The sequence below is a fragment of the Saccostrea cucullata genome, unplaced genomic scaffold (genome assembly GCF_032062105.1).
Source record: "Saccostrea cucullata isolate Sc308-1 unplaced genomic scaffold, CSIRO_AGI_Scuc_v1 ctg3348, whole genome shotgun sequence".
NCBI classification, from domain to species: domain Eukaryota; kingdom Metazoa; phylum Mollusca; class Bivalvia; order Ostreida; family Ostreidae; genus Saccostrea; species Saccostrea cuccullata.
Window position 1 is genome coordinate 1 of NW_026933411.1, and position 56,089 is coordinate 56,089.

At 33.1% G+C, this 56,089-nt stretch overlaps 3 protein-coding genes and 1 long non-coding RNA gene across 5 annotated transcripts; all 4 read right to left on the reverse strand.

Moving 5' to 3' along the window:
* Positions 1-16,093: 16,093 nt before the first annotated feature.
* LOC134238293 (cholecystokinin receptor type A-like) lies at positions 16,094-18,019 on the reverse strand. Its single transcript, XM_062720419.1, has one exon. The coding sequence runs from the start codon at positions 17,532-17,534 to the stop codon at positions 16,260-16,262; it is 1,275 nt and encodes a 424-aa protein (XP_062576403.1). The 5' UTR covers positions 17,535-18,019; the 3' UTR covers positions 16,094-16,259.
* A 7,461-nt stretch (positions 18,020-25,480) lies between these two features.
* Positions 25,481-31,245, reverse strand: LOC134238294 (uncharacterized). Its single transcript, XM_062720420.1, has 8 exons — positions 31,121-31,245; positions 30,914-31,038; positions 29,814-29,906; positions 28,768-28,853; positions 28,253-28,346; positions 26,380-26,493; positions 25,864-26,260; positions 25,481-25,658 (listed from the first exon to the last, which is right to left on the reverse strand). Exons 1-7 carry the CDS (start codon positions 31,239-31,241, stop codon positions 26,126-26,128), a joined length of 768 nt encoding a protein of 255 aa, XP_062576404.1. The 5' UTR covers positions 31,242-31,245; the 3' UTR covers positions 25,481-25,658; positions 25,864-26,125.
* Positions 31,246-35,346: 4,101 nt separating this feature from the next.
* LOC134238295 (tripartite motif-containing protein 3-like) lies at positions 35,347-40,782 on the reverse strand. The gene is made up of 4 exons (XM_062720421.1): positions 40,666-40,782; positions 38,343-38,448; positions 37,077-37,989; positions 35,347-35,546 (listed from the first exon to the last, which is right to left on the reverse strand). The coding sequence occupies exons 3-4, from the start codon at positions 37,918-37,920 to the stop codon at positions 35,362-35,364; spliced, it is 1,029 nt and encodes a 342-aa protein (XP_062576405.1). The 5' UTR covers positions 37,921-37,989; positions 38,343-38,448; positions 40,666-40,782; the 3' UTR covers positions 35,347-35,361.
* A 534-nt stretch (positions 40,783-41,316) lies between these two features.
* Positions 41,317-47,817, reverse strand: LOC134238296 (uncharacterized). Of its 2 annotated transcripts, none has more exons than XR_009985967.1 (4): positions 47,756-47,817; positions 44,799-44,874; positions 44,474-44,591; positions 41,317-41,370 (listed from the first exon to the last, which is right to left on the reverse strand). It is a non-coding gene; the product is annotated as an uncharacterized LOC134238296 (long non-coding RNA). The 2 variants fall into 2 exon arrangements; XR_009985968.1 differs by having other exon boundaries at positions 41,320-41,370; positions 44,478-44,591.
* Between the last annotated feature and the right edge of the window lie 8,272 nt (positions 47,818-56,089).

Below are 56,089 nucleotides of genomic sequence, written 5' to 3' on the forward strand. Positions count from 1 at the left end.
TTGGTGTTATATCAACTGTCCTGGTAGCTTTGCCGTTTTATTTCTATTATGAAATCTATGACCTGAATGTTGAATCAACAAATCTGAGTGGATTTTGGATCAGAAAAACAGATTTTACCGCCGATCATTCCCATGAGTTCCAAATTCCTCTTTTATGGTTATATGGTGTAGTATTTAAATTGGTACCGTGCACCCTTATGATTCTTCTTAGTGGGAGTATGGTGAATTTCCTTCGTCGAGCAAAAAAGAGAAAAGACCTTCTGACGAATAGATCAATTTATCAAACTAACAGAAGAATTTCCATGGAATATAATAGAACTACTCTCATGCTTGTAACAATTGTTATGATATATGTTCTGTCTGAGACTCCCATAGCTATTTCGGCCTTTTTATCTGGCCTTCAGAGATCTGAAGGCCACTTCTTCTATTTCCTCCTGTACTCTGCTGTTGGGGACATTTTAGACTTGTTAACGGTTCTCAATGCCAGTGCCAATTTTTTTGTCTATATAACAATGTGTCATCAATATAGAAAACGTGTAAAAAGGCTCTTCAGATGGTGATATTCCCAGTGCTGTGCCCGCTCAATAGATCTCTACGAGACAATCAAACTATGGATTGATACACCTGTGTCTGGTTCTCTGATATATTTGATTGAAAGCACTGATACGGTAGATGAAAAATGATATACTTTCAATTAATTTCTTGGGATTTATTGAGATATTTCATTCAAAATCAATTTTTATGATATCCCAAAATGAGAAGGGTTTGTTTACGTTGCTAAATCAAAGTACAATTCAAACTTTTTTCCTATATATTAAAATTACATGTATTATGTTTTGTTGCTGCAAATTGTGATGTTTGATCAACTTTATAGGCAATTTTGAATGTGAAATCGAAAAGCATTAATGTTGCTGGCAAAATTTATCTAATAATTTTAAGGACATTGAATTGTAGAAAGAAAAAGAAAAATATCATTTAAGAAATAAATGTCTTGTCGTCTTATATCATAATGCAAATTTAATCTCAACATTTTGCTTATAAATGATTAGGTTTAATCCTCCTGCATATGTGTGTTTTAGCTCGGTCGTACAAAGTCTAGAGAAGCTTAAATGTAAAGGTTTTGTGCCTATGGTTTATGTACAGTGTATGGGTTAATTTACAAACATAAGTCTTCAAAAATGCTTAATTTCCTTCCATTTAGTCCAATTAAAAAAGTTTCAGAAGTTACAATACATTGTGAAAGGTTCGATTTTTTACTTCAACAAACAGTGCTCACATGGTTCCTCGAAACAAAAAAAAAATATTTGCACATTTTATACTCCTCCTCCCTCTGTTCTATAGACCTTATTTCACATGATTCTTTTCATTAAGTGTGGCTTAAGCTGTATCTGAAAACACTCTTGAAAATAATACTTTAAGAAATTAAATAAAAAATAAATGAATAGGCTTCCTTTGAAATTAAAGTGCATTGACTGGAGCAGAATAACCCTAGGGTCTGAGACTGTAACAACAATTCAAAAAGATCAAAATGACTCTTCAAACATTTTCAGTCTTATGCTCTTCAGGGATGGTTTGAAATTTATCCTCAAGCGAGCTCTGCCCTGTCTGGAATACGTGTAAAATGAGTTATCAAGCCATAGAACAATCAATAACAATGCCAAAATGATGTAGAAATGTTGTAGTTTTATACCAGAAATGGCAATCAGAAACTGAGGACTTAATTGAATTTCGATTATGGAGATAACGAATAGTTCTCAAGCTCAAAAGTCCATTTAAACAATAAAATTAGAAGCAAAGAAAACATGAACCTCTTAAAAATCAAAGGTGGGATCAGGTACCATGAAGGAGTAAGCATCTTGTGCTGACCGGTCACATCCGCCGTGTGCCCCTGTCATGATTGGGAAATAACGGGAAATTTAAAATTCGTAGTGTGTAAATAGTTGTCTAAGAAATAGTGCGAAAAAAGTTCAGTCAATATTTGAGTTAATGAAAGATCGTATTTGCTAACAAGGTCACTGTATCGATAATAGAACTTACGAAAAGATGACTTTAAAGGAGAAATTGCTATTCTTGTTTCATAAAGTTCTTTGTCAATGATTTACCATTTCTTAGAAATTGTTCAATCGAAGTGAATGCTCTCGCGTATCGAATCACCTGAGAGATATAAACCCCGTATGCAAGTGATAATGGTATATTGCTGCGATAAGTAAAGAAAGTTGACGACTTAAAAGTTAAAGTCAGTACGTTTACAATAAAGCTTTGTTGTTAGATTACCATTAACGGCTTTTTTTCTAGTAGAATACAAAAATATGAAACAAATCTGCCAGATTCTGTGGTATTTTTTTTTTATATCAAGCTCACCGGAATATATCGGGTCGACATATGAATGGAAATAACCTTGTTAATTGACAATACGTTGTCAATATTTGGGAATGTCGAACTGAAATTTAATATGTAAGATCTATTGCCATGGGGCCTGTTTGGATGATTGCTCGCAATATTGTGTCTGGCGAAGGAGAGCATATGATTAAGTTCTGTTATTAAATGGACGCAGTTTTTTTTTTTTTTTTTTTTTTACAAAACAACCACCAATAAAAACGAAAGAGAGGAACAAAACAAATCAACTGTAGGACTAAAGAACAAGGCTTAAATTAACATAATTTACAACTGCTTTTTGATAAATATTGATTTCAAAATTTTAATACACAACTCATTGCCGAATTATTTTGTAAAAAAAAAGGTGCAGGTCTTTCAACGATTGTATTCTTATCTGTTTTATAATCTTATGAAGCCGAGTGTATTCAAAATGTTTAGAAGAAAACTGTTGCTGTAGCTTTAATTCGACATTCAGTTATATATCGACGATGTTTCATAAATCAAAAATACTTATTTTTTCTATTAAGATGTCGATTCGATATATTTAATGTAAGCCAAAATAAAATTCATCACAGAGACTTCAATGTTTCTAACTTGGACTTGACTATAGACAGAAATGGCAAACGAATAACAAAGCTAAATTTCATCCAAAAGAAGATAAGTTTTTTTTTTCAAATGTCGACCTTTCTAATTCATAGACTAATTCCACTATCCTCTTAATAAAGGTTTATTTCTTCGAACTAAATTATGGAGAAAGAACGCCTTTGAATTTAAAACTAAAGCAGGCTACTGACAAAGAAAAGATAATTCGGGGTTTTTCTTCCTCATTAACATTCACAAAATTCTATGGTCGCTACAATGACCATGCTTGAAAATATTAAATATATACCAGTTGGTTGAATTTTCTAATTTACACGTTTTCACCCAAATGTTAGGTCATAAATTTTTTATTGGTTTTGACAACGGTGTAATCCGTTTACCTTTTCAAGACAGAGAGTTACTTCTAGGGGTGAGCGGTTGACATAGAATGTTTTCTTCTCTGAGATTCCTCATCCACCAAAGATATGTGAAAGGATTTATGGTTAAAAGAAAATAACAAGTATTTGAAAACAAAGAACAATAAGTATGACTCTGGGCCTCAAATTTACAACATTCCTGTGTGTTTGAACAACAATGTGATTAAAAGTAATAAACAAATATTTTTGGAATCTTGTCCTCAAAACTGTTCATGCAAATTGCACAATAGCATCTTTAATATCAATAGACATTAATTTTGATTTAATTTTTTTCAACTGTCTGTTAGATAGAAAAAAATTATATATTTTCTGAATGAATCGATCTATAAATGTATTATGCATGAAGCAATATGATATTATATAAAAGATAAAAAGCGTCAGGGGATATGCTTTTGTTCGGCATTCCAGATTGTTCTAAAATAATTTTATAAATATTCAATATCTATAGCATCAATGATACACGACAACAAGAAAATTGCTTATATATTTTCATTTCTCTAAGCAAAAATCCATTAGGCAAATATAATAGTATTGAGGAGAGAAGTCTCAAAACTATTATATAAAATAGCCTGAAGATCAATTGGTTCTTCATTTCCAATATACACTGTCCTTGTCAGCAAATACAATCTATCATTAAAACTAAATTACATTTTTCACACAACTAGTTAGATCATTATATATGATATACCTACGGATATCTACGTTCACACGATAATGACGGCGGAGGTGACAATTAAACCGACAGGATACGCTTAAATCTCTGTGGCATCTGATCCAATTCCCGATATTTCAGAGTTCCCTGTCTGCTCTGCTTAAGATTTGTACTGTTTCAGTCATAGATCTAAAGAAACCATATACCTGAATTGAATATACCTAAATACCTCTTTAGGTCCTCAATTTAAGTCTATGTTTCAATTAACCTTATTAAATTTAGATGTTCATTTTTAGTATCTTCTTGAATTTTTACCAAATATCTCAAGACCATAAGTTTTCATTTACCAAAAGTTTTCTCCCTTAAAGTATAGGATAATAATCATGACTTACATTCTAATATTTTGATTGCATCTTTCAGCACTCATCGTTCAAGACTGTCGTAATATACTAGTATTAGTAAAGGTGTTTTATGGAATATAACACCTATATATGCAGTGCGATTATAATGCATTAATTGCTTATCATTCAGTGTTTCAATGAAAAAATGATTGCCTTAATCGTGTTAATATCAAGAACATGAAATATCTGAAGATGAGGAAAACTAGTCGATCCAAAGAGATAATGGAAGACTAGTCGATCCAAAGAAATCTAGAAGAAATACAAATATCTTAACGGGTAATATTAAAACGGCCCATCGGAAATTTTAGAGGTTGGATCATTGGTACCTGTTAGAAGTAAGCATTCCGTGTGACTCAGTGTCTTTTGTTTGTTTGGTTGTTGTTTAACGTCCTTCTTGAGAATCATTCCCTCTTATTCATGAGGAGACGCTCCCAATTAAAGGTGGAGGCTCACCTATTATCAGCATTCAGGGGTGTTGTGCTTTGAGGGATCTTTTTGTTGCCAGTAACTACTATTACTACTATGAAACGAGACCTAGGTAAATACCTTCTCATTCAAAGGACATATAGGTGTGTGATAATGATCTCCTGCATATGAACTTTTTTACTTAAGGATAAATACTTTAAAAATTTGATTAAGCATAAAGATCCTAGTGATGCATGAAATATAGGAGGTAGGATCGGATGCCATGAAGGAGTTAGCATCCCCTGCCGAACGATCACACACACCGTGTGCTCTTTTTCATGATCGGGAAATAACGGATAAATCCGTCGTCAATTCAGTGTGTGAATAATGGCCTAACAATTACTATTGTTGTGAGATGTGTGTTGTTTCATTATGTATATAATTAGTAACATTAAGTTTCTTGAACATTCCAGAGTGGTCAACATGTTTGGTCATTTTAAAACATTCTTAAATTTTGTGTATGTCCAGATTGTTCCAGTATATTTTGTTTTAACAATATCTTGAATATTCTAGATTTATGATACTATATAAATACCCTGTCAATTCGATACTATACAATACTTTGTCGTATAAGCACTACTGAGATATAACTGGGATATATATTTTCACTGGGACATTGTGTGCAGCAACGGACACTCTGATGTATGTATTTTTAGATTCTTGCTAAGTTTGTACTTTATGTTTCATATACCTATTATATATTACTGTAAATAAATTATTGTTAAGTTTAAATTGTGTTATTGATCTTTTCTGGCATTTAGGGTTATTCTGACCCATAACAGAATTGGGGGCTCGTCCGGGATAAAGAATTTCTTGCACTTTTGCAGTTTATTGTCAGAATTTTGATTATTGAACCGTTAAATTTGATTATAAGCCAGCAGAAATCAACATGGTGTTTTCGGTCACAGACTTTCTTAGTTCACCAAGTGTTCAGGTTTTTGATACGTTAAAAAAGGATGACTTGATCGCATTAGGTTTGCATTTTGGGTTAGATGTTAAATCCTCTCAGAGAAAGCGAGACATTAGAATTAAGGTTGCAAACAAACTAGTAGAAGAAAACATCTTTGAAAAATACGATCTTCCAGAATATACAGTTAAATCAGAGTTAGGCTCTTATAAAATGGCAGAATATCAGTTTCAATTAGAGTTAGAGAAAATGCGACTTGAAAGAGAAAAATTAGAAAGAGAAGAGCGAGAAAGAGAAAGAGAAGAACGACAGCGTGAACGAAAATTTGAATTAGACAAATTAGAAAGACAAGAGCACTTTGAATTAGAGAAATTAAGATTACAGCACCAACCAGAACCGTCAGTTGTCAAAACTGAATTTGACGCAGCAAAAAATATTAGGTTAGTTCCAAAATTTCAAGAAAAATCTGTAGACAAATATTTTCCCCAATTCGAAAAAGTCGCAGAGAATCTTAAATGGCCACAACACGTTTGGTCAACAATGTTACAAAGTGTACTGGTTGGCAAAGCAGCTGAGGTATACTCTGCACTAGGGGTAGCTGAGAGTTCAGACTATGAGAAGGTCAAAGCATCAATATTAAAAGCATATGAATTAGTACCTGAAGCGTATAGACAAAAGTTTAGAAAGTATAGTAAGTTTGATAATCAAACATTTGTTGAATTTTCACGAGAGAAAGAAGATTTATTCGATCATTGGTTTAGATCTAAGAAACTTGATAAAACTTTTGCTAATTTGCGCCAAGTCATCCTGGTAGAAGAGTTTAAGGAATGTGTTTCTCAAGATTTGAAAACACATTTAGAAGATAAGAATGTGAAAACTCTTGAAGAGGCAGCAGTCATATCTGATACTTATGCTCTGTCTCATAAAAAGAATTTTGTATCAAGATCAAAGACTAGCAGTAATTCTACCAATTCAGACACATATAAAAAGAGTGGTTCAGGGTCTCAGTCTTTCACAAGTTGAAAAGTCTCCATCCCAAGGTGGTTTTAAGTTTGTTTTTTGTTGAAGGATCGTCTGGAATAGGGTTTTTTCCTACTTGTAGTTATTGTAAGAAAAAGGGTCATCTGATCAGTTATGCTTTAAACTTAAGAGAAAAAATGATTTTGATAAAACTCAACCACATGCTTGTGCGGAAGAGGTGATGAAGCCTTAGTTTCGATTTGTTCTGACACTCCTGATGTCCATGGGTTCACAGTCCAGTTCTATTGATTCTATGGAGGATTATAAGCCCTTTATGTCTCAGGGATTTGTTTCACTCGGTGAACTCTAGCGAAATAAAACCTGTCCAGATTTTAAAGATACTGGTGCTGCACAGACGTTATTGTTAAAATAGCTTCCTTTGTCTGAGCAGACTTCTACTGGTGGGTCAGTTTTATTACAGGGTGTGGAGCTAGGCGTCATTTTTCCCCTGCATAGAATTAGTTTGAAGTCAGATTTAGTTACTGGACCTGTTATCGTAGGATACTCTTCCCGTTCCAGGCATTTCTTTGTTGTTAGGCAACGATCTAGCTGGTGGAAAAGTTGTACCAGATCCTATAGTTTGTGAGAAGATCACTCCAGATGTCATGTATAATGATGAAGATGATGACATTTATCCAGCCTGTGCTGTTACAAGAGCGATGGCCAGAAGACGAGAAATGGAGGCAGACCATACTCAAGCCTTTAAAGAGACGAATCCCTCTGTTGATATTGATTTGAATGACACTTTCTTATCTGACCTTGATGGCACTCAAACAAGTATGGAACCACACAATATCAAGAAGCAAGAGAAGAAAGAACTTTTACCAAAATTTGGTGGTGAGGATGATGAGTTGCATCCACTAGTTAGCCAAGGCAAGGATATCCTAAGCCGAGAGCACACTTTCAGCACAACATAAAGACCCAGATATCATTCAACTTAGTAAGAGGGCACTTCCACCAGAAGAGGCTACTAAAGTTGGAGAATGCTTCTATATGAAAGATGGCATCCTTATGCGAAAATGGCGACCACCTGACGCCTCTCCAGATGAAGTGTGGCGTGTTGTTCACCAGATAGTGGTCCCAGCTGCTTATCGTCGAGATGTCATGAGTTTAGCTCACGATACACCTATGGCTGGTCATTTAGGTATCAATAAGAGTTATAATAGGATATTGAGTCATTTTTATTGGCCTAAGCTAAGAAAGGATGTTTCGAAGTTTTGCAAGTCATGCCATGTCTGTCAGATGGTAGGTAAACCAAATCAGAAGATACCATCTGCTCCTCTCCAACCCATTCCAGCTTTTGAAGAACCCTTTAGTCGAGTGTTGGTGGATTGTGTAGGACCTTTGCCTAAGACTAGATATAGGAACCAGTATTTACTTACCATTATGTGTATATCCACTCGATTTCCTGAAGCCATACCTCTAAGGAATATAAAGGCAAAGAGCATAGTTAAGGCCCTAACCAAGTTTTTCAGTTTTGTAGGAGCACCTAAGGCAATTCAGTCGGATCAAGGGTCAAATTTTATGTCGGGGTTGTTCCAGCAAGTCATGCATGAGTTGGGTATAAGGCAATATAGATCAACTGCTTATCATCCTGAGTCCCAGGGAGCGCTAGAACGTTTTCATCAAACCCTAAAAACAATGCTGAAGACCTATTGTTACCAGTATGAAAAAGAATGGGACGAAGGGGTTCATCTTGTGCTATTTGCTGCACGAGAAGCAGTCCAGGAGTCTCTTGGGTTCAGTCCTTTTGAATTGGTGTTCGGACATACAGTTAGAGGTCCTTTGAAATTGTTGAAGGAAAAGTGGCTGACTGAGACTAGTGATCTTAATCTTTTAGATTATGTGTCTGATTTCAAAGAAAAACTTTACAATGCTTGTAAATTAGCACAAGAAAATTTGAAGAGTTCTCAGTTAAAAATGAAAATGTGGTATGACAAAGATGCCAGAAATAGGGTATTTAAACCAGGTGATAAGGTTCTTGTATTTTTACCTATTCCTGATCATCCTTTACAGGCCAGATTCTATGGCCCTTATGAAATTGAAAGCAAGATCAGTGATGTAAACTATGTAGTTAAGACACCAGGTCGACGTAAAGAGAAACGGGTTTGTCACATTAACATGTTAAAAGAGTATTTTGAAAGGTGTGACCGAAATTCTGTAAAACCAGTTTCCACTTTAGCCAATGCTAAGACTATTCAAAATTGTATTGAAAGTGATACGAGTGTAGAAATGAATGAGAAAGATTGTAATCAGAGTGTCCGCTTGAAAAACTCCGAAATTTTGGCTGACTTTGATGCCAAACTTGGACATTTGAACATTCACCAAAAAGAACAAGTTAAAAACTTGATGAATGAGTATCATCAAATCTTCTCGGATGTTCCAAAGAAAACTAATGCAGCTTGTCATGATGTTATAGTTGGCGACGCTCTGCCTATCAAACAACATCCGTACCGTCTGAATCCAATAAAATTGCAGTACCTAAGAAGGGAAGTGCAGTACATGTTGGACAATGACATTGTTGGACCTAGTAAAAGTGATTGGAGCTCACCGTGTATTCTTGTACCAAAACAGGACGGTTCTTACCGATTATGTACAGACTTTAGAAAGGTGAATTCTGTTACCAAAACTGATTCATATCCAATACCTAGAATCGGTGACTGTATTGACAACATTGGAAACGCGAAATTTGTCAGTAAATTTGACCTGTTGAAAGGCTACTGGCAAGTACCGTTAACAGAAAGAGCAAAAGAAATATCTATTTGCTACACCAGATGGACTTTACCAGTATAAAGTAATGCCTTTTGGCATGAAAAACGCACCGGCTACATTCCAAAGGATGATTCACTCCCTTCTTCAAGACCTTGAGGGATGCGAGGCCTACATTGATGATGTCGTCATATACAGCAACACATGGGACGAACATCTCCGAATCATGCGTGCTTTATTTGACATTTTAGCTAAAGCAAATTTAACTGTGAACCTTGAAAAGAGTGAATTTTGTCATGCTTATGTAGAGTATTTAGGTCATAAAGTAGGTCAAGGTTATGTTACACCCATAATGGCTAAAGTGGAAGCTATTGCAAAGTTCCCGATTTCTACAAACAAGAAAGAATTAATGAGGTTTTTGGGCATGGCTGGGTTTCACAGAAAATTTTGTCCAAATTTTTCCTCAGTTGTTAGTCCACTTACAAATCTTTTACAAAAGAGGGTTAACTTTGAATGGACAAAGGACTGTGAAAAATCCTTTCATAAAATCAAATCTGTCCTTATGAGCAACCCAGTTCTGTCAACTCCAGATTTTTCTAAGCAATTTAAGCTTACTGTTGATGCTAGTGATGTTGGAATCGGGGCAGCTTTGTTTCAAGAACATAGTGATAAGGTAGATAGAGTTGTTTCTTATTTTTCAAAGAAACTTACAAAATGTCAACAAAAGTATTCCACCATTGAAAAGGAATGCCTTGCTTTGTTGTTAGCTTTACAGCATTTTGATGTTTATTTGAATGTTACTTTGCATCCAATTCTTGTGTATACTGATCACAACCCCCTGACATTTTTGCATAAATTGTCAAACAAGAATCAAAGACTGACTAGATGGAGTTTGTTGTTACAAGAATACAACATAACAATTAAGCATATCAAAGGCAAAGACAATGTTATTACAGACACCTTGTCAAGAGTATCGTAAACATACTAGATTTTGTATTAATGTACATGTTTTACAATTTAAGTTTTTCATTGACATTCAAACTTTTTAAGGGGGGAGGTGTTGTGAGATGTGTGTTGTTTCATTATGTATATAATTAGTAACATTAAGTTTCTTGAACATTCCAGAGTGGTCAACATGTTTGGTCATTTTATCTAGAACATTCTTAAATTTTGTGTATGTCCAGATTGTTCCAGTAGTATCATGTTTTAACAATATCTAGAATATTCTAGATTTATGATACTATATAAATACCCTGTCAATTCGATACTATACAATACTTTGTCGTATAAGCACTACTGAGATATAACTGGGATATATATTTTCACTGGGACATTGTGTGCAGCAACGGACACTCTGATGTATGTATTTTTAGATTCTTGCTAAGTTTGTACTTTATGTTTCATATACTTATAATATATTACTGTAAATAAATTATTGTTAAGTTTAAATTGTGTTATTGATCTTTGCTGGCATTTAGAGTTATTCTGACCCATAACACTATGAAAAGTCAGTAATCGTTGGACTCAAAGATAAATTGTATTCGCTGACAAGGTCATTGTTTCGACCATAAAACTTTCGAAATGATGCTTTTAAACGAGACTGCTGATATTTTTTGTTTCATCGACTTGTTTGTCAATAATTTAGGAATTGTGCATTCGTAGAGCGCTCTCTTGCAGTATCGAATCAACTGAGAGATATAAACTCTGTATTCAGGTGATGAAGGTATATTGCTGCACAAGTAAGGGAAGTTGACAGTTGAAAAGTTTAAGTCCTCATATTTATCATAGAGCTTGGTTGTTAGATTACCAGTAACGTTTTTTTTTATGTAAATGATACTTTGGATTATGGCTGTTGCTTATTCTAACTTACGAAAGACAATAATGAGATACATGATAAAGATCCTAACTACGTATAAAATGACTGTTCTGGAGGAGTATCATTCATAATCTTGATACCAGTTCTACAGCATGTAAGTTCAGAATGCCGGAGATCCCTATCTTTCCTTTAGGTAGCACCCCGCTCATTCTCTTTCTATCACTGCCTACTGGTACTCATTGTTTTCTTCTTTTCTTTACACTCTCGTACACTTGATGCTATTTTTTTGCAAACCCCTTTCTTCTCAATGCATAATGTTCATTTACAGTCTAATAAAATAAAGATACTTTTACTGGGTTAAATGACTTTTATTCCTTCATAAATTTGTCGAGTTGAAAGACTGTTGTTTATTATCAGGTACTAATCAATGACAGTATACACTCGACACATTCTCTTTACTTGTTATATCAGTAGATAATGAAAGCTTTGTTCATATAATCTAGAACAACGGCATATGAATAGAAATCTGAGAATTATAACGTTTAAGAGATTTTTTTCTTAATTCTGATTTTAATTAAGGAATGAAGCTTATTGTAACCTAAATTATAGGATCTAACATAACTTTGGACAATTCACACTTTATAAAAGCGTAAGCTGCCCCAAGTTATACGATATAAACTGAATCTCCTAGCCAGTCAAATGGAGTGTTACAACTAAAATTTTGAATTGTAAGGAAATGGTGCATTATAACATCAATAAAAAGAAAATTGTCCCCGAAACTCTGTCTCTATAACAGTGAAAAGTTATCTTAAAGTAATTTACATTGTTTTTTGTTGTTGTTCTTTGTTTGGTTTTTTTTCTTTTTATTTTCATTCATTATTCATTTATTTTTCTATTACTTCACTCAGTTTGAACTCAGTGATGTTTTCGCTTATTTTCTTCTTTGCATGTGTTGAAGAAGCATAATTATTTCCTGGAAATCATTAAGTCATTATAATCAAAGTCAATGAACTTCTGTAAATACAAACATTTCCTCACACTGTAAAGTAATAAAGAAAAAAATAGTTATCATAACAACAAAGCTTGCGTCATTTCTGCGCTGTCTTCGCCTATTTTTCATCCAAAAATTCTTCACAGAGCATCTACTTAGTTTGTTATATAGATTTTCTACAGGTATTTTTAAAAGTTTGAATCTAAATCGTGATTAATTTTGTTCATTTGTTCTTTTGGAATATGTATTAGGTTTATTAAAAACCCATATGAACTGAATTGAAGATTTATATTTTACAATATATAAATATAAATTCACATAATTATATATATTTATGGTAGATTGGACCTTCAATTAATGCAGTTTGTAGTAGAAAATTAATGCAGTTTGTAGTAGAAAAAAAAACATGCTGATTATAATAAATCTAATACATATCTCACGAGAACACATGAACATACATCATTACAATTAAGATTGTAAGCATCTAAAAGTACGTGACGGAAATCTCAGTATCAAACTAAGTGGAAGCTTTGTGAAGATAATGGAATTTAAAGTTTCTTGAGGAAAAAGAAGTGAAAACAAAGGAATCGACATAAGTTTGATTGTTACAATTAGTGATTCTATGGTAAATCACTTTTAAGTGTGAGGAAATTTATTTTAATTATATAAGTTCGTTGACTCAGATGATTATGGTTTAATGATTTTCAGAAAAAAGCATATGCTTTTCTGGGCTTTAATTGACCAGTTGGATTAAATCACACATATGAAGGAGGATCAACCATAATCATTTGTTTTAAAAAGAAAAATGTTGCGATTAATCTGAATATTCGAGGACGAGACACGTTTTACATATATATACATTTATAGAGAAACGACATTCTTTTGCATAAATTAATGTCCTTAAAATTCTTAGAACTTTTTAACACTTAATGCTTTTCTCTGACAGTAAGTATTCTTTATTGGTGTCTGACTATAAGTATTTTTTATAACTGTCTGACAACGAGTATTCCTTGGAGCTGTTTAAATTTAATAACAGAGATTTCTAAAATTCAAGGAGCAGTCTTCTCATCGACACTTTCATTTTTTTAATGTTAAATTATTGTATCTAGCGGTACATTGTAGGTAAATTCATATAAATCACATGGTTATAATTGGTTAAGACTTCAAATTTTCACTCCATACAAACAAAAACTAGAAAACGTTTCTTAAAGCAATATGAGCTGCATTTTTGAAAATTTTATTTTGCTGTAAAATGGTGTTAATATGAAAAATTTGTATTTAACTTCAATCTTTATGACCAATTAGACTAAAATAAAGCAGAAAAAAGACTTCTAAATACAGTCAAATATACAGTTTTATATAGGAAATCATTGTTGTACAGGACGACATTGATGTAATTTTATTCAATCGAAGCTTGATAGTTCTTTCATCGCAAATATGAACAACAAAGGTTTATCAGCGTTATTTTTGTTCTGTCAGTGAAATAGTTATTTACAATTTTGTAACAAAGAATTCCGACATCAAAGTTGCAGCTCATATTGCTTTAATTTTTACCACTTTTAATTAGTTTCTCTAGTATAGGATAATTATTTTTAGAATGATGAGAAGTTGGACGACTATTTGTTTTCAGTTTTAACTTAAATAAAATGTACTCATTATGATCATAATGCAGGTTGGGATAGAGTACTAGTATATACTAATCATAAATGAATAAAAGGGCTTATTTGTTGAAAAATTGCATTCTTGACTCCATTTTTTGAAAAAAGAAATATATATATCTAACAAATATACATAGATATTTATGTTTTAACCTCATAAAACACTCACATTTTCAATTTAAAAACGAAAACAATAAACAAACCAAACAAAAAACACGATTAGCCTTTAACTTCTTACTAAAACATTCAAAACCCAATTTTCTTATATTATAGTGTGAAATTAAATAAAGTTTTATAGTTTTGTACTTATATAGGGGGAGAATTCAATGCATTATCCACTAATTATCAAATATTGTGAAATAAATATTTGATTTCTATGAATATCTTGAATGTACAGCGCGTTTAAATAGAACCATTTCCCCCTTAGTTTGGACTAAAAATAAGGCGTGGCATTTTCGGAGCCACATGTTTACCCCCTGTCAAATGGCGAATAGATTCTCATTGGTTAAGAAATTAATAACATCAGGAACTTTAAATTGTTGTTGACAACGATGAAAAGACCTAAGCTCCACCTCTTTGCAGGACGAAACAATGCAACTGGTTATTCGATACACTAATTGACATTTGCCCGAATTTCTATCCCATGTATATTTCAACAGTGAAGGAAAGCTGTGTAAATTTCAGAAGCTAATTATGTAACGTCGAGAATGCCACGCCTTACTGAAAGTCCAAACTAAGCTGAAAATGGTCCTAATAAAAGGAATGTGTGGCTATAAAGACTGGCCCTGGTATTTCGGAAATCTTCGTTCTTAATACTGATCGTCTGCTGTAAGAATACCAATTGTCAGCTGAAAAGGACGCAGATAGTCAACTGGAAGGAAAAGTAAGTGTCAGCTGTAATGAAAACTGATTGACAGCTGGAAGGAAAACTTATCGTCAGCTAGAAGGAATACTGATTGTCAGCTATAAGAAAGACCTAATACTAGATTCCAGCTGTAAGAAAAACTGATTTTCAGCTGTAAGAAAAACTAATAGTAATCTAGAAGGAAAACTGATTGTCAGCTTTAAGGAATACAGATTGTCGGTGTAGGGTATACTGATTGCCATCTAGAAAGAACACATTGTCATTTAGAGGGAAAAATGATTGTCAACTGGAAGGATGAATAATAGTCAACTGGCGAAATACTTATTGTAGGTATAAGAAAACATTATTGTCGGTTTGAAGGAATACGTATTGTCAGTTGTAAGGAAAACGTACTGTGACAACTGGAGGAAATATTGATTGTCAGCTGTAAGGAATACTGATTGTCAGCCAGAAAGAAAACATACTGACAACTGTAGAAAATACTTATTGTCATCTAGAAAGAAAATCGATCGTCATCTAGAAGGAAAACTAATTGTAAACTGGAAGGAAAGTTTTGTCAGCTAAAGGGAAAACAATATTATTGTCAACTGGAAGGAAAACATGCTATCATCTAAATACTCAGTATAGAAATGATTGATTGTCATCGGGTTAAAGGAAAACAGATTGTCATCTACATGTACAAATGTAGAAATAAACTTAATTGTCAGTGGAAGAAATATTTATTGGCAGGTGGAAATGGATACAAAGGTTTACAGATAGATGAGAGTAAGATAGCCTCACTATATTTATAATATTAAATTATTGGTCTTGGCATCATATGAAAAACGTACAGGTATCTCTTTAAAAAAAAAAAGAAGAAAAACCATGCTAATATTCCACTTATTTGATTCGAATTTAACAAACAGAGAGAGAAAGTTATCACAATTTTCTTAAAACATACATGACTTTATTCAATACCTGGTATAAACAATTTTTTAGTAAGTTCCTTTTGAATTGTTTTACCTTGCACAATACTTAGCTATACAACACTAAAGAATAAACAATTATCAAAAGGAAATCTAATCTTCAGCCGATATCAATATTTAAATCAAAATGTAAATTTTACAAATTTTTAAAAATATATCAAAAAAAAAAAAAAAAAAAAAAAAAAACATGACAAAGACGTGTCGATGGACCCCTGGAATGACTTACATATTTGGAGAAAAATTGCATTTCAGCAAATGATATGCTATATCAAATTAATCAATCAAATAAATTAATTTATTCAACTCATTATAACAGCTAATTATAATGTATTTCAATATGAAATCTCGCCCTTAAACACACACGTATTGAGTTCTCAGTACCCTCTTATGTACATTATCGGGCTGTGACATTCGTTTCTCAACAGCACATGATGTTTTTGAGGACGCTCTTACATTCCGTTCGGAAGTGTTCACTTACAAATCCGTAAATAAGTGGATTCAGGGCATTTGAAAGGAAAAATGAGCGAATAAAGAAGTGGTAAGCTGTCTTTTCAGAATCACTAAGGTGATTGAAGAATTCAGAATCAAAGTTCCGTATGGTCATCAGTACCGTGTAAGGTACAAAAGATATGATGAATAAAAGTGTAACTGCAAATAACATAATTGTTGTTTTTCTTTTACGGTAATTCTCTTGGGACGAGAAAATAGTTCTGCGACTTTCGCCATAACACGTGCAGCTGAGGTGACTTTGTCGACCCTCGGTGAAAAGTTTCCGTTTTGTGGCAGCGGTCAATGGTTCTTCGGGAGAAGACCGTCTCTTAGTGGGGGCTTTAATTTCTCCTTTGGATGACTTTTTAATTTCTTTATTTGAGGTTTCCTCTACCAATGTCACATCATGAGACCCATTCTGGTTAGTGGCGACTGTCATTGACATTTTACGAGATACACCGTCTGGGTAAAGATTCGCTCGAGACATCTTCCTGAGCTCTTTTCCAGCATTTTTGACATGATACAAGATTATTCCGTAAACAACAAGAAAAAACACGTCAAGCACTGAGTTCCCCGCCATTATAAAAAACACAAAAACGGTTGGGTCTATACGAATGTTATCGGAATACAAACACATTTTGGCATACATTTTATATTCACCAACTGTAATTGGTACATTTGCTGTTCCATATATCAAGAGAGATGGCCAGGCTACCGCCAAGGATGCCAGCATTGAAACGGCGACGATCTTTTTTGCTGTAGATCTAGAAAGTTGAATCTTAAAAGGTTTACAAATTCGCTGTAACCTATCAAAGGCAATGCCCATTAATATCAAAGAAGACCCATCATTCGTCCAGAAAGTAAGGAAACGAGAAGTTTTGCAAAGATTTGAATCGTCAGTTTGAAGAATGTTTATGATATAGTACAACTCAACAGGCATTGTGAATAAGCAATTAAATAAATCGTTGAAGGCCAAAGCAAGGATGAATATTCTGCTTGTAGATTTTCGCCATCTCTTCATGTAAACTGCGATGATAAGGATATTTCCAGGAATGCCGATAATGATCATTAAAACTGTTAAAATAAGACTTGGAATTAAGTGTTTCCTCACAGCGATGTCATTTGCAATTTGTAGCAATTCTGGATCGTCGAGAATTCTTGATGTCTTGTTTGCAAAAATCAACGAATCGTTCATGATGAACATACACTTACTTCATTTAAGCTCCATAGTTAAACATTCCATTAAGACAATATCCACATAGTCACAAAATATTTGAAATAAAACTTGTATTATTCCATTGTACAGCTCATATCTCCAGGCATTGATACACTAATACTATGACGATATTGTATGTGATCAAGAGTGTTAAGCATTGAACGTCAGCATAAGACAAAGTGAACAGCTTTTTCTGTACATATAAACAATAACGACGTGCTAATCCATTGTTAAAAATTACCACAAATTATTATTGTTTCCAGTGATTTGAAAACGAAAATTCTGGGATTTATATAGGTCACCAAAATTATTTTTCAGTATGAAAGTTCTGTAAAATTTATTTGTCCTAATCGGTTTCGTACACAGGTTTTATATTTCCTTTACTTTCTTCACTTGAAACACTATTTTTCATCGTAAGTGTATGTCTTATATGACACAAGTTAATCCACATCTAGATGCCTGATATTGCTATACATGTATAAGTGGGGCTTCCGTTGAACTAATGGTTCAGATTGTGTGGATAGGAGTGGGAGATGTGTATGAATTACTGGGAGACAGTACACGTCACCTTTATTCTTTGTTAATAACCCAACTTTCTGTGTCTACACATCACAATGCCGTCATTTCAACACCTCTTTTTTGTCAAGCCCTGCTTAAAATCTTATGTTTTGCAACAGGATTTGGTATCCTTATACTTATATTTTCAGTAGTTTTCTTCAGTATTTTCGGTACATACTGAATACTTCGTCATAAGTTTTTCTGTCAAGAAATGAAGATTGATTTCAATGATCTGTAATTCACAGCAATAAGGACATTTCTTCAAGATTTTTTTCTACTGCTTGACACGTTCTAATACTTTCTTTGTAAATATTGTATGGCTTTTGATACTTTATGTATGGAAGAGGGCTATCTAAGTTTTTGGAACTTGTGTCCAATCCCTTTGACATACATGTTGTCAGTAAAATATGTTCAAAACAAAACAATTCTTTCTCATAAAGATTCTAAAAATGGTATCATCAAGCTTTTGAAAGAGGGAAGGGGTGTTTATCACAACATTTCGGCAAATTGACTCAAAATTTTATGTGTTGTCAAAGAAGATCAAATATAAGAAGCATTTATAAACTGGTCATTTTACCTCATACAGTCAAGTCTGACAATGTTTATACTACAACTATCATGACTATGAACAGATGAAATACTAGTGCTTTATCGTCTTCTTGTGACTAAATTATTTGAAATCGTCAACAATGTAGTAATTTGTGAACTGAATAAATGTTTCGCTTTGTTAATCTTTTTCAAGATATTTTATTTAAAATCTTTTTAAAATCTACTAATTTTTTTTCTGCATAACACTATATTTTGCTGCAAGTTAGAAATATTGACGTGTTTTTGACATAAATATGCAATTTTGTTGAAAGTACAAATGCATGAAGCATACGCATAAATGATCAAGAGCCTTTAAGAAGATTTCAAAGAAATGTTCTTGAAAAAAAGAAGCTTTAGAACCATAAGTGATAATAATACTTTGCGCCATTAGATAATACTACTTCGAGGCATGAGTGTTCAATACAAGTCAAATATAGAGATTGTCGAAAGTGAAGATGTTTAAAGCTTCATTTGTTTGTCTAAAACCATTGTCTCAACTGACATCTTAGTTTTTCATCATCTTCCTTTGATAGTTATCAAAAATACCAAAACATTTTGTTAAAAGCACTGATATCTTGGAGCAATCATGTTCTCTTAAAGACACGAGTCTTTTAATCTGTACCATCAAAAACTTTTGCCTTACAAGTTTTAATGCCTTAATCTTAATTGCTTATGTAACTAATGAAAAACAACTCAGAATTATGATAGTTAAATGGGACGTACTGAAATTTTGCCAATAAAAATTATCAAGACACATATACAATTGTATTTTGTGCAGAAGTATTGGAGAGAGAGAGAGAGAGAGAGAGAGAGAGAGAGAGAGAGAGAGAGAGATGCTTCAGATATTTTTAAAACAATTAATTAAATTATAAACAATAACAATGAAAATTTATATTTGGATATTAAATAACATTTAAGATGTAAATATTAATTGAGTACCAAATGCAAATAAAAGGAAATAATTGGATAAATGTGAAACATGTTTATTTCAATCCATTATACTGCACACATTCAATGAATTATTTATAAAACAATCATTGAATAACATTATAAACATTTATAATGAAAAAAAAATACATTGATTCAATTACTCATTTCATCAAACCATATATGCTTATCAATCGATGTGAGCTGTAATAGGGATGCGATATATGAACACAATATTGTGCTGGAATTATTGCTCGCAAGAATTACATTTCATTTCACAATTAACGATCTGCTGATGGCTTTACGAAAATTAGCCACATACAGTAGGTGTTAATTCTATTTTATTTATATTTTGAGGACTGGTCATTCTAACTACAAAACCCCTATGAAATTAAACTCTAGATGGAGTGAAGTACATATAAAGAAATATATGGAAATGATGAAGTGCATATCAAGCTTTAAAAATCCATTCAAACAATACGAATCAGGTGCAGAGCAAACACGGACATCTCAATCTTCAGAGATGGGATCAGGTGTCACGGAGGAGTCAGCATCCCTTGCCGACTGGTCACATCAGCCGTAAGTGTTTTTGACATGATCGGGAAATTCCGAGAGAAAAACAACGTTCTCAAGTCAGTGTATAAATAATGTTCTAACAATAAGCTTGATAACAGTCCATCAGCATACGACTTATAATGATAGATTGTATTTTCTGTCAAGGTCATATCGGCCAAAGACTTACGAAATGATGACTCCAATCGAGAATGTTGAAATTCTTTTTTCACCAACCTGTTTGTCTATAACTTACCTCGTTTGATAAATTCGGAATAAACAAGTTCAATCTCAACAGATTATTGCTCGCAAGAAACCAATTTCAAGGACAGAAGATAAGGTTGAGTCTGAAGACATATTTTATAAAATCTTATCTCTGATTTTCTATTTGTGTACAAACGCTTTCTCTCCCTAAATTTTCTTTGTGGAATTAAGATTTATGTAATAAAAAAAAATGATAAAATTTGTTTTTGCTAAAACATTACACACTAGGTTAACATATGAAACTGTAGCACTATTTGCTAACCCTTGATATTATACTTTCATGTAAATTACTTGAATCTGATTCGTCGAGAAACATTTGATAAAAAACACTACTACCCGCTGAATATTGAAACTCCTGCGTAGCAACAGTCAACATTGCTTGACGACGGGTGGTATAACAAAAAATAGCGACTGCGCGGGATTTATGTGCCCACGGTTCAGTGTTATATGTATTTGTATAAAACATTCAGTATGATGTAATAAATATTGCATGTAGTTGAGAGTAACATTGAAAATTTTCATCCCTCGAAAACCATTGTCAACCTCGGCTGCGCCTCGGTTGACAATGATAAAATTTTTTTTGCTAAAATTTTCAATGTTACACTCAACTACATGCAATATTTATATATTATTTCCATTCCAAAACAAAACTCCTTGCCTAAAATAAAATACAACCGAGCTCATAACATCAAACAGACTTTCTATTCAGTATTCAGGGAAGATAATAATCAAAGAGGTAACAGAGGCAAACAAACACCCTTTCATTCCCCAGTAATATGTTGTATTAAACAATGTGCCTTTAAATGACACCAAACTAATTTACGCCATACATTTAATAAGAAACTTGGTTGCATGTCCTATTTTCTAAGCATCATGGATGCTATGTTTCATTTTATAATTTAATCCTCTTTTATAAATATATTGTTTTACTTAATTAATCGTCTGATTTGAATTTGCAGGTACATCAACTGCCATTAAGCCTTTAATCAAATTATGAAAGGATTGCTAATGAATAAGAACACTGTTCACGTAGGATGAAATATATGGATATAACGAACAGTATTCAAGCTCAAAATCCATTAAACAATACAAATTTTGAAGCAGAGCAAATACGGACCTCCAAAACATCAGAGGAGGGATAAGTTTCCATGGAGGAGTGAGCACCCTCTGCCGACCGGTCACACCCGCTGTGTGCTCCTTGTCATTATTGTGTATAAAATGGCCTGACAATTAATAGGAAAAGCATCAGTCAGCATTTGACGTATAATTATAAATTGTATTTGTTGACGAGGTCATTGTATCGAACATAAAACTTACGTAATGATGACTTTAAATAAGACTGCTGATATTCTTGTTTCAGCAACTTGTTTGTCAATAATTTACCTACTAGTATGTGTAGATTTAAAAATTGTTCATAATTAGAGCATGCTCTAGCGTATCGAATCAACTGAGATATATATACTCCGTATGCAGGTGATAGAGGTATATTGCTGCATAAGTAATGGAAGTTGACTATAGAAAAGTTAATGTCATCACGTTTATCATAAAGCTTGGATGTTAGATAACCATTAACATCTTTTTCCAGTAAAATATCTAAGTATGAAATAGATGTGTCAATCTCTGTGGTATACCTTTTATTTCAACTTATCAGGGACAAATTGTATCTAGAAATAACCATTTTAAATTGACAATATATCTAAATGTCAAGTTTAAAGCCACATGCAATAGATGTTTTCTTCTTTTCACGTAGAAGATTTTTAATTAAATTCTGGTTCTTATGAATACAAAATAGGTTTCCTAATTATGGGGCGAGGATGGTTATCATGGAAATTCCAACAGATTGTTGGAGGACCTTGTCTCCAAAAACCAAAGAGATATTGTCAATCAGAAACTCAAGCATCTTTTTATAAAATCAACTTCATAGTACTTGTGTTTACAATCAGATTGTCTTTAACAAAGAAATTTTGCAAATGGCCAATGACAAGGTTTGTAAATTTACGAGTTTCGTTTTTATTGAAAAGCTGTCAATGATATCAAAAAGCCTGAACTTTATTTTATCGTGGGGAACGGTTGTATATAAAGTTGAAAAAGTCGTAAGTTTTTATGCTGTTGATATTGGTAAAATTTTGTGATTTCAAATTTCCCATATGGTATAAGTTGGATTACCACTCGTAGAATCCAATTCTAGTTCATCTAAAATTCAATTTAATAATGAGCTTTTCAAACAAACACAAAGTTGTTAACAGTTCTATCAGCAAGGACCAGTACATACTGATCGTGTAATCTAAATTTTTTTTACTTCTGAATTAGTGAATGCATAAGAATTTTCATCCTTGAGTCAAATGGGGGTTGAATAGGTTTTTCCTACAAAATAATTCTTGTTACCAGAACCTGTTACTCTTTACGCAATGGCCAAAGGATTTTGCAAGATACTTGGGAAAAGTAGATGTGCAATATTAAGGGACTCCGACCCTCAGCCAGGAAGGACAACTCTTTAATTTATAATTTAATTCCAAAAGTCTTTAAATGAAGCTTGAAAATTAAATCTTTTCATTCAACAATTTTCATTATATACCTCTCAATGTGCTTCAAGGTTCTTTAAACTTCTCAGAAAGGTCTGTTTAAAAGTAGAAAATTTTATCCCGAAAAAGCGTTTTTAGATACCAATGTTTATTAACATGATATGAAATTAGAAGTAATTTATGGAGGTTTGCAAAGAACCTTGAAGCATATTGAGAGGCATATAATGAAAATTGTTGCATGAAAAGACTTAATTTTCAAGCTTCATTTAAATACTTTTTGAATCAAATTATAAATTAAAGAGTTGTCCTTCCTGACTGAGGGTTGGAGTCCCTTAAAGTTTCAAATGTTAATTTTTCGCCCTTAAGTTAAATACAGGGCGAAAACTATTTTATTTAAAAAAAAAACAAAAACAAGCTAAATCATCCTTAGAAATGTACATTTGTAATTGTTAGTGCCCTGTAGATGTGCAATAAGGTATTGGATTTTTTATTTTTGATATATGGACCAAGATCGAAAAAAGAAGTTCCTTTAACCAAAGAAACTCTCTTTTCCAGAACTCCTTTTACATTTTATTCAGAAGCCATATAATCGTTGGAAGTTGATTGGTCGTGGCCTGGAATGTAAGGTTTCGGGATTTTTATTTTCAACATGGGCTAGTTGGGGATAAAAAAAAGATGCACAAAACTGCATTGTATCATTTGTGGTAAGAATACTTTGGGCTGTTTTTATCCTTATCCGTCTGTCTGTCCATCCATCACTATTTCTTCTTCCTCAAACCCTTCTTGCAATTTAAGCAGTAACCAATTCATCTTGCGGTGTGATATATGATAGTCAGTGTGTTTTAAGACTTTTTAAGACTTTTCAGTAACAACTACAATTTTAACAGAAATCTGGTTCCAAGAACTCCTCATACATTTGACACAGCCCAAAATCATCATTTGGAAGGTAAGTGAAACTTTCTTTTAGAATCAGAATTTATTTCATTACAATTTTTAACTTCAAACTGGTCAGGTATTCTTAAAATAAGAGGCTCATGTACCATATGATTACAAGTACTTGTGCATGTTTTGCTTAATTTGATACATGTAATATACTTTTCAAGCAAGTTATATAATAGTTATTGTGGCTTCTTGGCTACCCAATAAATAAGGAAGCTAGCTAACATTTAGGGGAAAACCTGTGCAGGTTTTACTGTCTTACGACAGTATCTAGATCATACTATTGAAATGTTTACAAGTTCCTTCATATTCCTGGAAAGACTTTATCTGCACACAAATTATTTTAAAAATTAATTATAACAAGGAGAGGAAATAAGTGTTTTTAATTATCAGTATAAAACATAATAATGATACAAATAGATTATAAAGATATAGTATGAACCAAAAGCTTTAAAAATTCAAAACTTGAACTTTCATATATTACAGTTCCTAAAATGACAATTTTATAATACTGATAGAAAAAGAGCATATAAATAATTTCTCCAAATATGACAGGAAAATGCACCAGTTACAATCAACAATAAAATAAATCTTCAACAATAATACAAGTATGTCTATTTTTAATCAAGAAAACTGTGACTGTAAAATCCTTTTATCACAGTAATGAATTAATACTGACATTGTAGGCTAAGTCGTGCTCCATAACAGTATATAGCCAAGTTCTATCTATACAAGATACAAAAATAACTAATCTACCAGAGGCAAAGTAAACATTTGTAAACATAAAAGTTTTAAAATTATTGCTTCTAACCATTCATAAGCCCACACCATCTTCATACTATTTACTTTATGTAATACTGCAATCACGAAATTCATACAGCAATCATCACATCCCAAATTGTTCAGCTCGAGTAATTATAATTATAAAGTTGCAGTTGCATTATCTAATTGCTAAGTGTTTATCAAAAAGATTTCATTAACAATAGATTTGCTGTTGTGTAACACTAAATTGTATAAAAACAAAACAAAATGAATGCCCAGTGTACATTTCTTCGTATTGATCAATAAGAAATGGGAATGGTATTTTCTGGAGAAAAACATAATTTTTCAACTCCAATTATTATGAATAACAGAAAATACATCATGTCTAGTTTTTTTTCCACCCACTGAAGTACAATCCTAAAACCACAGAAATGTGTACCATGAAATGCCTGTACACACATAAGAATACCGACTTATAAATAAACATTCGACGATTCCTAACTTGTCAAAGCAAATTATACGTGTGATCCTGGCGTAAGATTACTTGGTCAAAGTCCTAGTAACAGTAATTTTTAGAAGTTTTTTATTCTTCATACTCACTAATAAATTGTTAATAGTGAAATTTAAGATATTCATACTCTGCAAAGGTTCCCATTGTCCAAACCTAAACCAGGTCGTTTTGACAAGGTCAAAGTCAAATTTGTTGTCAAATGAAAATTTTTAATTTCACAGTCACATCTCTTTCCTATAAGCAATTTCAATCCTACATTGTATTTGTTGCATTTTGCAATTGTTATAGAATTGAAATAATACTCAAATATTTTTGTTTTTTTGATTTAAGTGTACTTCCCATGAGTTGAAAGCATTTCTATTAACTTCCTATAAATATACTATATTTTATAATACGAGGTATAAATATACAAAGAAATTGAATGTTTTCTTGAAACTCGACAACCTGATATTTAAAAAAAATTCTGATCTAAAGGACAAGGGTATAATACTGTAGATCACTTTATTTTCACGACACCTTATTTTCGCGAGATAGTCATTGACTCTTGATTAACGAGACATAATTTTCACGAATTGTGGTTATTCCTCTATATAATCTTAAAAATACTATTATACGCGAGAATTTAATTTTTGCGAGCACACTGTCTCGCGTAATTACGCGAAAATAAAGTTCTCGCAAATATAATGTGATTTACAGTAATATGTATTTCCAAAAAGTAATGATTGCACAAAATTTTGTATTGCACAAATCTTGTTAACACAAATTACAGTGTACACAAGTTTCATCTAGATGCTATAATTTGTTCTTTGTTGTTGTTGTTTTTAATCACATTTAACCAATGATTATTACATTGGTAAAAAAAAGTCCTGGGTCAAAAAAGATTGTCAAACTAATTTTGAAGTGTTTCTTTTCTCAATACATTGATATCTTGTCATTTTTTTTTATCCTATTTTGATTTATTGGATCCTCACAGTGGAACACAGTGGATCATTTATAATTTTCTCATGAATTTCAATAAACAATGGAACATAAGTGACGTAGTCTAAAAAATCCACATAACCTTTGCCCTCTCTGTTGAACTTGCCCATTACCTAAAGGGGAAAAAAAAGATGGAATAAATAACACACTGGAATATAACACGAAATATGCACATATCCTTTGCTGAAATTACAAGTTTCTGTAGAAATATTTATATTTACAAACTACTTACATAACTGGTCAGTTCGGGTGACAGACCCCCCGCAGTGAGCTCCACGGCCAGACTCGAGGCCAGGGCATTCCCAAAAGGAACAGAATCTCCCTCATCCAGCAACTGAAACAGCTCCTAAAACCCAAAAATAAAATGTGTTGAAATCATTTATTAACTTGGATTTATTCAACTTATGTTCATCATTTTCAAAATTTTAAAAAGTTGGCTTAACTAACCTAATGGAATGTACATGTAATACTCGTATACTAGTAATATGTAAACAGTCATTAAAAAGGAAGGGGAAATTGCTTAATCGTTCAAACACTTCTTTGAAAGTGCAATATGAGGACACTTGCACTGGGCTCATGTTTTAATCAAGTAAGATGAGAAAATCACAATTTTTTAACTAAATTTTTTAGTGACAACACCTTAATACAGAAAGATATATGTTTCCAAGTGAAATATCAAGAAACAAGAGGCCCAGGGGCCACATCGCTCACCTGAGCACAACGGTTAGGAAAAAGCACATATCAGATCAGAACTGAAAGTTTACAGAGGTTTGGGGGAGGGGGGCTTGAATTTTAACCCCCCAGGGGGTCATGATTTGAACAAACTAGAATCAACACTACCTGAGGATTATTCCATATAAATATCACAAATCATGGCTTTAAAGTACTTGAAAAGAAGATTTTAAAAGGTCTCCCTATTTATTCCTATGTAAAACTTTAATTTGCCATTTTGGCCCCACCCTACCCCGGGGGTCACGATTTGTACAAACTTAAATCTTCACTACCTGAGGATAATTTCACATGAGTTTCTTCTTTCCTGTCTCAATGGTTCTTGAGAAGAAGATTTTAAAAGATTTTTCCTACACATTCCTATGCAAAACTTTGGTCGGCAATATTAGACCCACCCTACCCCCAGGGGTCATGATTTGAACAAACTTGAATCTACACTACCTGAGGATGATTCCATATGAGTTTCATCTTTCCTGGCCCAGTGGTTCTTGAGAAGATTTTTAAAGATTTTTCCATATACTCCTATGTAGAACTTTGATCGGCCATTGTGGCCCCACCCTACCCCCGGGGGTCATGATTTGAACAAACTTGAATCGACAGTACCTGAGGATGATTTCACATCAGTTTCATCTTTCCTGGCTCAATGATTCTTGAGAAGAAGATTTTTAAAAATTTTTCCCACAGACTCCTATGTAAAACTTTTATCAGCTATTATGGCCCCATCCTATCCCCGGGGGTCATGATTTGAACAAATTTGAATCTACACTACCTGAGGATGATTCCATATGAGTTTCATCTTTCCTGGCCAAGTGGTTCTTGAGAAGAAGATTTTAAAAGATTTTTCCTATAAATTCCTATGTGAAACTTTTATCGGCCATTTTGGCCCCACCCTACCCCTGGGGGTCATGATTTGAACAAACTTGAATCTACACTACCTAAGGATGATTCCACATGAGTTATATCTTTCCTGGCCCAGTGGTTCTTAAGAAGAAGATTTTTTAAAAACGCCATTAATTTTTCTCTTATAATTATCTCCCCTTGGAAAAGGGTCTGGCCCTTCATTTGAACAAACTTGAATCCCCTTCACCTAAGGATACTTTGTGGTAAGTTTGGTTGAAATTAGCTCAGTGGTTCTCGAGAAGAAGATGAAAATGTAAAAAGTTTACAACAACGTCGACGCCGCTGACGACAACGACAGATAACGGACAATTTTTGATCAGAAAAGCTCACTTGAGCCTTCGGCTCAGGTGAGCTAAAAAAAAAACATTTAAATTGAAAAACAAAGGTTTTTTCCCCAAAATATCATGGCTTCAGCACAGAAAGATGCAAAATTTTCCAGGAAAATAATTTGTAATGCAGAGAAATGATCCACCAACCTTTGACCTGTTCAATCTAACATCTAAAGATTCATAATCATTGCTCTGTCTTTTCCAGCCTTTTTCTTTGTTTAGAAGATCTCGAATAACAGGGCTAAAACAAGAAGGGAATAAAAATGAACTATTACTGCATTGGTGATTTATTTACATTGCATATATTTGTCTTTAAACAATTGCAAACTCATGGATAAAGTTATAAAAAAAAATTCCAAATTTTATCGTCTCTGTCCCAATATTTTTTATACAACTTGAACTGTAAATATGATTTTTTTTTCTCCCCAAGAAAATTCAAACAGGAAAAAAGGAGAAATTAATGTCAAGGTCATTCTTCATTTCAGATAAATATTTCACTTTTAAAGAAATACTTCATGGAAAGATAGGGTACAAACAAACAGTGTCTATGTCATGAGCAGGGTTCTACATTGAGGAAGTCTCTACTTGACTAAAATTACTGTTTACATCATTGTGTCACAGTCAAGCTATGTACTCAGTATATATCCAGTATGTACACTTACTCCATGTGGGTGATCCTCTCTGATAAGGCTGCTATCACACAGAACAACTTAAAGTTTATCTTTCTCCTTCCTGTCAAATTCAGTATCTAGAAGAAAAAAGGGAACTCATGGTTAAAAAAGGTAATCTTAGGCCAAAAAAAATTAATCAATAGTTTCTCAGGCCAAAAAAATTAGAATTCAATGAGGCAGGCAGGCTTTTTTTTTTTTGAAGCAGGTTTAACATCTTTTTTAAGCCATTTGTTCAATAAAATGATAATATCTACCAATTCTTAATTTTTGTTCTCTGAAATTGGTTGTAATATGTATTCAACTTTAAATAATGTTACTCCAAACATTTATTTAAAAGTTAATACAATACTGAAATTTTAGAAGAAATGTATTGTTTTTCTAATAAAAACGTCTATCTTAGCATTTATGAAAAGGGGAATAACTCGATTTTCTTTTTCAACTTGGAAAAATAGAAAATTGAGTTATTTCCCTTTTCAATATGTCAATAAAAATAATCTATGCGGCCGTTTTTGAACTGATGCGGCAGTGCCTGAGAAACTATTGATTAATTTTTTTTGGCCTTACCACAAGTTTCAGAGAAAAACCATTGATTTAAGGTGAAGAAAACTATAACAAAAAAACTTTTCTGACTTAATAACATAACTGTACAAATCAGTTGTAATTATATGTTTATTTCACAAAAACATTGTCTAAAACTGTCCCTATAAGACTAATATCCCCTTAAATCCAAATGATCTATTTTACAATTCCAACACAATGGTACTGATCTTGTCCAAATGACCACAGTACATGGTCATTAAATACTGGATATATCCTCTAATCACATCCAACCTTTTGCTTTTGCTTTGAAAATATGGCCATGACTAAATTTTTAGATTTCTAAAACCCTGATCTTGACAAATACCCCCACCAATTAAGTCCATAAACATACTGAATATTGTGATTTCTGTATCTACCCTCCAGTTTGTATGTAGGGGTTGTAAAGATTCTCATTATAGAATACATAGTATCATATTTTTACAAGTATCCATACTCACATGGTACAGATAGCTAAATTCATTCTGTGACAACAAGTTGTGATTGACAATCTGCAGAGCTCCCTCAAGTTCCTCTTTATTCATTTCTACATCCTAAAAGATAAATCAACAAAATGTGTTTGTGAAACACTATGCCCCTGGTGGCAACAAAATTCGAAAAAAGCTATTTTTATTGTATAGGTCACAGTAAAGGTCACAAGGTCATTGACCTTGGTCTCATTTGAAAGAACGTAATAAGTGGAGTATGCATACCAAATATGAAGTCTCTATCTTTCATGGTTAAAAAATTATGGTGAAGGTTAAAGTTGACAACAGACAGACAGACAAACAGATAAAAAGACAAACAGACAGAAAAAAAAATTTATACGCCCCGATCTATCAATCCTGGGGCATAACAAGAAATTAGGTAAACATTTTACAAAGAACTGGATTTTAATTTAAACAGAGAGTCCAGGGTTGTGGTTAACCATTTACATCCTAGGAGCCATGTGGGCCCATTACTTTTCAAAGTTTAGGGTCCCACAATGTGATTTACGGGCCCACATACCTCATCAACAAAATAGTTGAAAACGCTGCTTTTCTTTGTATATATAACACTTTATTTTTCATAAATAAATAATAACATTCAAATTGAACACAGGTAAAATAATTTTACTTGCGGTTGTGCAGTACGTTTTTGGTTTTTTTCTTTACCCCATCAATATAAACCGCCACATTATTGGTTTCACTAGGGCATACATCTAGGTCATGCGAGTGCTTGTATCATATACAATTGTAATAGTTTGCACACGACACCAAAAGTCATGGTTAGCATAGTGTTTGTTATGAAAAAAGGAAGTGGATTATAAAAATACAAACAAAGCATGGTCATGTTCCGGGAACAAGACGCTCGCCATGTGGGCGATCAAATTTTGATTTCTTCATCGCCCACTTGAAATTTTAATCGCATTGGCGAGTGGGCGAGTGGTTAACCACAACCCTGGAGTCCAAAACATATCCACTTCAAGGCATAAGAAAGGACCAGCAACTCTAGTTGTCATCTGTCACACTTTCATTTCATCTAAAGGACTTTTTGCTTTTAAGGTACATTGTACACTTACTGGATCTGGGTGGAGCGTCTTATACAAAAAACTCTGTTGCCTTCGGAATTCTCGGGGTTTATTGTTGTCATTCTGGGCCTCGAAAAAAAGCTCCATGCAGTACATTCCTATGATGTTCTTCTCACCTGAAAAATAACGTTCAGACAATGAGGGGAAAAAAAATGCAAAGAGAAATCAATTTAAAATATACAGAGTTACTGCTCTTACCTTCTAATTGAATCAATCTGTCCTCTATATTGGCTAGTTTTTCTGTACACCTTTCTATTTCACAGTTCAGCTGGTGTTGAGCAGGCTCTTTCATAAGCTTAAATAGAAGGTAAAAATACATATACATCAACAACTTTGGAGAAAGAAATGACTAGAAATATGTCCATAGGACATGAATGCCCCAGGATATATTAGTAAAACAACATGAAAATTTGTATAAAATTTGATCAGTTTGGTTCAAGTAGGGCTTATAGTTACTAGGGAATAAAAATGTAGGTCAGATCCAGCATCCGAAGCAAGACTGGTAGTGTCCATCCCTAGCTGCATCATCCATGCAAGTTTGATTCAGGTAGGGCTTATAGTTACTTGAGAATGAAAATATAGTTCTGATCCAGCATCAGATGCAAGTCTTGTAGTGTCCATCCCTAGATGCATCATCCATGCAAGTTTGGTTCAGGTAGGGCTTATAGTTACTTGGGAATGAAAATATAGGGCAGATCCAGCATCCGAAGCAAGTCTGGTAGTGTGCATCCCTAGATGCATCATCCATGCAAGTTTGGTTCAGGTAGGGCTTATAGTTACTTGGGAATGAAAATATAGGTCAGATCCAGCATCTGAAGCAAGTCTGGTAGTGTCCATCCCTAGATGCATCATCCATGCAAGTTTGGTTCAGGTAGGGCGTTTAGTTGCTTGGGAATGAAAATATAGGTCAGATCCAGCATCCGAAGCAAGTCTGGTAGTGTCCATCCCTAGATGCATCATCCATGCAAGTTTGGTTCAGGTAGGGCTTATAGTTACTTGGGAATGAAAATATAGGTCAGATCCAGCATCCGAAGCAAGTCTGGTAGTGTCCATCCCAAGATGCATCATCCATGCAAGTTTGGTTCAGGTAGGACTTATAGTTACTTGGGAATGAATATATAGGTCAGATCCAGCATCAGAAGCAAGTCTGGTAGTGTGCATCCCAAGATGCATCATCCATGCAAGTTTGGTTCAGGTAGGACTTATAGTTACTTGGGAATGAAAATGTAGGTCAGATCCAGCATCTGAAGCAAGTCTGGTAGTGTCCATCCTTAGATGCATCATCCATGCACGTTTGGTCCAAGTTGGGCTTATAGTTACTTAGGAATGGACCTGCTCCAAAAACTTTAATCTGGTCACTCATCTGGAAAATGTAGGTCAGATCCAGCATCCGAAGCAAGTCTGGTAGTGTTCATCCCTAGATGCATCATCCTTGCAAGTTTGTATCCACTTGTGAAGTTTGATAACACCATCTTGAATGGTATGTTTAAAACTGAGCTAAACACTAATTTAAGAAAAATGAGGTCAAGGTCAAAGGAAAGGTCAAGGTAAAAAAATGTTGATGCAGTTGCATAGCTCTCATCAGTATCTATCAGCATATGAAGTTTGATGAAAATATCTTGGATAGTTTCTTTGAAACTTAGCTTTGAACAGAGCTAAACGCAAAGTGTGACGGAAGGACAGAAGGACAGAAGGACGGAAGACGGACATGACAAACACTATATGCCCCGGCCATATTCATGGCGGGGCATAAAAAGATCTTTTTCTCTCTTTGTATAATCACTGTATATTTGTACATGTATTAGTCATTTTAGAAGTTTTATGTTCATTCAGTCACAAAAATGAATGGTCATAGATACATGAATTTCAAACTGACAAACTGTGATGATGTGGATAATTGTTGGTTTACAGTATATGGATGAACATTTGTCTCAAATAGTATATACATGTGCATGCAATCAAGTTTTGTAAATAGTGCTTAAAACTAAGTTATAAAGGCATTTTAAAAGACACACAAGTACGAGGGTTGTTCGAAAAGTTCGTGGACAACTGTCATATCTTTTTTATTTGACGTCATATGTTATCCAAATTTGGTAGAAATATTTTAACAATAAATCCAAATGATTTGTATTAATTTTTTTCAAAATATTACGATATACAAAACTTATCCAGATTTTAAAAATGCAAAAATCGGATCGCGGAGCAGGTCAAAATTTAGTCAGTTACAGACAATACACTAAATAATGTTTATAGTCAAATTATCTGTAAAATGAATCAAAATCGAAAAACAACTTAGAAATTCAACTTAAGAATTGTTACATCGATTCTTATACCAAATTATGGTTTAATATTTTGCTTTGTCAAAAAGAAATCAACTTGAGAAGATAGGTAGTCCTTATTGAAAACAACAAAAAATGATGACGTTTTAAAATATCACGGAGCAGCAGATAACGATGCAAATTTGTGTTTTACTCAGGGAAAATCCTGAATTAACTCTAAAAATGTTGAAGGAATCAAGAAAATATGTCTCAAACGAGTTACGCATGTGTGTACAATTAGTACTGGCAGTATTTGAGTGACAGGCTCTGTATCGGATAAGGATGATCTGTGAAGAAACGGTTTAACTGTAAAAATCTTAAGAATGTATGCCAAGGAATTGGTACTGAGATAAGTAGTTTTTTGGTCTTTGGGCAGGGGTTTTTTTTTTTTGCTTGTCAACTTTTCCACGTAAGTAAAAAAAATATTTCTCTGCCCCCCCCCCCGCACTTTTAAAGACGATGCTACATGTGTACTGCTTGGCTAATTCATTTCGCTTTCCAGAAAGGGGGGCTAACAGAAACTTTATAAAATCGCTATTTATCTAAAAAAAATTTCGCAAACCGTTTCCTTCTTTTATTTTTTTTTAATTCAGCGTGTAAGTAAATCACTATTTTGTTGGATTATCATAATGCGTAGTCCGCGGAATGGTGTGGTTTTATATAATGAGAAGAAAGGGACTTCAAATTTTGTGGCATGTGAGGATGACAAGGGGGTGGGGGTATAACAAAAGGACACTGCATGTACTTTCCATCTCAAATTTAAAACTGTTGGAAATGTTATAATAGAGATTGAGTTAAGTCCAACCCATCAACCCATCAACCCATCAGACCCAAAGGGGACAAGGACCATGAAATTCACAATTTTGTTCCTCTTCACCAAAATTTGTTAAAATTTTACATAATGTAACAATTTTCAAATATTAGCATGAGATGCACAATGGACATACACAAAGAAAAACAGATAGCTATAATTAACATAACTCAAGTGACCTAATAAGTTACGAAATGGTACTAAACTCTCAACAAGAGGCCCATGGGTGACATCACTCACCTGAGCACTTTTGCTAGTTCAGTATTGTATGAGTGGTAGCAACCTATATCCCGAAGGGGATGAGGTATGATTTGAACTTGATTCTACACTGAGTATACTACCATATTTCAAAGACTAATCAGGGCGTTAAAAGTTTTGAAAAAAAAATTTCTATAAGCTTTAACTTCTATTGTGGCCCCCACCCTAACCCATGGGAGTCAAGATTTGAACAAACTTTAAACTACACTACCTAAGGAGGCTTCCATATAACTTGACAAATCATGGCTCTGCTGTTGTTTGAAAACTTTTATAAAAGATTTTTTCTATGTTTTCGTATGGAAAAATTGATAGTTTATTTTGCCCCCTCCCCATCCCCAGGGGTCAATATTTGGAAGAAAAAAACCTTAAATAAACACAACCTGTGGATGCTCCTATATGATTTTCATTTTTCCTGACCCGGTGGTTTTGGAGAAAATTGTTTTTCAATTGTAAACTTAAAATGTAATATTTTGATCATCAATTGTGGCCCTACCCTACCCCTGGGGTCATGATTCAAATAAACTTCAATCTACACTACCTGAGGATGCTTCCATATAAATATGACCAATCATGACTTGCTATTCTTTAGAAAAATATTTTTAAAGATTTCCCATATTATTTCTTTGTAAAACTTTGATCTTCCCTTGTGGGCCTGCCCTACCCCTGGGGGTCATGATTTGAATAAATTTGAATTTACACTACCTAAAGATGTTTCCATAAAAGTTTCAACTTTCCTGGTCCAGTGGTTCTTGAGAAAAAGATTTTTAAAACATGCCACTTCATTAGCACTATTTTTGAATTATCTCCTTGAATTAGGGCATTGTCCTTCAAATGAACAAACTTGAATCCCTTTCACCCAATGATGCTTTTTGGAAAGTTTAGTTAAAATTGGCCCAGTTGTTCTTTGAGAAGCTTACAGATAGATGGACAGATGGCCTACAGACAAAATGTGATCAGAAAAGCTCACTTGAGCTTTCAGCACAGGTGAGCTAAAAATGAAGGACACAGTTGATTATTTTGGTCTAGATATTTCGAATAAAAAACATTCTTCATCATAACAAACCTTTTCTCTTGTGAATTTCTCTGAATAATTTCTCTACATCTCGAACATCATGTTTTTTATGATCACTAGAGGTCCTGATGCACTCCTGACACAAGGTGACGTCACACGGGATACAGAACTGGGATAATGGACGGCTTGGATGTTTCCTGCATTTGAAATCCTCCAGAGGGAGACCTTTTAAAACAAGTAAAAAGAAGAAAAATTGTAAAACAATATACACAAGATAGATAAAGATATCTCTAGCATTTTATCATTAAAATGATAATTTTAATGTTTTTCCATATAACTGGTATAAAAGTCTCACATTTGAAATCCTCCAGTGGGAGATCTTTTCACAAAAAAATAATATACACAATATACATGTAGTACATAAAGATATATCTAGCATTTCATCATCCTCATATATTTTCTTAATGTTTCCCTGTATTACTCATGTTACGGGTGAGTCTCACATTTTGATTTTATTACTGTACACTTGTCAAGAACAATTTCACATTCTTTCATTTTTCACCATTTGATTAATCTTTAGTTGTCAACTGAAATGTAAACGATTAAGTATTTGATCCACACACACACACACCCTCTCTCACGCACACACACACACACACACACACACACACACACACACACACACGCACACACACACACACACACACACATACACACACACACACACACACACACACACACACACACACACCCTCACACACACACACACACACACACAAATTCTGGGAAGATGATGCAACTTAGTTATAACCGCTACAATCTGTGAACACTATATGTAATATACATGTACGATGTCAACCCAGTACACAGTGTAGATTTACTGAACACCTGCTACAGAAATACACAACATTCCTAGACAGAGCTGGTTTAATGTCACTGGTGTTGATATCAAAACTACCAGTATGTCTTCTGAGAGATTGACTTATTTTTGCTTGAATAAAGTATTGAAAGAACTATATCAATATACTGTTTAGTGAAATAAAATGTCCCCCTCTAAACCCCTAATCCCTCCCTATACCTCACACCCCATTAAACAGTTGACTATTCTCTAGATTCCATTTCCTTAGACATGTGTTAGTGACATACAAACACTTCAACAAACATTAAACCACACCATTCAATCCCCCTTCGATTTCCTGAAGTTAGGAACCAGAAGCTTTAATATTTATGCATATATATACTATAAAGTTTCATCCACAATCATGTCAACCAAAACAGAAGTTAAAATCAATCAGAGTTGTTCAAACAATCAATTACCAGTTAGAATATTTAGCATGTTTACATGATGTAGAATAGAATACTTAAATATTTTCATATGTAAAAAAAATATGTTAAATTTGATATGCTACAAAGACATCAAAGTTTGTCAAAGACATCAAAGCCTATTTTTATTTTCCTAAACCAAGTATACATTATAAGAACACTTATTAAATAATAAACATAATATATAAATAATGTATCTATAGATTTATACTTTTTATAATTAATGTATCCTCATCATAGAAATATTTCTTGTCAAGTTGTAATCAACTAAACATGTAATATGTCATCAAACTGAAAACAATCATTGTAATTTAATTCAGTCATGACTTTCCCAGTAATTATTAAATTATCTAACATATTGTGTACATAGAGTATTGTAAAACAATTAAACTAATTAAACATACTGAACTATAACTGTACATTATTACTTACCAGTCAGAGAGTCTGTATCTACCACTCTGTATAGGTTGACTGTGTTGTTGTCGTATGACCCTACCCACAGTAGGTGTGTTTCATCATCATAACTCAGGCCCTGTGGTCTGTCTATCCCGTGTTGTGGTGTGTGTATCTCTGTCAGATAGTGACCCTCACTATCTAACATCTGTACTGACTCGGTGATCCAATCACACACCAGGATGTGTGACAGCGCGTCAGTACAGATTCCACGTGGTATTAGTCCTGATCTTGATGGAGGACCTGTGTAGGAGAACCGGTAATTACCGTCACGATCTGTCACCACTACACCACGCATAGAGTCAGACACAATAACATCTCCATTGCGGTTCTCTGTGATGTAGAGAGGATATCCATACAGTTCCTGACCTGTGTTGTTGTGGTGTTGTATGGTCTGGATGTTTTCTCCTGTGGAGTTATACCGCACTACCTTGCCTGTCTTTCTATCACGTCTATACATATACATCCCGACCAGCAGGTGTCCAGTGGAGGGGGAGCTGTAGACACACAGTGGTATCCATGGTGATGTGTTGTACTTTATTATGGTAGTCTTTTCTTTGTTCTCTGTAGACAGTTTATTGATGTTATATTCCCTGTCTATGTAGATTAGATCACACTCACGGTTCACACTGTGTCCTCCCACAACATAAACACTACCTATATCTGTCACACGATCTAGTTCTTCTCCTTTAGTGTTTGTCAGTATAAGATTGCCTTTCTCATCACTGATCCAGACCCGGTCTGATGACACACGTGATATGTGATGACACTGACTAACACCAGACAAGGTGACATATTTCTGTAACACTCCTCTATACATCATTGACAGCAGACATCTATTTCCTCTTCATCCTCTGGTTTTATGTTGATTTCCTCAGTCAGGGAGATCTCTCTGTAAATTACAACACATGCAGTGCTAGAATTATTGACATCAAAAACACAGACTCTCTTTACAGTTTTTTTTTTAAATGTACTTCTTTAGATCATTAAATAATTGTCTCTTTAAAATATGATATACAGTATTTACATTAAGTTTAATTATTTGTCTCTAGACTTTATTTTTTTACATTTATTGCCTATTAACAGATTAATATGATTTTATCTACATTTTTATATATCAAATGATATTTGTCTGTCTTCAAAACTTGCATAATATATTATAATTAGATGTCATGACATGTCAAGACAAGTTCACAAGTAATAAGAATTCTGTAATTTCCGTCGGCCCTGAGAACACAACTGTACCTTGTACACTGTACAACTACTGTACAAATACTGTACGTGGTGCAGACGCCTTACTTTAATTGACTGAGGAGAGTCCTTTGTACACAGCTCTGGACTAGAATCTGATCTATATAAAAAAATATATATATTATTAGAAAATCTGTTGGATAACAGTTCAAGATCAACTGACATCAAATTGATATGAATCTGACATGGTATAATTCTTAAATTCATATTTTAAATTGTGTCAATTCAATAACTTACAAATATGTATAAAAGATCAATGAAAATCAAGGGAATATTACATTTATAACTCAATCTTCCTTACTTCAATGAAAAGCCATTTATAGCACTTTATACATGACAACATTAATATAAACAAGAGGTCTCTGTGCCACAATGCTCACCTTTGTCCCTTTGCCCCTCCCCTTTCCCCCTCCCTGTTCTTGAAATTTTGAAAATTGAGAATTTACAACTTTCAGTAAGCTCACTAGCTGATATAAGTTTTATCTTCTCTGGTCAAGTAATTTTTGAGAAGAAAATTTTTAATGAATTTTTCTACATATTTTGATACCAAATTGTGGGCTTATTCTCCGTCCGGGGACCATGATAAAAACAACTTAGAATTATAACTACATGCACATGTATTTAATAAACCTAGTAGTGTATAATCCTTGATTATAACACATGATTTAGACTTGATTAGACAACTGCTAGGAGAGAGGGCTGCATTGCCCTCAGGGCGACATCACTATGTCTTGCCCTATTACGAAGGGGTTGTTTTGCCCTCAAATTTTACTTATTTCTTTTTAATATGTGTATATTTGTGACAGTAAAATATGTATATCGGTTTTAAAGAAAGGTATTTTTATACTAATATTACATCTGAATTTTTAAAAATAAATGCAATGCTAATACATAAAAAAATAAAGTTTTTGAAACGTGTGACAAACGATGCTGCTCCTGACGTAAGAGAGGTAACTCTTGTTAAAATAAAACATATTAACACATTATATTTTGAACACGAAAAGGTTGACTTGTTTATCTGTTTCGGCTGTAAGAATGTACAAATTTCTCTTTATATGCTATGTTTAAGCATGTATTTAAGTTGAAAACTTCTGGCCTAGCCTTTTATGACAGGAAGATTGCTTGAAACTGAAAGTAGAACTCTCTTAAGTTTGGAACCTTCAAATCTTTATATTAAAATGAGCTATGGTAGGAAAGGTTTCAAAAATACATGTTAATTTCTTCTAAATGGTCAAATTTTTTCTCATCATCGCTATTCTCCATTCGTGATTATTTAGTCACTTTCGTCAAGCATTACATCTTTACCTCATTTACGAAGATTGAAAACAAAAGTGGATAGTTCTACTGAATGGTTATTTCATTTTCTTGCCACTAGATATGAATTGAATGTTTTAAAACTTTTTTCCAATATATATGTATGCATTCCATTAGACAAAATTGTCTGGTTTTATTATAATACATGATATAAACAACTTACATCATATCGCTGTTTTGACCAATATAATGTTGACCCTAGGATGGTCTCGACCAGTAAGGCTTGGGCTGATACCATCCGCTAAGGCTGATATACCAACGGCCGAGATCAAAACATATACAGCAGTGTGATATTCTACATATATCAGGGAGCTTACTTGTAAGTTTCATGTTTTTTTTTTATTCTTTTTTTCCCTCTCAAAATTATTGCATAATTACATGTAAAACTTTGATCCTCTATTTTGCCCCCCCCCCCCTCCCCTACCTCAGGAGCCATGATTTGAACAATTTAAAGATTGTACATATTTTAATTTTTTTTAAATATATTTTTTTTCCTCTAGAGTATTGGAATAATAATCCCAGATATAAAACTTTGATCTTTTATTGTGGAGCCATGATTTGAGCAATTTAGATTTTGTTTTACAGTTCTAGAGTTAAGGGACCTTACATGTAGGTTTTCTACTTTTTGGCCTAATGCTTAATTCTTAACAGACTTTTTATCTTCCTATTTAAAACTTCGCTCCAATAATGATAGTATGATTCCACACTGTCTTGAATATGTTTACCTTCTTTTTAATTATCTCCTCTAGAATTTGGACTTGACCCTCAAACAAATTATAATTAATGCAACACTACCAAATATTCTTTACAAAGACTTTGGTAAAATTGGCCCAGAAGTTGAACGTTCTCCAAAACATAAATAAATAAAAATAAATACAACTGTATGTTAAAAGTTTACGGACAAACTGACAGACTGAGGCCGGGCAATGATGGAGATCAGAAACATTCACAAGCTTTCAGATTATAGATGAACTAATAACAAAAGTAATAAAGATATATATACCACAGAGATTTTGGTTATGTAGAGTGCATGGGACCTTGTGTCTGTGTCATTAGGATCTGGGAGACAACCAGTACAATCAAAATAATGCTGCTTTATAACAGTCTTGGAACAATCTGTGTTTAATAAAGACATACTGTCATTATTGCAATTAAATCTTCAACATCATTATTAAGTTTTCTACAAGCAATAAAAATAATGTTCCATTACTGGCAAAGCAATCTTTAACTGATGATCTGTTTAAAATCAATTTCAAGAATACATGGATCTAGAAACTTTTAAAACTTTAGATGAATAGATAATCATATTTTTTAAATTTTAGGCCAATGTAATAAATCTGTACAGTAGTTTCTCAGAAACCTGTTTTGGGGGCGGAGGTGCGTACCCTTTTAAAGTATTTACTAATATTTCAAGAAGACAAAAAGTGCTATGCTTTTAAAAAAATTTAAGATTCTGATGCACAACATATTTATAAAACAATATTTTATCAGCAAATTTTTTTTATAAAGTATTGATAAAATAGAAAGCAATCAAAGAGGGATAACATCTGCTAAAAAATCCCATATGAAACTTTGCCATATTTTGCCTGAGAAACTAGATTATTTTTTTTTGCATTAGTCATATACTAGTAAACATAAAAGGAGAACATGAAAACTGTAAATATATGTATTCTTCCTCTACACCGTTATCCATCACAATTTGTAGAACCTGTCAAAATAAAATCAAACTTTTTCACATATTTACATGGTAAGTAGATAAACCTTCACAAACTAATAATAATTATCATCATTATTTAATATTAAATTCTGGTTGTAACGCTGTATTTGATTGGATAAAAAATTTACTTTATATCGTATGAAATGGGTTGCCTACAGTACAGGCCACGAGTTTTCCGCAACGCTCGGTGGAAAAAACACCGTGTGAAACGCTCTGTGTTACACCGTGTACACGGTGTAGCACGGTGTGTGTGGATTTGAAATATACAGGTAGGCACACCGTGCCGCACCGTGTCTAGAAAATCTCAGCTAGTGCCCTCCGTGTCGCACCGTGTCCAGTAAATTTCGTTCCGTTGCATGTCCAGAAAATTCTCCTCCAAGCTGCATCGTGTAAATAGTATTACAGACAAAATCGTTTGTTTCTGATGAAAAATTTGATAATAAATTTTGATGACAACTTTGGTTATGTATATATAAAAAAACGTTTTTATTCTACCAGATATTGGAATTCGAATGGCACACATGATATTGAGATTAGATATCGGTAAAAAAAAAAAAAATTAAATGATTTTCATTTGAATTAACTATGTGTCTAGAAATTTATATTTTAGTAAAATTATTCATCCACGTCACAAATCAAAATTATGAATTTTACTTTAAATGAATAATTTAATCTCATATGTTCACGTAACAAAGGAAGACGAAATGGCGTCAAGCTGCATTCGTGTCGCATACACTGACATACATAGTACAGTATAAAATTAAATCGGAGCTGTGTTTATGTTCATGGTTTTAACACGATCCAAGCATTTCAATGTATATTCCTTATTAAAATACATTTATTTTGTTCATCTTGAATTATTCTGAATGTGAATGCGAAAATCGTCAGCAGAAACACGAAATTAATGCAATAATTTCAAAGCGTATTTCACGTAACAGCAAACATTATTTTCATAGAGTAGTATTCACCCCGTTATGTTTTTAAAATCCATTCAGTGTAAGTAGCTATTTTAATTCGTTTGTCTTTCCTTGTAAAGTGTATAAAAGCTTAAAAAGCTATACCAGAGAGAGAGAGAGAGGAAGAGAGACTCATACAACCCCCTTTGAACATATAGTCTGTAATTTTTTTTTAATTCTTCGTTTTATTTAAGTTACGGAGGTCACAATTAATCATTCTATAATTCTATTTAATTGCCACAACTTTTGTTTATATTCAACCCATTTAATGCAATTAATTTGTTCTCTGTATATGCTGTACGCACAAAATTTTCGTGCATCACCTGCCAATCAAAATCCCATGACGCTAGGTGACCTTGAAAGTCTGTTCACGCGGAAAGAATTTCTCTTGTGATTTGAAACAATCTTATGGTCAGTTCCGAGTTCACACCTGTTCAAAAATATATTGGGTCTCTGCCGGTGGGCCAGGGGCGCCGTATGTTTATCACGCCTTTCAAATTCTTTTGCTCTGACCACAGCAAGTGTATACATGTAACACACTCAACTGATATGCGAAATTCATCTTCCAGGTTTCACTACAACAACAATTATAAACTTACATGTATTTGTTAATTTATTTATCCTTTTTCAGACACAAATAAGAATGTATCCCGTAGATTAAGATTAAAAAAAAAGTAACATAAATTTGCAGACTTCTGATAAAGTTTTAACTGGCTGATTCGTATCGCATTTTTAGAAGGGGGGTTGGGGGGTTGGGTTTAAAAATCGCTAAATATCTATATGTTTTCTCAAACCGTTTTTTTTTCTTTTCACACGATATATTTCAGAATGAAGTAATATTCGCCACATTTCATTTGCCAAAAATTCGGCTGTGATTTTTGTATTCAGCGTGTTTACTAACTAAAGTTTATCACTATTTTAATTAATGAAATTATTCAGATTATTATCTCTGCCTGTTCAGTGGATTTTCGAGTTTAATATTTATCTCCATATTTTACATAATTACAGATTTTTAGTGTTAGTCTAACTGCAATAATCCTCATCTGAACCTGTCCAATGATTCGCAGAGTATCGGTATCAAAGAGCAGAATTAATGTGCGAGTCTGATACTTTTTTTAAAATTTAATCTACACACAGTAAATGTACATTTAATTTCTTACAAAATAATTAATTCACTTTGTATAATCACGCATCTGATATGTAATACGTAGGGAAAAACGATCTTGTATGAACGATTTAATTGAACACAGTTAAAATCAAAATCGAAAGTAGAGACAATCAAGTAATTCATTTATGAAAGCGTGTTTCCTCTTAATGTAATATAATAATAGTCTATTGAACTTTTTATGACTAACGTAATAAGTATTTAACTTGAAACGTGACTGTATATTTTTTTTTTGCCTGACACGAGTACGTTGTTATTAAGTTTTAAGGCATCTTATTAGTTTAATTATCTGTATGCGATAAATTACCAATATTGATTTATGGAAAAAGTAAAACAAATATTTCGAAAGAAAGTTGATTTAATCTTATTTAAAAAAAGGCAATAAGAATGTTTAAAATATTTATCATTAGAACTGTGACAAACCGTGTTACACGGTGCACAGAAACGCTGACTTCAAAGACGCCGACAAGGTTCGAGGTCCACGCTAAAGCGTGGACTTGCGGTCCACGGGGCCCCGTGTTTTTTGCGGAAAACTCGTGGCCTGTACTGTACGTTACAATGACTTGCGTCAAAAACGTATCAATCCGCCTGACGTTATATTCAAATTTTGTACAAATTATTTGTTTAAAAGTTTTAAAAATATTTTTTATATTCCCATTGTTTACTTTGTTCCCGTATTATGGCTCCACACTATCCTAATTATTCCCCTTTTTTTTAATCATCTCCCTTTGGAGATGAAAATTGGCCCTTCATTGAAGAATTTTAAATCCATTGTAACCAAAGATTCTTTGTACCAACTTTGGTTCATTTTGTCCCAGTATTTGTATGTTCTCAAATAGCAACAAAAATTTATAAATCACAGACGGACAACTAAGCATACAGACAAACAGAGCAAGACAATGGGTGATCAGAAAAGATCACAAACTTTCAAATTAGGTCAATGAATAGTAAAAGTGAAAAAAGAAGTGTATACCTACAGAGATTTTCTTTAGTTATGTAGAGAACTTGGAACCCTCTGTCTGTGTCATTAGCACTTGGGAGATAACTGGTACAACCAAAATGATTATGCTTTATTACATTCTTGAAACGATCTGTTTAAAAAAGATGAACTGACATTATTTTATTTCATTCTTTTAAACACATTAAAAAGTTTGCTTAATACAGTATTACAAATTTAAATTTTATAATGTTCTTCAATTGGGATGCAGAATTTACAGATACAAGTTTCAAATTAATTTGCATAGAATAAGAACCAGCAGGTTTAAAAACTTTGTATGCATAAGTAGTGTTTTATTCACCTTTAGGCCAAAAAATCTTAGTTTTCTCAGACACTTCATCAGATAAAACAATGCCACATCAATCTTTATTCTCAGCCTGAAAGGGTAAGAAATTGATAACATAATTTTTCCAGTTAAACTAGAAATAAGTCCATAGGACATGAATGCTCCGCCGAGGATATATCAGTAAAGAAACATGAAAATGTGTATGTGTATAAAATTTGATCAGAATATCTTGAATAGTGATACGGCTGAATTGCTTGTTTGGAAAATATAGGTCAGATCCAGCATCCGAAGCAAGTCTAGTAGTGTCCATCTCTAGATGCATCATCCATGCAGGTTTGGTTCAGGTAGGGCTTATAGTTACTAGGGAATAAAATGTAGGTCAGATCCAGCATCCGAAGCAAGTCTGGTAGTGTCCATCCCTAGATGCATCCTCCATGCAAGTTTGGTTCAGGTAGGGCTTATAGTTCCTTAGGAATGAAAATGTATGTCAGATCCAGCATCCGAAGCAAGTCTGGTAGTGTCCATCCCTAGATGCATCATCCATACAAGTTTGGTTCAGGTAGGGCTTATAGTTACTTGGGAATGAAAATATAGGTCAGATGAAGCATCCGAAGCAAGTCTGGTAGTGTCCATCCTTAGATGCTTCATCCATGCAAGTTTGGTCCAAGTAGGGCTTATAGTTCCTTAGGAATGGCCTGCTCCAAAAACTTTAACCTGGTCACTCATCTCGAAAATGTTGGTCAGATCTAGCATCCGAAGCAAGTCTGGTAGTGTTCATCCCGAGATGCATCATCCGTGCAAGTTTGTATCAACATGTGAACTTTGGTAACACAATCTTGAATGGCATGTTTAAAACTGAGCTAATCACTAATTTAAGAAAAGTGAAGTCAAGGTCAAAGGAAAGGTCAAGGTAAAAAAATGTTGATGCAGTTGCATAGCTCTCATCAATATCTATCAGCATATGAAGTTTGATGAAAATATCTAGGATAGTTTCTTTGAAACTTAGCATTGAACAGAGCTAAACGCAAAGTGTGACGGAAGAACGGAAGACGGACATGACAAACACTCTATGCCCCGGCCATATTCATGGCGGGGCATAAAAATGAGTTATTCAACTTCCCCGTAACTATTTTGTTTCTTCATACTAGAGTATGTTTCTTTTGCAACAATGCCTTATCAGTAAACATTTTACAAAGTATTGATTAACATAATTTTACGTTTATTTAATATCAAATAATACATGTACAAGGATATATAATAGTAAGGAGTCATTCTTTGCTGACAAGAAAAAGAGAGCTGGGGCTATCACGAAAAAAATAATTGTTTGATTTATATAATGTACTCCAGATCATATTTTACAGGGTAAGTAGATAGGTAGATAGGAAGATAAGTATTGTTTTCTAATTATCTAACACATTGATAACTGTCGGTTAGATTACTGACTGAGACATAATTATTTTTTTAATTTTTTTTCTCATTTCAATGTATACATGGAACAGCTAATCAGTTTTAATACTTGTTGATATCAAAACTAAAAAAATAAAACATTTTAACTTTAAAAACCCTATAGGCAATCTGTATGTTAAAGGAACCAGAAAAATGGTAACGATAAAAATTTAAAATGCTGAGAAAAAAAATAATTGGGTAAGTACAGTACTTGGCCATAAGTGAGTCATAATCTTATTTTTCCACTATATATTTCATTGAAAAACGCATTTTTCTAAAATATTATTAAAGTCTCATTTGTTGTTTCTTTTAAATGTCTAAAACACCATAAAATGCAGGATTTGTTGTAGTTTTTTCACATTATTTCAAAATAGTTTCAACTTTATGCGTTACCGAGAAATCACAGGTCAAGTGCAAAACAAAAATTTTAAGATTTCAATTTGTTAAGAAACCATAGTAATTTGAGGTTTGAAAATTTTGTCTTGACAATATTTTATAATTTATTCTCAATAGTTTAAGGTCAAGATCTAGTAAATGACTTTAGAATAACTTTTCAGTGCTAAATCCATTATGACGTCATAATCACTTTCAACTTTCTTTTTCCCGTACTTTACGACTCTAATAGAATTATGTAGAAAATAAAGTATTTCCATGGAATTCAATTTGAAATCACATGAAAAGTAGTGCCGATACCTATTTTAGATTTGACATTTTTTTAAATTAGAGACTAAGAACATACAAATTACCGTTTTCTGAAAAACTGTAGGCAATCTGGATACATTTTCTTTGCCTGATACGGAAAAAACTCCCATTCTCAATACTGGTTTTCTTAATTTTTCATTGAAAATGACAGTTTAAAATATGGGTTTTCATCTTGTTTTTCTACAAATTATGCCCCGAAACATCTATTTTGACCAAGCTAATATTATAAGGCATCATTAAAGGAATTAATTTCTTAAATTTGAAAAATCTGTAGGCCCTTACATTTACTAGATCTTGACCTTAAGAATCCTTTTGTTTATCATTTAAGGTAAGAAAATTTGAATAATTCTGCATGTTTCAGTGAAAAAAATCATAAAAATTGAGCTAAAATTGACTTCACAACAAGTTTTTATAAAAATAGGTTTTTCAATGAAATATATAGCGTAAAATTAAAATTATGACTCACTTATGGCCAGGTACTGTAGGTATGATTTTGATGGGTTGGTTGGAGTACATTAAATAAATATTTTTTTTTAATTGGCCTATTAACACTGCTTCACAAAAAGAACCTGTATATGCTACCTTGCACTGTGTACATAATGTTTGACTTGAGAATCAAGATGAATACTGTATACAGGGAAATTTTCGCCCCGTTTTATTTTCGCCCCTTTCGCCCTATCCTCTATAGGGCGAATTTAAAACGGGGCAAATTTGTTTTACAGTGTGAAAGGGCGAAAATAACAAGGGGCGAAGATAACCCTGTATACAGTATTTTTTTTTGCCTAGGTCATGTACCAGCACACAAAAAATGAAAATGTGGAAACCTGTACATATAGGTCTATATATTCTTCTTTTATACAGCTATCCGTCACAATCTGGAGAACCTGTAAAAATAAATCAAACATAAAATTACGATAAGTTTCTCACATCCTGGCTTTTAAATAGATACAATACCTGCGCAAAATCATATTCAAAGCCCCTCCAACCCCCCAATGCTACGTGCCCAAAATAAATTGTCAGTGATGATAAACTGTAAGTATAAGATACGGCAGAATTAATTTCTTAAATAGACGAGGTTAATTCTACTTGATTTGCGCATGCATTTTCACGAAGCGACGTTTCAGCGATGTTAAAATGACGTCAAATTGGGCTAGAATGCACAACTGCTGGTAAAGTAGTCCCCCCTTCCACGTAAAACAGCGTTGTGTGTTTAAAAAAAATAAAGGATGGAGAGAAATTTCTTTCTTGGTGTAAGATTTATTTAATTTTGAGAAACAATCATTTGTTGATGCTATGTAAACGCACTGCGACTTGTAAACTATGTAGTTGGATAAAAATTTCCTATTTGTGTGTTTTGATATGCCCTCTTTCCACTACAATAAAAGGCTCCCCCGTTTTTCCTTTTCCTTTTTTTTAAAATGAGGAATGAAAATTGCCTGATATAGGTGAAAAACAAAACATTTCACGGATTATGTTTACTTTGTCAATTCCTTTGTTTATTTGGTAGTTTAGTATATAATTGTGTCTAAAAACAGGGAAAATGGTCCATATTTTGAAAGTGACCCCATTTCCCTAAAAATGAAGCCTCGTGATTTTATACAACTGCAGATCTGTAGCCTGCTGGTTTATGAAACTGATACGAAGACAAATTTGGCTTTACAAACTTACAAGATTGGATTTACAAATTAAGAGGAAATAGACACATCTTCCCTGACTTTTACTTCTAATACCGTTGGCGTTGAGCCGGGCTGCAGGTTGAACAGACGGCATTTTTGCTCACAAGGGTGCGTTCGATAGTGAACGCTCATATTCGGAATGTTTCGGGGCACAGTGACACATTGTCACCATGGTCCTGGTGCAAAAAAGACTAATTGAACACTAACATCGTTTAGAGTTTTGATTGTTTCTTTACACAATATTTATTATTATTATAAATATTATTCATTGGCGTCGGAAAGAAATTGAAAAAAAGGGGAGAGGCTAATTGAAAGAGAAAAAAATTAATCCTGAAAAAAAAAACTTGACAAACCAAAAAAGTAAATTCTCCAAACGAAAAAAAATCTTATTTCTATGGGGAGGTGGTGAGTAGAATTAACGTCTTTCAGTACCATTTTTTCTTTCACCCTATCGCTTACCCTTCTTTGACTACACTGAAACCTCTGCTTGTTGAAAGGGGGGCTTAAACCTACGCCCCAATGTTCAATGCCTATATTGTTTATATCTGTGCAAAAAAGCCCACCCCTCCGGTTTCGATGCCTATGTTCTTATAAGTATTATATAATTGTCCGTTTCGTGCAAACTGCATAGGCACCATTACACATTTTTCATAAAAAAAAAATAATGACCCATACCTTATTATTCTGCTATTAAAAATATATAACGTCAAGTGCCTGTGGTTCCGTGCTGTATAAATAATTTGTTCTTTGCTCTTTCATCTCATTCCCAAGCCCCGGAAAAATGAAATGTTTCTGAAACCAAGTTTTTTATCTTAGTAATAAAACCCGGGGCTCCTGGATTTTCTCCAGTGAGGTGCGAAACCAACTAAACTACTTGGCCACAAGCAATCCATCTAACTACCACATCCCTCTCTTCTTAAAAATATTCGCCCTCTTAGATGCCAACCCAGGATCACCCCTGCGGTGTTCCACCTGTATTTTCCAGGCAATGGCATGGCACCAAATATTGCAGGAGAGAAGAAAAATACGATTGACGAGGGTTTTATATCAGTAATTTTCTGTCGATACATGCATTGTTTTTATATGATTTAAGTGAGTAAATACTCCATTTCTTTAAATTTAAATTAGAAAGAAAATAAATTTTAATATTGTACCACCGTCATGTGATAACAACACGTATGTGGTAAAGTTAACGAATGTTTACTGATATACGGGATTACTAATGTGTTTCCGTGCTTGACAAACCAAAAAGTCAAATACGAGTGTGGATTGTAAAAAAACCCCAGAATATCACATTTATATATTTTACTGACAAGCGCAAGCGCTAAAATTTATTTGCGCCAATCCATTCCCACTTGCGTTTGCTCTAAAATATGTATGCGCCAAATTTTCTCGTTTTACAGTATGGCCGTGAGGAACCGGGGGCGGGGGGGGGGGATAATTTGAATTGCTGATATTTAATATACTATAGGGAACAAACAGTTTACTATAGAAAACATGTAGTAATACGATAGAAAACATAGCTACATTTGTATAATAATGCTCGTGTCCCCTCAATTGAAACGTCTGATGACCTTTTTGTTATTGCTTGTCAAGGAATGAATGTTTGGTAGTTGCAATGTGATAGTGCCCCCTTCTGAAACGTGTATGGCTGTCCATAAATAATACTTCAAATTTACCACAAAACTATTACTGTAATTGGAATATAATAAAAATAATATTTAAAAAAAAAAGAATGAATGAACTAAAGCTCAAACACCTCGTGTTTTATATTATCTTAACAGAGCTATAAGAAGTTCTGATCTGATGATTGAGACACTGTTCATCGTAAATCTGATTAAATAATTTTATTCTAACTTCTGTAAATAAAACCTTTCTCGCTTATATTTTTTTCTTCAATGAATACACTGCTCAAAATTTCTGAGCTAGATATATTAAACTCAAGTGTCCTGTTTAACGTGTGTAACTTCTTCTCCCGACACAAATTAGCACATTCCTCCTAGCTGTTATTCTAGTCAGCGCCGCAACACATGACTTATTTATTCATGTTATTCTACCACGATTATTCAAAACATGAAAGGAAGCCGTCGGACATTATTCTCCAATAGATCACGAACGTCATCAAAAAATGATCAGATCAGAAACATGTATCAAATTAAAAAAATTCAAATGCATGTTTGGCTGTAGAATGAAATACTTGTTAAGACCGCATCGATATGTCGTCTTTATAAGAAATAAACACTGTAAATTTCATAAAGTTGCTGATGAAGACGGTTTTTATAGCTAAGCGGGGCTATTCCACAGACCTCCCTACACATTAAACAACGTGATTTTAGCAGTAAAACAGGAACATGGTTTTGTTATTGTAATTCGTTTTAACTGATCAATACATATAACGAACAAATTTGTAATTTAAAAAAAGCTATTTTCAATGTAACGAAAGCTCAGATCGTCTGCATTCCTAACACAGGTAAGCAAACAAAGTGTACTTCTGGTGTTAAATAAACCAGCGTAATCGAGACATGGTGACCTAATTCGTTTCTCTATAGAGGAAACGATCAGCCGTATTCATCGGTCTTGAATTGAATAATGTCCTTGTTGTCGTGAATGATGCAGAATAACCTCCTCGGTCTCGGTATGTTGTTTGAAATATAAAAGCCTCGGCTAACGCCTCGGCTTTTATCTATAACAACATTTCTCGACCTCGGAGGTTATTCTGCAACATTCACGAAAACGCGGACTTTATTTCTTAATTAGATGCAGTAGATCTGTGTGTTTTGCTTTTCAAAATACTTCCGTGTCAACAAACATAAATCCAACATTCAATTTTTTTTAGATTCTAGGAACAAGGAAGCAGTAGACAATCAATAAATCAATAAACAAATCGGTCAATCAATAAATAAGTGAATTCCTCATTGAACATTGAATCGGGTATCATCCGTGAAATTAGGGTATAACTATCTTCTAATTTGTTGCGACCGTTAAATCAGCATTAATGGTCGCAAATACCAAAATAGAAGAAGGTTATTTCCATTCTAATGCAATTCACGCATTTTGTTTGGTGTTTACGTCTTATTTTGTTGATTTCTTTACATGAAATACGTCACGGGGCATAGTGTTTTTGCCTTGCTCTTTTATGACGTCACAATGAAAAGTTTCCTGCCTCGATAATGCTCGTTTTACTGCAGTGCATTACCCAGTCAAAAGGTGTCTTACAAAATAATTGCATTAGAATCAGGTATAATACCCGATATTAGGGTATCGTTGAATCCTCAAAATCGGGTATACCGTGCAACTTTCTGTAAAAACAAAAAACAAAGCAACAACGCATTATGCCAGTTAGTGTTACGTGCACATCAGTATCTTCAGATTTTATTCTTATTGAACCAAATTTATATGGTAGTCTTACAAGTTTAAAATCACATGACCAACACACTGGTGCTCGTGGACAGGAACCCCCTACCCCCACGAATATATAACCCGGGTCCAAAGATATTTTTATTCATCTTTTTCATAATTTTTTTTCTTTAAGTGCACATTTACAATGTATTCCATGCTTCTGATTGATTTTGTGTGCAAACACAGAAGAATCCCCTATACACTAAGCATGGAAAGAGTTCAAATTTTGTGGTACTTATATGCAGTTAGAATTATCTGCCCTTTTGATTTGATAGTAAAAAAAATTGGATTCTGCAATGAAATGACCTATTGTAATCAGTTCAAGTATTCCTGTTTAAGTAAGAATCGGTTATATAAATCTCAAATACTTTGTTGTCTTTTGATTTTTTTTTTCTGAAAAAGAGTGAATAGGAAAAATGACATTTCATCTTTTTTGCTGTAATTTTCTTTTAAAAGTCTAAAAGAAAAAAAAAAACAGGAGTGTGTAAAGTATATTACAGTTTGTCAATTTCCTGTTTTAGGCCGGTTGACTCAATTTCTACTTTCCTTCAACAAATATCACTGAAATAAACTGACATATTTCCATTTCTAATTGTTTTCTCTGTGGTAACTCTTTGAAAGTTTTCGGAGCTTATTTCTTGATAATTCTGCCGGAATGTAAATTAGGCAGGTCGATAGGTCAGGAGCTAATGAGGCCTAATACGCAAGCAAATCTTGTGCGCATTTGTCTCTTTGTCTGACGCTAAGCTAGGAATAGGATGCCAAATATGCATGTAAATCTCGTGCAGCTGCCTATGTGTTTTTTTTCAGTGGGCGAGGACTATCGAAATTGGCATGGAAGTCCTCCTGTAATTATAGACTATGTCTACATTTTTAAAGTCTAAATCTACAATTTTATTTCACAATGAAATGGAAATATAAAAATCACTGTCTAGTTTTGTGTATGCCAGGGACATCAACAATTTTTTAATTTCATGGGATAATTTAAGCATAACGGGCTTCGCCCGTTATGCAAATTATCCCATGTTTCCCACTATTGTTGATGCCCTGGCATACTCTCAAAACGAGACAGTGATTCCTTAAATAAACAATAACGCTGAAAAGTCCACAAGGAAATTAACTTCCTTGATCACGTGGTAGATATTAACTATGATGCATGGATGTTCTGTTATTTCCCTCTCAGTATCATATGTACTGTAATTAACACTGAGTAACTGCTAATAAGCAACAACTATTTATAAAGTCAACTTCTATTTAAAGTCTATTCAGTTACCTGCAGGAGTTAATTATTTATCTTGCAGTTATGTTAAGTGGTAAAATGTTTGAGGTATATATATAGGCTAAGGTTATTGATTATTAAAATCATGTGCAAAAGCAAAAGAATGGTATTCTAAAGGACTTCATCTACATTTTCAAATATCTCATCTGTGTGTCTTTAAACATCAAATATTTCATGCTTAACTGGTTCATCTCACGAGAAACAAAGAGTAGCGTTAGTGACACTCCATATATCCCCAAAACATGAATTGAACACTGTAAATGATCTTTTATAAAATATCAACCGCAATTTTATGGAACCTGTCAAAGGCACTTGTTTCGGAAATAAATTGTGATCCATAGTAGAATAATAACACAAGGTATCTAACTCTAAATTACACGGAATACCCCTTCCTTCAGAATCGTGCTCATTTACACTTTCAGAGAAAAGGCAGCGGCAAACTGTTTATACCTATGTCATCTATGAAGATTTATGTACACAACCATATATGGCTTGCTTGTCTTTGTTTTCTTTAATCTCTGTAAACAGCGTCAAATAGAGCTGTTAACTCTAAGTATATCTTGTACATTTATAACATTGTAACTTTATTTTTTTTATACTTTCAAAGACATATTCTACAAATATTAAAAGAAATTTTCTCATTTCACCAAGGCCAACACTTTGAGAAGAAAAGAAATCCCAGCATGACTCAAAAGTTATTTTTAGGCTGATGTCTGTGACTGTTAATCCCAACTCAATAATCTGGGAACAATCGAACAGACTTTCAAAAAAATTGCCGCAAACAAAGGACGATGTCTTAATCTAATATAGTTTTAAAAGTTACCACGTTAAAATTTTGATTTTAAAACGTAAATATTTTGCATGTTTGGACATAGCTAGTGATTTTATGGTTAAGCTCGTAAAAATCATCGCGAAAAGTAACCCTATTGATATAGTACTTATAAAAGTTTATTTCAACCCCTTTCAAAGGTCATCCGACCTAAAATCACAAGTATCAAATATACTATCATTAGTATCTTATATATTTTACTACATCTTATATCTGGCTGCTAGACCTTGTTTTTTTTTTGTTGTTGTTAAAAATGTAGTCTTTACATTAAAGTGCACAAAGTTTAATGTTTCCAGTCTCTAGTATAAGTAAAATCATTCATTCAGTGAAATATAATCTAAGTACCTTTATCGATTTTCATTGATAATCTCAGTCATGTGATGTATGTAGTAGAAGAATGGAGATTCTTCTTTATGTGTTCTTTATATTTCCTTTTCATCAGTTCTTCAAATATTTTTTTCTATTTCCACTAAAAAAATTCAATCAATCAATTCATCAAAACAAAATATACTTCATATATAATATATATATACTGTAAATCTCGATTCTATAAAGTTGTGAACAATCTTAAGCTTACAACCACACATACTACATTGTAGGTTCTACACACGTATTTAAAAAAAAAAAAAACGGATAAAAACTGGTTTGATGTGACACTGATATCTTAGTCACATGATATATGTATCAGATAAATGTAGCTTCTTGTTTTAGTTTTTTCTGAATACTTTTAAAAAATATTTCCTTGTTTACAAAAATATAAAACTTCAAACGTTTATATTAAAAAAAATAAAAAAATACAGTGAATTAGTCAATGAACTAAACTAAACATTTTTTCATAATAAAATGTTTTATGACTTTGAGACTTAAAAAGTCATATCCTCTCTCATTTACAAGAAAAAAAATTCTATGAAAAAAAAAATATTTTGCTTATCTTTATTCAAGCCTCTTTTTTTAAAAAAAATATTTGTGTGTTGGATATATAAGAATGATAAAATGTAGTCAGATAATATTTATTTGCATATATATGATTTCGAATGATGTTACAAATCAATAAATGGTAGAAGCGGTTCTTTAATTAAACACTATTTCCTAAGAAATGAAAAAAATGTATACAACACAATTTTTGTCAGGAAAAGGGACATGATATTCTGTCTGCATTTGAAGATCTTTGCTAGTATTTACTAGTATATATGCTCGTACACCTTTTCATATAAAATTTCATTGAGTAGACCAAATTTAAATATACTTGGCCTGTGCTTAATGTTAGTTTTGACCACGATCGCCATTAATTAGTTACTATTGTACGTGAACAGAGGTAATCCTCTGACCTTTTTTTTAAATATTCTTTAAATGGAAACAAATTTAAAATTAACAAATAGACTCTCTCGAAACTAAACAAAATATGACAGATCAAATTGTATCGAACAGTTTCTTGTATAATAATGAAAAGAACAGACCATATTTAAAAGAATGTTTGTTTGCCCTCTCACGACTTAGAGTTAAACCATTGGGTCTGTAGGTAAGTGGAAATGTTTTTTTTTTCGAATAACAAAATGAGGAAATTCTGGGGAAAATTTTTTTAAATATAATTTCTTGCCGGCAAAAAACAAATTGAGTTAGGCCACCTTTATCAGTTTGAGAGGGAGTTGCAAACAAACAACTTCACAAAGTTGACCTACGTTAAATTATTATTATTTTTTTATATTTAATATTATATTATGATATATTTCTTTTACATAGGGGCAAGGAAAAGTTGAATTTCTGTTGAGTTTAAAAGATAATCTATACACTAAGCATGGAAGGCGTTCTAATATCTTCGTACTCATAATGAAATTAAATAAACTGAAATCTGCAGTGGAATAATCAACTGTTATCAATACTCTATTATTTTAAGCAATATATTATACCTAGATGAAGTAATTAAATACTAAATAAAGAGATTTTTCCCTGTTAAAGTAAAAAACCGTTATTTCTT

What these genes read in the sequence shown, in the direction of transcription:
- LOC134238294 (XM_062720420.1), bottom strand. Translation starts at nt 31,241, where the DNA reads ATGTATTTTTACCTTCTATTTAAGCTTATGAAAGAGCCTGCTCAACAC. An exon ending in AATTTAGCTATCTGTACCAT is followed by an intron (nt 28,854 to 29,813) that starts GTGAGTATGGAT and finishes TTTTTCTTCTAG; the next exon opens with ATACTGAATTTGACAGGAAG. An exon ending in TTAGATTGAACAGGTCAAAG is followed by an intron (nt 26,494 to 28,252) that starts GTTGGTGGATCA and finishes TTTGGGTTTTAG; the next exon opens with GAGCTGTTTCAGTTGCTGGA.
- LOC134238293 (XM_062720419.1), bottom strand. Translation starts at nt 17,534, where the DNA reads ATGTTCATCATGAACGATTCGTTGATTTTTGCAAACAAGACATCAAGA.
- LOC134238295 (XM_062720421.1), bottom strand. Translation starts at nt 37,920, where the DNA reads ATGATGTATAGAGGAGTGTTACAGAAATATGTCACCTTGTCTGGTGTT. An exon ending in AGATACAGACTCTCTGACTG is followed by an intron (nt 35,547 to 37,076) that starts GTAAGTAATAAT and finishes TTGTTTTAAAAG; the next exon opens with GTCTCCCTCTGGAGGATTTC.